Below are 72,089 nucleotides of genomic sequence, written 5' to 3'. Positions count from 1 at the left end.
CCATACTCATAGGACAACTTTCTACTACATATTCTACAAAATTCTACTTAACATGTGTTAACACAGAGTGGAGTACAAAGTTCAGATCAAAAAGTTTACAAAATTACTGGTTATTCCATTTCTGTGGTCTTTCAGCTGCATTTTTGGTAAGATCTGGCCATGCTGAGCTTAATGAAGAGGCCCAGGCTGATGCTCTGATCACAGGGCCTCCTGCCTGAGATGTTTCTGATCACATTACAATTAACTACATTTAAAATGGAGGGCAGAGACTCCCTGTTAATATTATTCCCATGATTCAAGTCTCTTTTTCTCCCTCTTCCTTTTACGCTCGCTTCCTTCATACACATCTCTTCCTGTCCCTATTTTCAGCAGTGGGTAATTAATATGGAAAAACGAAAAGACATCATATTCTGCAAATTCCTGTGAGATTGGCTTGCAAAAGCTGTTAAACCCAAGTAGCCAAATTAGTATTCATGCAGGTTTTCCAGTTGCAAGTCATTTTTCCTGTGGGACCAAGTAGTAGATTGGGTAGACAGGCAGCGCTCGTCCTTGATTATGTGAGCAGAATGCCGCTGCTGAGCCAAAGCCCAGCAGAAAAAAAAAATTCCTTCGGCAGTAAATCAATTTCTGTGACCTGCTAAATGTAATTGACTACACTGTAATTCTTTAACCCTGCGTATGAGGCAGAAAACACATCCTGAGGTTGAATGATTATACCTGCTATTATATAAATCCCCGGTTTCTGTATTGGTTAATAACCATTTACAGCAAAATTATACATATGCCATCATATCAGTGGCAATAAACAATTGCTTTAATGCAGTAGTCATGTCTTTGTTTAGTCAATCAACAGGATCTCAGAAACCCTCCCATTATTCAAATGAGAAAATGGGTTGGTAAAGAGTTTTCTGCTTTTAGATGCATGGAAATTTGTATGTAAATTGAAGTGTTAATATTTTAGCTTGTGTGGAATACATGATATGGCCTCTGATTATATAGTTCATTTGTCTGGATGCATTTGATCCAGTGGTGCTATATGAAATTCTTTGCTAGTCATGGGTTGGGTTATTTTTTAGATTTTTCTCTTAATGGATATTTGGTTGTCTTAGACAGGGTATATGACAGATAGACCTAAAACAAAGACAATTCTGGGGGGAAAAAACAACAACTATAAGAGGTAATAAAAATTATGAGACTAGGGTGGAGGTTTACCTTCCAGCAGGACAGTGACCCTAAAGATACAGCCATAGCATGAATTGAATGGTATAGACAAAAGTGTTGTTCGATGTCAAGAATGCCCCAGTGAATCTGCTGACCAAAGTCTAACTGAGAATTTATTGCAAGTGTCTAAATGTCCTTTTCACAGATGCTCTCTAGCCAGTCTTATTGCAGTTGCAACCCCAATGATGATACATGGTACAGGCAGCATCATGCTGTTCAGATGTTTCTCTTCAGCAGGGAAAGGAATACTTGTCAGGGTTTGTGAGAGTATTGGATGGCTCAGTTGTGCTTAAAGTGTTTACTGCTCATGGATCCATTTCATTTTGAGATTTCACACTAAACTGTTCTTAAGTTGCTGTTAGTAAGGCAAAAGTACAACTTTGTGCTAAACATGAAACATAATTTCTTTCTTCTGAAAGTTTGTGAACATGCATGCACATTTTGGCATTTTTTTTAATCCATCTTAGGAGCACATGCATATTTGAAAATAAGCGTATCCCCCTGCCTCAACTTGTTCAGCTGTCAGCAGGCCCAGGACATGGGCTCTGACTTTGGCCAGATTAATTAGCAGTCTGTCCTCTTCAGTCCCTTTCGCCCGGTCCTATTATACCCAGCTCTGCAATCTGGTGGAAGGTAATTTTGCACAAGCACACAGGGTTGCAGCACTGACACCTTATGTTTCATGATTGAAGGCAATCTCCTGGGGACGACAATAAATTTATTCATGGTACGCTCTCCCATAGCCAGTAGAGATATGCCTGTGCCCGCCCGCCTCACAGCCACAGATTTCCTGCTCTGCATCTTTCCCTGAATGCAATAATAATACTAAATGATCTGAGGGAGTTGCGTCTTATATTCCTATGCATGGGGCCTGGTGATCTCTTGGTGTGTGAGAATATGACTCTGAAAAGGAGCTAATGCATAATGCAAGGCCTGTGAATGTTTTTGCATTCACAAATCGTCCCCTCTGTAACCTCTAACTGACTCCCCTTCTCCAAAAGGGAATAAGCGTGTTAAGAAACATACCTGCGCTCACATGCTCCGTGCGACTGGATCGCAGCAAGTGGCATTTGTGTAATTCCTTGTTGATGACTAAAATCTGTTGATAATAGAGATGTTGGCAAAGGTGATCAGCGTAGATTAGCCCAAGAAACAGCGGGGGTATCGGTTGGGCTCCCTGTCATTAACTCTGGCTGTTATCTAGGAGGCGGCACGCTCACTGCTCTTCGCTGGGGGAATACGGGGTCAACAATTAACACGGAGTAGAAATGCTAATGCCCAACTTGAATCAACAGAACCCTTACTGCCTGCCAGTGTTTATTTACCGCTGGGGTTTCAAAGGTGTTATTAGCTGGTGTCCAAACAGGTGCACTGCAACTCTGATGTTGCTCAAGGGCACAAAAGGTCGCTTACATCTAATTGATAAATGGCCTTCTTGTCATGAGAACCGTGTTCTATAAAATAACATAAAGCATGATAAATCTTTTACCCTGTAAGTGTGTCACAGTGGTAAAATGCACCATTAGATCGTAGTGGCATTGCTAAGAGTTTCAAAGGTGCCCTCGGCTCTCGTGGTGATAAAAGTAAGTACGAACCTCAGAACACACAAATGAGAGCTGTCACTCCTGAGGCTGTAAACTTGTTTGGAGTTATTGTATCATCAGAGCAGAAGAGGCAAACAAGTACCCTCAAGTCCTGCGGTGCTTGAAAGGGAAGAGGTATTTTGACAATTAGACCCATGAATTTGGTTCCCTCTGAATCCAAACACAAGTGCCATCAATATTTGTCACATGGTTCATTCATATCCTCTTGCCAAGCTGCCTGTTTCTTTTAGTAAATTATAGTGTTTGAGACAATAATCTAATACAGCTACAGTCATAGGAATAAGAAAGCAAATCCTGTTCTATTCCTTGGGTTTTACATGTCGAGATATAACACCAATGATATATTCTTAAGTCATTGACAAGTTGCCTTATAATTAATGTAAAGAAATAAAATCCCTCTCAGTTTGTCTGGAAGAAGAATTAATTAGTCCTTGTTGAACCATCTTCAAGTTAAAGTGAAATAAATAATAATAATTGTTTTTTTAATTAATGATTGTAGGGAGAAGAAAAAGCAGGAACTTAAATGGTATGTAATCAATAATTAAATTATAATTAATCAGTCTTTTTATGCATTACTGAGGATTTAATTATGTAAAAAACAAAAACAAAAAAAAAAAAACATTTTTGTCATGATCTCAGCACTAGTGCTGGAATGATTATCACGACACACCTGTTGAGCTCCGCCCCGTTTCTCATCAATCCTCATCAGATCTACCTGCACCTCTAATCTATATAACCAGACCTCAGACCAGTCACTAGTGCCAAATAATTATGATCCTTTGGTGAGTTTAGTCCAGCGTTTTCTGTATCCTGTCTTCCTGTTTACCTGACCTGTTCTGCCTCCTGATTCTCTGAGCCCACCTTACCACTGTCGAACCTGGTTGCCTGCCTGTTACCTGACCTGTTTCTGTGCCCTGACCCCGACTTTGGATTCTGCTTCGGATTATCACTGGATCTCGGATCACCTGCCTCTGACCCGGACCCTGCTCCCGGACTACGGACTCTGGTTATCCCCTGCCTGCCTCTGTCATCATGGTTCTGACCCTTTGCCTGTCTTCCAACTATCACACTCTGACCAGTCTTTGGAGAGACTCCCATAGAGCTTTCCCGATCGGACCCCTGACCGCTCCGGGAAGTCGTCGGCGTCGTTCCCCACTATCTGGAACCGGTACTCACCTTCCCCGCCTGATCCCGGATCGTGTGAAGGTTAGTGACCATAGAATCAGTAAGTGTTTTACCCCGCAAATTAACTGGTCATTAACCTGTCATCTCCACTTCCAGTGTTTCCGGTCCCTGATGCCGACGATCCCTGCGACCTGCAGCAGTTTAACATCCAATAAACTGTCTTGTCTGGTCGAATTCTGGGTCTTCTGATTCAGTTTGTTACAATTTCCACTCTACATACAGGGACAGGCAAAAAAGGGAAACTGAACTCTTGAAATCTTATCTACACTGAACTGATTAAAGTTAACCTTTTTTAATACTTTATTGTCAGGAGTTTGAAGAAAAGGTTTAAAATTCTGAGTTACTTAATACTTAATGATTGTCTAATGTTAAATTAGGTGGGAGAGCCTGGGAGGAGTAATACATAGTTTTGGAACCACTTCCGACTGTAAACTTCCGATACCAGAGTGAAAGGAAACACATTACTGTGGGTCAGTAGGAGCCGTTTGCTTTTTCTGAACCACTGGTGTTTTAGCTTTATGGTTCCGCCATCTCGGTCCTTCTTTAGGATGGAGGAATAGTGAGCTTGGGTTCCAAGAACAGTTCTGTCTGCAACTGTGATTTGTCTTCTTTGCTACTGAATTTTTGGATGTTCGGAAGCTTTTACACCAAATTAGTTGAACATAGCAAAGAAAACCTTGAGAGTTCTTTTCATCTCACTTACTGCGAGAGTCCACAGACTTAGCAGAGTTGGGAGACATTGGTTTTTGGGGAGGGAGCCCTCATGAGTACCCGATCAGCCAAGCAGAGGTAGGTTTTGTATTTAATTTTTTCTACCACAATCTTTACTCTTGGAGAAAAATTATGTAAACTAAGTGTCCTATCCTAAAACTGTACTTAAATAAATATCCCTAGAATTATACTAACATGCGTTTTGACTTCTGTGAATATTAACTGTTGCAGCATTATGTATATAGACACATTTTGTATATTCATTTAAACTGGTTTTTACATACTGATAAAATATCCCTAGGTGGTCAAATGTTCTCGCAATCTCTAAACTAAAACACTTTATTTTTAAATAAATTTTCATTTCACTTGAAATGAATGAGTTGGGAAAGAAAGAAATGTAATACTTAAACATTGTATTTTAGAGGGTATATAACGAGAGTATATGATACATGCTGAACAATCATAGACCACACAGACCTCCCCTCAAGGACCTGAGAACAAAACAAGTGAATCAATTGCATTGATGAAAAATAGCACACCTATATGATTATCCCTTTCTCAGCATTATGTGAACTTAATAGAAGAGGCTGTTTAGTGTGTCATTTGCTAAATGGGTGACATAGAATGAGTTTAGGTGAGTTGAACAAAGAGAAGAATAGTGGTTACCAGAGTGGCCTGCAGCAGCCTTGAGCACAAACCACACATATCGGGGCATCAAAAAAAAAAGAATATCATTCATGAATAATATTATATATAGATTCATATGAATATGAATCTATATAATAGCAGTTCTATCATTGTGTCAGGAACGGTTCCTAGGCTGGACCCAGATGCAGACAACCAGACAGAAGCAGCAGAGTAAGTTGGATAATTAGATGACAAATAGAAAGCAAAAACTTACTTCTGACAGCAGTGAGGGAATAAATCAACATGACCACTATTAGGCTTGGTATGGCATGAACAAACCAGGCATAGCATGGCAAGCAGTAGGAACCCATGAGGAATGAATGAAATGAAGCAGAGGGAACAGGTGATGGGCATTAGATGAGACTGATTGAATAAACTAAATTGACTGGGGCTATGGTGGATGGTGACAGACTGAACTACACATGAATGGAGCTGAAGAGAAAAACAAGGACATAATTTGACTGAGAACTCAAACACAAAACTCCAAGAAATGAATACAAGAATTACCTGGAAGGCCAAAGTTAAAGAAATGCAGTAACAAGAAAAAACAGCTAAACAAATATAAAACACGAAGAAGTAAACCTTTAGGCGAAACACAAACGGCAAAACTAATAACTGAGTGCGGCGAGACCTATAGAACATCAATAAATAACAAGAAAAATATGAATTTAAATCCAAACCATAATCAGACACCTCCAAATCATGAAACAATCATCAAAACTGGTTTTTAACACAGTTTAACATGTTAAGTTGAACACTCAGAATATATTTAAAAAAGTGAAAAGAACAGTAGCAATTACCAAAAAAAAAAAAAAAAGATTATTACTGTAATATCTAGCGTGTCTCATGCCCAGAATGCGAAGCCATGAGAAAATATGTAACTGAGTCGCTAAACTCAGTTGGCATCCAGCCATCGTCTTCTCCGGCCGGTGCATTTTTTTTTGTTTTTTTTTGGAGAAGAAAGACAAAACCCTTAAATCTCGCATTGATTACTGAGGTCTCAACCAGATGACCATTAAAAACAAATATTCCCTCCCACTCAACTCATCCGCCTTTGAACTTGTTCAATAAGTAATCGTCTTCACCAAACTGGATCTCCACAATGCTTATCAGCTCATCCGCATCCGTAAAGATGATGAAAGGAAGACAGTTTTCAAAACTCACACTGGCCACCATAAATTCATTTCCATGCCCTTTGGACGCACCAGTCAACCATCTTCCAAGCCCTGGTAAATGACATTCTCCGGCCTTTTCTGATCATTTGTCTACCTAGATGTCCTCCTGATCTTTTCAAGAAACCCCGAAGAACAGCAACTCCATGTCCCTCAACTCCCCTAACGCCGTCTGGAAAACCATTTCTTCATAAAAGCAGAAAAAAGGTGACTTACAAAAAACATCCATAACATATTTTGATTACATCTTTGAGTGTTGACAGTTGAAGACAGATTTGGAGAAAATCAAAGTAGTATGGGATTGGCCCACACCTAAAACCAGAACACAGCTACGACAATTCCTAGGTTATGCCAATTTCTACACTATATATTTATTAGAGATTTCAGCCTGGTCGTTGCTCTGCTCACTTTTTTCACCTCCACTAAAAACATTTTATTTCCCCCCAGAAACAGAGAAAGCTCTTTCTTGAACACCAAAAAAAGGTTCTCTGCATCTCTCATCCTCGTTCATCTGGACCCAGCAACCCAATTGATTCTGAAGGTAGATGCTTCTGACTGTAGGGTTGTTGTGTTTTTGTCCTGGAGGGCTCCATCTGAAGGCAACCTGCTTCCTTGTGCAATTTTTCCAAACGTAAGAAACTCAGTTACTCATCAATCATGTCTTCAGACTTCACTGCATCCCCACTTCAATCCTCTCTGATCGACAGCTCATTGCTCATGTTAGGAAGGACTTCTGTTCCACATTAGGCACCAAATCCAGACTCACCTCAGGATTTCACCCACAGACCAACTGCAAATGCGAGCACATGAACAATAACAGGAAAACCCCCTCACATATGTGTGCTCATCGAACCTGGCTACCCAGTGTCAGAATCTCACTTGGGCTAAATGTGCACATAATTCACATATTTTAGCATCCTTCAGACTCTGACCGTTTGAAGCCCCTCTTGGTATATCAGCTCTCTCTCCTTGCATTCTCGTTCCCTTATTCAACTATCCCGTCCATCTGCACCTATCTTTATCGCTGTGTTTGAGTCTGTAACCAGAGCAAATCAGCCCTTCATAGAAGAAGTAAATATTCTGTCACACCCACACGGTATGATGGGCAGGTTCCTCCTCACAGCTGGAGCTTGTTTGGATCCAGTCAGGAGGAACTGATAGAGGAGCAGATCCCCTGAGGCAGATGCCAGATTGTTGTTGTTGTTTGTCAAGTGGTAAATCAGGCCTCATCGTGATTTGTTGATATATTTCTTCCTATATCCCAAACCTACCTGCGTGTTGTCCCCCTCCCAGAAAACCGTTATTTAGTTCCAGCCCCCTCCAGGGGTTCGGTCCTCTGCCTCGCCTCCCTGTTTCCAAGGTTCCTTGGAGAACTCACCTCGGGATCCTCACCACTGCCCTGACATTTCCACAATGCACCTTCATCACTCACCTGTCTGTCCACCCTCCTCCTCCATCTCTGCCTTTCCCTTGAAAGAAATAGGAGAATCATTATCAATTTTATTTACACGCCACAACCTGCTGACCCCAGTCTCCTCCCAGGAAACCTCATCTCCACAACAGCAAGACTTTCACTTCTCCACATGTATCATCAGCTTTCAAACACTTATTCCTTTAATAATCACTAATTACCTCTCCTCCTCGGTGCTGTCCTGGAGCTGTCCCCTGATCCCAGACAAAACATTCATCGATCCACGTTTGTCAACAAACCATTTAAACCTTCCACTGCTGTCCTGTGTGTCTCACAAACATATTGACGATTAGACCTGTTTTATAGAAGGAAATTAGAATTGTCATGTGGCATTTATGTAACATGCCAACATTTCTATGAAAGCATTCATATGTATTCTACAGATATATTTCAAATGATTTGTTTTAAATCAAACTGTTCTGGCAGCATCAGGCTTAAGGACTATTCAGTTTATGCTTAGAATGGAAACCTCTTTAGCTGCAACTTTTAAAACACACGGAAATTAAATCTGTTTCGGTCTGTTAAACAGTAGTCATGCATGGGAAAGTGTTTGCAGCCATTTACATGCAAACATTGACAGGAACAAAGCCGCATGTCTCATTCATTTGTTCTGTTTACAGAAGCTCTGTACTTTCTGAAAGAAGGCCAAGTCGTAAACACTTATTCATCTGTTTCTATGCTTTAGTATGTTTGCTCAGAACTGCATAGGGGTAATGCCATTCAAAAATGTATTTCTATGAGAAGAAAATTCATTTATGTCTCTATATTTATTCATTTAAGTATGAAATCCAGGGATCCACAGAGCCTTTAGCTATAAAAAAATTGTAAAAGAACAGTGTTTAAAATATATATATTTTTTTATTCTAGCCTGAAAACCAGAAAACATGTTAGGGTTAGGGTTAGGTCAGTCAGAGTCCAGAGTCTTTCTGAGATTTGAATCCAACAGGAAAACTTTTTTGTTACAACACAGAATTCTGCATTCGGTTGATACTTTACTGTCCACATGGACTTGTTAATGTTGTTAATACATAATGAACTTGGTCATGATTATCAATGGTCTCGTTTATTATATTTGCATGTTTTTTTGTCTTTGTTTTAAAATTTGGGACTTGTATGAGCAAGCCCTCCATGCTAATTAAGTTTCATGTGATGAACATATGCTAGGCAGTATACCCTTTTTTTATATAAACTTTCCTCTTTTGAGTAACTATGCTAAAGACTGGCAATGGGGTAATAGTTTTTTTATTGATTACCACAGTAAGGAGTTTTTCTGTAGTAGTTATCATCAGTCAATATCTCACTTTGATGGGGTGAGATTAAAAATAGATTGTGCTTAAAAAGCTCCAGTTTCTGATCTTCAAGCAGTGCTTCATAAAACCTAAAATTCATCACTTTTTAGGCAACAAAGAAATGTATGATTATTTCCAAACAGACATACTGGTACAGGCTCAAAGCCGCATGGCTCAAATACATAGGCCACACCAGGTTCTTGGTATTTCTTGGACTTTGAATACGTTTTAATAATTGTTGTTTCATCATAAATTAGCCCTTTAATAAGTATATTAGAACTAGGGTTGTTTCACTAGTTTGTTAGTCTATATATGCTAGTTTTTTATGTCTGTGTTTGTTATTTTGATTTGCTGAACAGTTATTGGTTAATTTTACTGGCAATCAGCTCTCATTTTGAATGTTAATTGAAATTATATTCAAATTTGGAATCCCTAGGAAATCAGTCTATTGCTCATTTGCAGTGTCCCATTGGAAGGGGACGCTACTGTGTCAGAGCGACTCCTGACATGGCTCAGTGTGAGTGCATACAATCTGCTATTGTTTTATTGTGCATTTGTTTTGTTTTACTGCCATTTGTTTAGGCTGTCATCAACAAAAGTATCAGTTTAAAAAGTTTAACATAATTTCCTATAGCTTATCATAACTACACCCCTATTTGTGTTTTGTTTTTTACACTGCATTACTGTTGTCAGTCATTTAGTTTCTCTCTAAATTTGCACCAAATAAGTATGTAAAAGATTATTTACATAGCAACTTTTCACACACTAATGTCACAAATTGATTCACTTTATGCGTAAGCCAACAACTTACACAGCAATACAGAAAATAATAAAGCACAGTACAATCATCAGCACTTCTTGGAATAAAAAAACTCTTTGGCTGCTTATTATAAGGGTCCATAAAGTCCACAGCACCAACATTTTGATGACTCTATAGAAATAGGGACACATAAGAAATATGTGCATCCTACATTACCTTTGTTTTATAACTTTTATTTAAAATGTATATACATACTCAATACATCACAATAACATTTTCTTTACACTTAGTAGTAAAGAAACATTTGTACTTTGCTGTTTAAACAGGTACGTTGATATGAGAAAGGGAACAAATGAACTGGGAGGTATAAAAAACTGAGCCGTTAAATTACAGTAGAAATACATCAAACGACCAAGAAATCCGCAGTGACTCCGGAGAAGCTAACAGAACAATGGACCAACCTTTTGCTATAGATGTGCAAAGCTTGTAAAGACAGATTTTGAAGATTATGGAGCTTTAAAGGCTGTAAAATGTTGCTGACAAATGGTAGCTGAATACCAATGATCGGCACACATTTCAGATTTTCATTTATAAAACATTTTGAAAACCATGTGCCATTTTTCACACTTTGCTATTACACACCACCCTGTAGCTTACTGGTCAAACACCGGTGATCCTATAAAATACTTTAAAGTTTCTGTTTGCAACAAAATGTGACATTGTCGAAGGCCTTTCAATACTTTTCCAAAGCAGTGTGTTTTGTTAGAAAACAACTACAAGCTCTTCTCTGGAAGAGTAGCGGCACATTCCCACCCTTTGGATGATAATGTGCTCCATTATGATGTAGAGATCTCTCCCAAATAACCTTACATTGTATGACCTTCAATAATCTGACTTATGAATAGAATATTCATCCTTCAATCCGTCTGTGAATTCACTCATTTGTCCACAGCAGACGCATACCTTTATGTTCAGAAGGGCAGTGAGGATTTTTATCTCTTTGGGAGATTCTGTAGGCCTGTTCTTCATCACCATGGGTTTAATATGGAGGATAGTCACCATAAAGCAATTTGGCTTACTAAACCTGCCAGATTTGACTAATTCTGATATATATCTCTTTAGAAATAATAATTAAAAAAACAGGTCGGAAGCTTAAACATGGGCTGCATCTGTTTAATTTTTTTATTTACCTATTTTAGAACAATAGCAGCACACACTATGGAGTCTGTAACCAACATCCATTGAGTGACTGTACTAACTCTTGATGTGCATGAATCTGTATAAGTTCACAAAAGTCTGTCCCTTTAATGTAAACCAAGTCTGCTGCTTCAGCGCCATTAAAGTGCCAATTTAAGAAAGAGTCTTGAGTACATCCAAATGACCATACATACACTCATGAAATGAGAGTTTATAATTAATATATAGTGTGGGGTTGAGAGGACAAGCAACATTGCCCATCAGCACACCTTAGTTATTCAGTCAGGAATCAACTGACATGGTAAACAAGAACATAATGTCATACATTCTTGCTATCAGCTGTTGTTTTTTTGGGCTGGCTGGCTGGTTTCCACGTTCTATGCTGATGTCTGCTGGTTTGCTGCCTGCCTTTCTGTGCTTGACTCCAGTTTGTTTCTTGGATCCGCACTGTCTCCTGCCCGTACAGTCTTCATCTCCTCCAGAAAGTGTGTTGCTGCCAGCCCAGTCTGTTTCCTGCTTTCACTGGACATCATTTTGCTGCATCTAGTTCTGTTTATTTTGTTTTATTTTTAATAAGTAAACCTTTTAAGCGCAACAACCGTGTTATGGCTGAATTATTTGTTTCTTTGACTTACTGAACATTACACGCACATAGGAAAACATTAGTGCCAAACCTGCAAACTATGCTTCTAGCTTTAGGAACATTCAGGGCATTTGCTATTTTTATGTGTCCTTTTAAATGTTTATGCAAGGCAATGATCTCTTATCTGGATGTTTTGGGTAATTTTTTTCACTTGTCCATGTTTCTAACAAGCAGTGAATCTTCACCGTCAACATACCCAGTATTTGAGGTGTTCTATCTAAAGCATACCTGATGCTGCTGATGGAACCCTTGATTAGTTGTCTTCCCAGTTTTATATTTGACTTTCATGCTCAGTGGTGCGGTTCAAAAATTGAAAGCTAATGTCTTAAATTAGGATGTGTTTTTACATCATTATAGGTTTACATGGTTAGTAATCGAACAACAGTAGGCTTACTAATGATATGCAGATTTCCCCAACACGTTTCTTATGTTTGGAAGCAATATTAACACGCTGGATAGACTCAGTTGGTGTCTGGACTTCAATCTGAAAGTAAATCTGTGAAGAGAGCTGAAGTTTGGGGTGATGACAAGGTGTCCTAACCTTGCCTGCAAGCTGAATTTTTGTGTTGTTTGTGCATTCACAAACACATCAGAGTCCTTCTTGTCCCGCTCCCATCTCATCCATTCGGGACCAAATCAAAATGGTTTGGGCCAATCACCTTGCAGTATTTTAGGTGGGACATACATCTGTGATGAAAGCAATAGCTGCTGAGCCCACAGTTGAACCGAAATAAACATGTCAGCTCAGGTGGACACATGCGTAACCGCTGCTATTACATCTGTTTTGTCAGAAACTACAGTTTCTCACAGTATCTCACATTTGTAGCAAAGACTGTAATACTACTGCAGTCAAATAATGAAAACAAACAAGTCTGTTGCCAAGGGATACACAACTAGATAGTAGGTTTAAGAGTCAGTTACTTTATCATTCATTAGAAATGTTGGTGTTGATACTTTTTCTCCTTAGTAAATGAAAATATCAAATAAAAACTATTAGTTTTTGCTCACTTTATTTTTGTCTGAAAAATGTTGACCTTTCCGTTTGTTCTGTCATTGAATCAGGTTGTTAACTGTACAAAAAGAATAACAGAATCTCTGTGGTAAACTATCCTGCCTGGCCCAAAGACTTGTCACCATAATTTCCTTAATTTTTGCATTACAGAACAAGAGACATGTCAAGACCTTGATAAATGTTGGAAATCAAACAACAGTTTAGCCTTAACGCGTACAAATGTATTGTGCGGATCAATAACAAGTTGTTTTAAAAATGTTATACAATATATATACATAAGTATATGTATATATATTTTATGTGCTTACATATAATTTGTTATGATGACAAATTCTGCCATTTTACAAATAGTTTCAGTTTTAGTTGTGAAGCAGGCCGAATCGTTGTGAAACAAGCAGAACCCGACTGTATAGAGCGGGTACACAGAACGAAGGGCATCGCGGTCAATCAAAGGCCACATTTCCTCTGCCGGCTCTTGCTTTGGGGTCTTTCTGGCGGTAATTCACTGATTTGACTTTGATGTGCCAATTTGTGCTTGATGAATAATTGTCTGGTTTGCTGATAACTTGTGGGAGTCAAGTGTATTCTGGTGGCACTCAATGCAAATGGGAGATATTTGGGCCCTTCAAATCACGACAGTGGCCCCTCTACATTTGCCTCTCCGTTCCGTGAGTAAACTGACCAATTAGCTGTGTTTGAAGAAGCCATTTTTGATTAGAGCAATCAGTAAACAGCAAAATCTCAGTTTGATTGTCCCCCCCCTGATTAGATGAGTTGTTTCTTGAGAAGTTATTTTAGATTTTAATTTGTGGCCTTATATCACTGAAAAGTATGGTAATTACCCAATCCATTCTCCATGGTTCAGCACTTGGATTAAAATTCATCCATACTGCTAATGTTGATGACCTCATGTTCCCACCCAAAGTTTCTTGAGTAGTCTTTGAATCTACTGAATCAGGCAAATAGGACTGCAGCCATTAAGATGCAGATGGACAGCACTGATTTCAGTAGAGATGACATCAAGATAAAGAGAAAAGGCTGTTAAACACAGGCAAATGAATAATGAATAAATTAAACCCTACAGTATGCTTTCTTGACGTTTTGTCCTTGTTTTACATGATGTTCGTGATTTTTTTCTGCTTATTATCTCCTATGACATATAACAGCCAATAATCAGAAATAAATTGGATGAGAAAAAAACATCTTCATTTGAAAACCTCATTATTAGGAGGTTTGAGGGTCTATGCATTAGTCTTTAATTAACACTATAGACCAGTTAATGACTAAAAGATTATGCTAAGTGTTAAATTACAACATGGTGCAACCAAATTACCAGTTCCATACAGAATGGGCATTTAAAGCATTTGGAAATTATTTTTCTTTTCTAGTACTGTTACAATGAAACAAATATGTTTATCTGGTAAAACTGATAAAGGGTGACATGGGTAATTACAAATAAGGTAATAAATAATCCAATTGAACGGAGAAACCATTTCACAAAATGTCTAATTTAGTGAAGGAAAGTCAAGACACATTCATTTGTATAACACTATTCATTTCTCAAGGTAATTCCAAGTGCTTTACAAAAAAATAAAAAATACAGAGAAACAAAAACATTAGTCATGTGAACAAAATATGTCCTGTTTGAATATCCAAATATATATTTTACTAAGAAATGTTGACATATCAATGTCTAAATTTTGTTTTGGTTAAAGTCTGGAAAAGAAAGTGGTTAAATAACAGGTAATGAACAAATGAAAACCAGTCCTTTTTGCTGAAACTCTTGAAGCTATGGGGTGTTTGATGCATGTTAACTTTCTTGCAGTCACCTCATAGCAATAGGCTCAAGATCTGAGGTTTGACTCGGCCATTCCAAGACTTTCCACTTCTTAGTTTGCAGTCAGTCCTTGGTAAATTTCTAGGTATGTTTTGAATCTCTGTTGCACTTGGGGTTCCGCTTTTGCTTAACTGTTTTTACATATGGTTTCATATTTCCTTCAATTACCATCTGCTACACAGTATAATTCATGGTTGATTCTATGATGGGGACCTGACAACCATGACACTTCACCCTCCATGATTCACAGTTGGTCTGAGGTGTTTTGTCCTGGAGTACTGTAATTTCTTTACAGCAAATATGTCCATTTTTCTGGTGTCCAGAAACTGCTGCTTGGCGCATAAGCACAAACAACAGTCAAAACCCATCCCCCCACACAAATGCGGAGGGAGGCCACCCTCTCGTTCACCGGGGTGAACCCCAACGCAGGCACCGAGATGAGGGGCAACAAGTATGCCCACCCCAGCTCGGCGCCTCTCACCAGGGGCAACTCTAGAGTGGAAGAATGTCCAGCCCCTCTCAAGGAGACTGGTTCCAGAGCCAGAGCCATACGTCGATGTGAGCCCGACTATCTCTATTCGGAACCTCTCATCCTCTCGCACTAGCTCAGGCTCCCTCCCCACCAGAGAGGTGACATTCCACGTCCCAAGAGCCAGCTTCTGCAGCCGAGGATCGGAACGCCAAGGTCAACGCCCTCTACTGCTACCCATTGCACAATGCACCCGACCCCTTTGGCCCCTCCGATAGGTGGTGAGCCCATGGAGCTTTTACCCATGAAGCCCGGCAGGGCTCCATAGGTAAAAGCCCGGCCACCAGGCGCTTGCTAACGTGCCCCACCTCCAGGCTTGGCTCCAGAGTGGGGCCCCAGTGAACTACGTCCGGGCGAGGGAACGCGCTATCCATTTATGGTATTCATCATAAGGGGCTTTTTGGGCTGCTCTTTGTCTGGTCCCTCACCAAGGACCTGTCTGCCTTGAGTGACCCTACTAGGGGCTTAAAGCCCCTGACAGCATAGCTCCTAGGATCATTGGGACACCCCTCCACCACGGTAAGGTGGCAGCCCAGGGAGGGGTAGTTGATTTTTGTTCATAAAAAGCCATATTAATTACACAGTGTCCCTTTAAGCTTACATACCTGTTCACCTCCCTAAAGCTAGTACTTTGTAGAGTCACCTTTGGCGGCAGTTACAGCTGAAAGCCCTTCTGGATAGGTCTCTATGAGTGTGCCACATCTTGCCGGGATTTATCTGCCATCTTTAAAGCCCAGTTCTAAGGAATGCACAGTTCATTGTGGTTCTGTGGACAGATACTCCAGGGTTCCTGTGGAACACTGCAACTCCTCCAGGGTTGCCTTTGGTCTTCTTCTTCTATATGGTTTACTGGCAGTTTACAAACTGTGTGTATTACCGCCATAAACTGGACGGAGAGGTCTTTGGGCTGCATCAAGGTTTCAACAAAAAACTAAAGAGGAGAGTGGGGAGGAAACACTCACAAACCGAGGAGATACTATTTACAGACAATTAAAGCAATTCTGATTGTGAACCTGTCCGCCTGCCTGTCTGTTACCCAACCTGTATCTGCCTTGTGTTTCCGAGCCTGCCAACCCCGTCCTGACTGTGTCTGCCTGCCTGGGACCATCTGAACCCACTAATCAGTCTGTCTGTGAGTACTGGATCCCTCCTAACTCCTGTAACTCTCTGAGCCCACCAGTTACCGAACACGGACGGAACCTGGACCCGACTGTCGGATCTCCTCTCTGTACCGCCGCTGGATCTCTGCCTCCTGTTTCCGAACTCGGATCTCCCCTGAATAACGCTCTTGGAAAGCCCCCGAACAAATTACCTGCCTGTCTGTCAGCCGCTCAACGGCTTCAGCCCTGCCAGTCCGCAGACGGACCTCCGCCCCCAGACCCGTTCCCCTGTCACAAGTTGGCTCTCAGCATCCTAGTTCTCCCTCAGTCAGGTTAGTGATCCTCTTCTCACAGTTTCTCGCCTGCCATCGTTGGTCACTAACCTGTCTCTCTGCCACCAGGGGTTCCAGCCCGAGTGCGAGCGACGTGCCCCGAGAGCCCGCACTTGCCTTTTCCCTTTAAATAAAGTTATTGAAACGTGACTGACCTGTTGAGGCTGAATCTTGGGTCCAGTTCCTGTACGTTACAGATACTTTTATAAGGTGCTCAGATTTAGTCTATTTTGTTTTAAAGTTGCTATGAAATTACTGTATAAACTATTTCTTGTAGTAGATATTGCTGCTTATATAAATCATCCAAAGAATTTCTGTATTATATTAGATTGTGTCGTTTTGGTAAGAATGTTCCTGTTTCCCCTTATTCTACTTGTCCTTTTGGTCACAATCCCAATAGATGAAGAATTGTATTAATAGTTTGTTTTCTGTTGTATTCTTTTTTTAATATTTAAATTGTATCATCCTTTATTAGTTAGATAAAAGCAAGATTTTTAACAGGGTGAAGCATATGAAAACAATTTAATATGATGAATGAAAAATTATTCACACAGTTCAACACTGAAGAACAACACAAATCAAAACTCACGAATTTTTGCATACTGTTATAAGGCTTAAATATATAGTGTTGAAGTGTGGTTTAGAAATTTCATTGACTGTTCTATGGCTATTACATGTTTGATATGGAAGCTAAACTATATTGAAAAGTTAACTTTCTTTTACAGGAGCAAGTTTGGTCACATCTAACTTTGAGACTGAAGAGTTTCTTGGAGTCCTGGCTACACTGATTAAAATAGGATGTACAGTGCCTTGCAAAAGTATTTGTTACAAGCAGGGATTTGCCCTTTTGGACAGTCAACTTCTACCCTAGTCTCAAGTCTTTTCCATCCTCTAACAGGTTTTTCTCCAGGATTACCTTATATTTAGCTTAATTCAGCCATCAACTCTGACCAACACCCCTGCGCCTGCTAAAATAAAAAGTGTCCCACAGGATGATGCTGCCACTACCAAGTTTCAAAGTGGTGATGGTGTGCTCCGAATGTTTGCAGTATAATATTTCTGGTACCCACAGCATTTTGCATATTGACTTGAAAGTTACATTTTGGTCGACTCTGACCAGAGGCTTTTGTCCACATCAGTGGTGTGTTCCCAAATGGTTTGCAGCAAACTGGAAACAGAACCACCAAAGCCTGTCTTGTAACTAAAACTTTGCTCATTGCTTCCCTTCCATGCGGGTCAGATTTATGAAGTGCACAATGATTATTTCTCCTGTTAACATATTCTCCCATGTCCGCAATGGTTCTCTACAGCTTCTCTAAAGATACCAATATACTGAGATTAATCTATAGGTGGGCATTTAATATTTTAATATTGAATATTTAATATCTGGTGTCAACTGACATAACGCTGCCTGTCAATCAATCCTGGAGGCAACTGACCAGTCAGCGATCACATTTTGTCCCAAATTTATATGCCCCTTAGCTGAAGGAACTGCACACCCTTGTTGTGCAATTAGCCATGGAGGATAAAATCCGACTGTAAGTTTAAAGCCACTGAAATGTCAGACTTTTACAGACTCCAAGGGGGCTGCCCATCACAGAAGGGGAAGCAAACACTGTTACCAAGCTCCCAGGGATTTATCTTTCTCTTTGTCCGTCGACTCACGAGGAGAGGAGTCCTACACTGGAGAGACCCGCTACATATGCAGGCTGGATCATCGCTAAGTCTGCAATATGTCTTCTGCACAATCAGAAGCCGGAGTAAGAAATCAGCCCCTATGCCGAAACCAGCTTTGTGATTTTTCTCAGCTGTCGGTGGTAACCTGAGGCTCGGCTGCGTGGAACTGTTTCCTCTGACATATCGAACTAAGTGCGCTGCAGCCTCCAGCAAACAAACACAGCCACGCTGGAAAGGCCGTGCAAAGATCACCATGATCCACAGCCGAGCACGGACTACCGGAGCCATGTAAGCGCATCCCAGGCCAGGTTTCATGAGGAGTTTCCTGTATCTGAGCCAGCCACTTGCTTGCTTCTCAGACAACCAGTTTGGAGTGATTCACTGCAACCGGATGCCCCATTGCCACAACTAGACAAAGGCAGAGGTTTGGCAAAGAAATAAACAGGGACAGTTTGGAATGGTTTACTTTTAATGTGTTTTTTTCTGTTTTGTTTAAGGTTTGACTGAGTAAAAGACCAGGAGCTAGCATTCTTCAAACAAAGCTTTGCTGATGTGTTTGAGTGTGTTTTTACGGTTATAACAAACTTTAATTCTATAAGGGTTTTATACATGGGATATTAATGTTTATGTTATGCTGTTCAGTCTTAATGACCAAATACAGCTTAAAGGTCTTTTAAATTAGCACCGAATGTCCGCTAGCATAGCGGTAATAACATAACTATGGTTTGTTTTCAACATAATGTCTTCGTCTCACCCCGCCACTGTTTACAGTGCTACGGGCACTATTATACCATTAATAGGGAGCATTAATGTCGATTTAATAGTGTTTTATGTAACTTCAAGGTAAACTTAGGTTAATGTAAACAAGGGCCACTTGAAGTGCCCCAACACGCCATTGCCAATCTGCTACAGCGCCCTCTAGCTTCCTAAATTACCGATTTGAGTCTGAATTATTTCCAAGAGAAATAATTATATTATTAAAAATAAAGTGTTCTAAGGCTTAATGATTCTTACTTAGCAAATCATTCTTTAAAATTTTGTTTCCTCAAATAATGTTTTGCATAACTAAGATTTGCATTGGGAATGGGTTGCACATACCAAATGTTGTTCTAAATTAGTTAAGCTAATTTTACCTCATTTCATATTCTTAGATGTGCTGTGAACCCAAGATCACTGAACTATTCTTATGATGATGGTTTTCAAGTACTTTATTTTGCCCCTTTGTTATTTTGTGTGTACACAGTTCCTTAGCTTCTTATCTTAATTTTGCTTAGTAGTTTAAGTTTCACTAGCCTAGTAGAGAGGATTTGTTGATTGAAATGTAATGTTAATTCAGATAACAGCATGCTATAGTGGTATTCTCTGGATATTGATTTATTTATGTTAATAAATTCTTGAACTTGAAGAAAAATTGTCACTCCTTTATTCCATATGTGTGTAGAGTTTACTGTTTAAAGAATGCCAGGGTAGCGATCTTAAAATTGCCATCACGTCAATTAGTTGCACTGGATTTTATTTAGGAGTATCAGAGTAGAGAGGACAACAAAGAATGATTTTTTTTTTTTTTTCATATTTTTCCACTTGATAAGCATGGCCTACTTTGCATTTGTCCATCATTTATTATCCCAATAAATACTACCGTTTTGGCAGCATGAAAACAGTGTTTCCAAGACACTGTAAATGAAGACATAGTATGACTGCTACATGGGATTTTGTTTTTTAAATAATGGTTGGTCAAAAATGCCTTCATCACTGTTTACATTTTAGTTTTGTCTGGAAAGCTATTGCTGAGCTATTTCAAGTTTAAATGAAATAAACTGAAAGATTGTTCAACCTAATTACTCATTGTATTGTTTGAAAGCCACAGTGACAGTCTAGCGACCACCCTACAGAATGTCCTAATCAATACAGCAGACAGAGTAAGTAAGACAGAGGATGGGTATGTGTGACACAAAACCAGGATTAGGCCTGATTAGGGCAGTTTTAACATGTCCTGCTGATTAGGGGTCACTGAATCTGACCGCTAATTACTCGTGAAGTGTGGCTGGCCGCACAGACAGGACAGCAGCCACTGGAGGGACAGGCAGCCCAAACCCGTCCCCCTCCCTCTCAAAGCTTACCCTTGTCCACTTTCCACCCTTACAAAGGGGGTCCTGGAGCCCCTTTGATTGGGTCTGCTGAATTGTGGAGAGGGGACTTGAAAAAGAGTCCCATTTCCCTTTTGCTGTGCTGCCACCCCCTGCAGGGAGGAGTCAATATACCCATTCTTTGCTTTCGTATAACCAGCTGGCTACAGCGGTGCAAATAAACACTCCAGGTCCACCGGCCGGCATCTATCTGAAACAGAACCTTTGTCTTGTGTGGATTGTGCTTTAATTGGTGTTTCTGAGACAAATTCTAAGTGAGATTTGAATTTTCACTGATAGGGTTTTAATGAACAGAGAATAAACCTAAAATCCAACTAAATAAAGCCAATTAGAGGGAGTTCTCTTTGGGTTGTGTATTATAATATTTTGGATGAACACAATATTTAAAACCACAGAGTTACACATTCAGAAGTTTGATCAAAAGAAAGTTAAAACCAGATATGTTGATAAACTGTTAAAAAATAACTTTTCGCTCCCACTTTCTAACATTAAATACAATTTTAGTTTTTCTGTTTCTGGTCCTATAGGATTAGCAAAAAATTTTATGAGAGAGATCATGTTTACTGAGTGGATATTTAGACACATTTGAGTTAAACTGAGTCACACCTGTGGATTGATTTCAAGGAAACACTTCAAACAAATTACGTCCTTGTGTGGAATCACAAAAAAAAACACTAAATCAGTGAAGATATCAGGAAGTGAACTTTGGATTTCCACAAGCCTGGTTCATCTGTGGGTACCCACAAATACAGCGAGAATTCATATTGCAGACAAGGTTACACATTCACTCCTGTAGATTAAATCCTAAATCAGAGAACCAAAAATATGTCTGATCTGCCATATCTGTTTTGTTTTGTTGTGTCTTAGACTGTCCTAGCCTAGAATGGGTCATGTGACCTAGAGTGCTGCTCTAGGTCACATGACCCATTCAGCGATGGATCCGACCCTCTCAAGTTACATAGACAGCTTTTTGAGAAGTGCAGCCCGAACGTAGCGTCTATATGCGCCAAGTGGTGTATATTGACCTGATAAATAATTTTATATATCTCAAATTAAGCTAATACTTGGGTCCAAACTTAGAGTGCTGCTTTAAAGTCAAGAACTGAATACAATTCAGAATTTGTGCAACAACTTGAATACTGATGTTCTCAGTTGTTCACCATTCAATGTGAGTGAGCTTGAGGTATTTTTCAAAGAAGAATGGGTTAATATGTTCTGTAGATCTGCACACCTGGTAGAGACATACCCGAAATCCCTTGTAGCTGTAATCGCAGTGAAATATGGTTTTACAAACGTATTGACTCTGGGGAGCTGAATGTAAACTGCCAAGCACGCTTTCCTGAAATTATTTGTAGAAAAAAAAAAAAACACATACATTCCTTTTGTGTTGATTAAACACATGACGGACTGCTGAATTACATTGACATTTCTAGCTGCTATGTGGCAAAATGTAAAGAAGGCAAAGGGGTGTACATGCTTTTGCAAGGCACTATGGATCCCCTTAAAATAAATACCCATTCATGTATTCATTTGTTTTCCTAACCAGTAAAGAAATTACCTGAAGATGAAGACGGTGATTTTGTGAGCGATTACACATTTTACTGCTATGGTCTTACAATTTCTAGCCTTCTTCAAGCTTGTGTTTGAGAACCAAACGTAGGTTATACTCACAAGTGATCAGCTTCACACACAGCAAATTCATCTAAATTCACATTAGATGTGAAGAAAATCCAACTCCTTTTGCAATCTTAATTATGATTTTTATTGCATGCAATTTGTCTTTTTGCAGACTTTGTAGAGAATCCAACCTCCCCCCAACCACTACCACCCATCCAAGCTACCACCCATTGGTCCCCTGTCCATGGCACTCAAGAGGACGAGGGAAGCGGGGTAAAGGAACATGGGATTTAGGGCGTAATCCTGTTTGTCCTCAGGGTCACATGCTCCACGGAGTTTAGATTGTCAGCTACTGTCTGGAAGTTTATTCGAGGGACAAACAGCAGTCTAATTGTAATTCCCTCTGGAGAGCAGTCAGTGTCTCCTGCTGAATGCTGGAGAGGAGACAGGTTGTTGCAAGATGATAATTGAAAAGAAAGTGGGTGGTCCTGTTTGGCCCCCATGGCCCTCTGGGACAGTCATATTGAGACTCCTGCGTGTTTTGGAGGGGGCAGATTAGCGCATGTTATATTTGAAGAAATCATTATGTCCTTCTGGGCTTAATTTGACACACATAGTTATTGAGTGATGGCTGCTTCTGCCGTCTTTTGCCATTCATGTTAGATTGTGTGTGAGAGAGTTTGGCTGTTTGCTGTTGGATCATTGCCCTCTATTAACTTGCTCTCTGAGCTCTTCTACAAGCCATTATGAAATTCTGTCCTCAAGGTTTTAAAATCCTGTAATTTTACTTGACAATTTAAAATTTGCCATCACCTTTTAACTTGCAATTGCGTTAATTAAATTCTAACAATGTGGTTACTTACTGAAGATCAATTCAAATGTTACTAGAAAGGCAGCAACATGTTTAAAAAGTAATAAAAGTAAGACACTCTTATTGGCGCTCACACTTTAAAAAACAACAACTTTGCAGCAGCGAAGACTCGCCGATCTTACCCACTGCTTACCTTCGCTGAACTGCTCTCCAGTCCCAGCCCTATTAACCCGTAATCCTCACACTGGCAGCTGGCCATTACCGTAGCAACGATGAGATGGGAAAAAACTGCTTTGCTGGTTCAAACGTAAAAAGGAGTGCCGTGAAGGACGGAGATGAGCTCTTTTGTCCTGTAAATTCGCCTTTTTTCATATTTCTGAATGCAGGAACTCCACGGCTAACAAATTTTCACTTCATCTCCTTATCTGGGCTGTTTAAATATGATAATTAAATCTCTTTGGTAGTTTTAATTCTGTTTTTGGTTATTTTTCACATATAAAGACGTTTTCCAAGGGTGAACGTATAAAGAACCCTCGCATAACAGCCAGATGCATGAATGCATGTTTTTATTCGTTTATGATTAACTTGATCCGTGTTCAGGATAAAATTCCGTTTCTGTATTTTAAAATTGTTGATATTTTTTTTTCCCTTCAGAAAGCTAAAATATTCTTTGTAATCACATTCAATGCTTTTAGCTTAAACACTTCCAGTTCCATCTTGCTTTTTGTTGGGGGACTCCTGCAAGCTCATGAATGCAATGTTGCAATTTTACCCAAAGCAACCTTCTGAAGATTGTTTAAAGGAAGAGTAAGACGTTGAAGGACCAGGTTAGGAGAATGCATGTTTTTTTTTTTTTTTTTTTTTTTGTCTAACTAGGTAGGACAGAGGGGTGGGGGGGCATCCCTTATTAGAAACCCATGTCACATTCTCCTCTGTGGCGACCAGGACTCGCTGCACTGCCAGTAATCCCCCTCCAAGTCCCCGTCTGCATCTTATTCAGTTTTCTCATAAGTAGTTAGAGAAACTGTTTTCAGTTGCCACTAATAACTACTGACCTCCAGTGACACAGGCCAACAATGGATTTTTCAGACCTGAAACGCACAGCTAAAAGAAGCTGATTAGGAACTCAAGAGGCTTGAAGCAGGAATCAATGGTTGCTCTGTCCTGCCACGGTGCTTCCAGCATGGTGCGGATGATTGTGGGACCTCTATTAGTTATGCCTCATTAAGTCCCACAAACTCCTTTTTTAAAGAAAATCAGTTGGCCTGGTGCTGAAATCTATTACGGTCGGGAATCCCCCACTGAGGTGCTTCTGCATCCTCGCTTTGAGACAGAAGAGGCTGAGGAATGACCTGTTTTGGAGTTTAATAACTTTTTCTAATGTTGAACTTTGATGACGCTATATTTCCCCTAACTTAGGTATTTATTTTAAATTGATTTTCTGATTCTGCTTTTTGAGTGTTAACAGAACAGTTGTCTGCATAATTCAACTAGTGCCACAGTCCTATAAGGAAATAAATGTAAGTACTGGAAAGTCTAATTGAGAACGTCTCAAGAAGGAATTACATACATTTTAATGTCTTTTTCTTTCCAAAGGTATAGGCCTTAATGTGTTAAATATGGCCCTTTTTTGTGTTTGTTAACTGTTTAAAGTCTGATCAAAGAAATTATGGCAAGAACGATTTATTGATGTTTTAAACAAAACAAGAACGTCTTTTTTTTGTTTTTCTTTTTTTTCAAAGGTTTTTATTTACATCATGGGGACATACCAAAATACTAAAATGTTACAACCTGTATGCCTAATAAAAACATATGACACCATTTTACATTTCTACAGAGAATGTATAAATCACATTTAACAATATGCTTACTTGATACACCCAGTTTTTGAGGAGTATGCTAACTCTGTTAACCCTATATCACCAAGTGTGTCCTTTTTGATACAGGACCTCTCCTGATATAATGTTAGCACATTCCTCAAAAACCTGCTCTATCATGTAAATATGTTGTTAAATACATTGTACTAATTCTCTTTAGAAATACACAAATTGTACTAAATAATGTTTTAGATATGATTACATGACAGTAAAAGCTTAATGCACACCCTTTGATACAAATAATATAAAACCAATTTCAAACCAATTTCAAAGATAAAATTACTTAGTTAAAAGCATCCATTGAGAAGCTCAATATCTGAATTACCTAACAATTATTTCTAGTAGGGCTAAAGCTTAAGAGAATACCTCCTAAGTTGATCAGGTCTAAATTCAACATCTCCTTCTTTACTTAATTTGGAATTGATAAAACACACGTATTTGGTTATACAAAATCTAAGATTCGTGTGCTTGACTTTATAATGCCAAATCTCATTTTTGATACAAGCGTCCCCTTAGACCTCTACCTCTTCAACAGTAAGAATTGCTTTCTAAAATCTAGAATTTCTTTGAAATATTTTGATTTTTGAACGTAGTTTTTGGCTACTCAAAAGGATCATTTCCCTTTTGTGAGGCAAAAAGCTTGCAGTGACTAATTTTCCTGAAAACTAAATAGATCCGGCACTCACGTTGCTCACAGAAGGACTGTCTCTCCTTGGCCGATTACAAGGGCAGTAACACTAATTAAAGCCTTTCAGACTTGGTCAATTCAGTCCATTCGTTTTCTCTTAACAAATATACAAAAAATGGATCTTGCCACTTATGATCATTTTGTAAGATTTGGTCAATATTGAGAGAAAGAGAGGCAGTTACGGTGGTAGAACCATGCATGTGGAAGTGAATGTAGAATATTAAGCCTGAATCACTGGCTTTATGATATCGTATACTACCATTAAAAATATCACATGAAGTGGACCTAAATCAACCTATCACTCTCCTTGTGTGTGTTTCAGGAATAATCGGCCTCATTCACTCCACCACTCAGAAACTAGGCCAGACCCTGCTTTTAGCTTTCCGGTTTAATTGCCTCATCGCTAAGACTGACAATATGGAACAATTTCTCATCCGGTTCGAGCAGCACAACAAAACATATTTGATTTGTGTATGATAATAGTTACATGTTGGGCCCATGTTTCCGTGTAAACTATGCTGCAAACAGTGTGGAGCCCTTGCCAATTAGCGCTCTCTAGGTTGCTAGGTCGCCATGGTCAATTGAGGAACACATCAATAGGACTTGAAAAGGTTTCTCTGCGATCAGACCTTCTGACATATTAAGTAGAATAATGGGGAGGAGGAGAATTGGGTGGAGGGGAATGGGGGTATTGCAGGAGACTGAAGCAAGGCTTCCTTCTGTGTTCACATTATGCAGTGCAACCTGCAATTACCTGAGAAGAATAGGCAAAGAAATCCTTTACATCAGTGAAACACAATATCCTCTGCTCCATGCTTTATTATAACTGTATATAGCATTGAAGTAATGATAGAGACCCCTTCCAGCCCTGATGGAAATATCTGCTTTATATAATAGAGGTAATTTTATATAATGCATGAGTTATTCAATTGCTTTGTCTGTGTTTGTAAATGTACATGAGCAAGAGTGCATATGCATGACCAGGGTTGTTGATCACATCTTTTAAGCAGCTTTTGTAGCTAGATTCACATGCTGCAGCATCCAAACTTTCCAGGCAGAAATGACAATACCACCACCAATTACAGAGACAAACTTGTCTCATATCTGCTTACAAAAAGAGGTAAGCTCCCTCACAATCTACTGATAAACTGAGAGCAGCAACACGCACAATAGCCAGTGATTACCTAGCATAGCCTATTAGTGTGCAATAACTGTGGCTATTGAAAAGAGAAAAGAATGGCTTCACATCCACTTTCATTTCATGCGGTCCACCATCAGAAAGCTTTGTTGACAACTCATTCAGGCCATAATTTCGACAGAAAATCTATCAAGAAACGCATTGCAACACCAAAGTGTGTGTTATGGAGTGCATCTGTAGTTTAATGGCCTGATCAGACAGTCTTCCGCAAGTGTTGCCGTGCTTTATTTCCAAATGTCAGGTGCATATTGGCTCCGGCGATTCCTTCAAGTGCAGGGATGATAACACATATACATACAGCTGTCAGGTATGTGGAGGGGATTCTCTTTGGAAATGAAGGCCCTCCAAGGTCTCTGTGAAGCTACACTGATAGCCACCATCACCATCATCATCATGACAGGGAGATGTGAGTGAGAGGATTGAAAAATCATTTCTGAACGTGTCTAAATGAGCACAGGAAATGAAAAATAAGGTTATCAGCTGCAGCGGGCTGAATTCGATATTTTTTATGACAGAGGTAAAAGGGTACTGACAGATATGGCCTTTATTTGCCAAAATTATCATTATTATTATTATTATTATTATTATTATTATTATTATTATTATTATTATTATAGGTAGTATGCAAATAATCGGAACAAAATGAAATGTTAACAATGTGGAATTACGTGTATCACCTTGAGGTTTCTTTTACAATTACATCTACCATACATCAGAATATGAATACTTTATTTATCCCAAGTGAAAATATCTGAAAATTTGAAAACTATGAAACGGAGAACAATAAAAGAGAATAGAAAACACAACATATAAAGATGAGAATGAATATGTGAATGTAAAGTACTCAAATTAGGTTCAAGTGGAAACAACACTAAGCTTGCTAAATCCCATTTTAAATCTGCAGTATTGTACAAAATGGTTTAGCACGCGTGACATGCTATGTCAGATATACAACTTCAGATTGGTGTAGGCTGAGGTTTTATTGGAATTTGCGTCACATATAACAAGATGTTTAACTGTGATTGTCCACTATTACACAAAATAGTGTAAATTAAAATAGTTTTTGTTCAGTCTATTTTAAAAATTATTTCAAAGAATTAAGCTTTATTGGCATAGAAATATGTTCAAATATTTTACTGATACGGGAGCTTCATTTGAGCATAAATTAACCTGTAAATAGTGGGAGGGGTTTTAAGTTGTATTGCACTGTTGGAAATGAAAAATAATATGTTTAGATTATTAAAACAGATTTAAATTATGTTTAATGCTTTGATATAATAATAATAATAATAACAATAATAATAATAATAATAATAACAATAATAATAATAATAATAATAATAATAATAATAATAGTAATAATAATAATAATAATAATAATAATAATAATAATAATAATAGTGCATGTATAATTAATATTAATGTGGTATAGCAATAACAACTGACACATATGCTACGCTATTCGCCCTTATTACAGTAATTGGCTGTAATTGTGTATTTTATGAAAGCACACACATTCACAATAAAACTGTCCAATTAGACGGCATCAAAACGAAGGTCTGGGCCTGTCACAGAAAATATAATTAATGTAACTAAATAGGTTTTGAGGAAAAAAATAGGCAAACGTATAGAAAAGTATATTGCATAAATAAATGTCTGTTTCAAATGTGCTGGAAAGTGCTAAAGATGTTAAAAGAGGTGATGTCTCGTATGAAAGCCAGCCCTCCAAAATGTCACCTGAACAATGCTGGCTCCCTCATCGACCTTGCTTTCCAGCTCAATTTGGTCTCAATAACAACATAATGAAAATGCACTCCAAAACAGATCCCCCTTTAAAAAATTACTTATTCAGGAATAGCTCTCACACTTCAAGTTATTTATTGTTAACGTTCACTTGGTTTTGAAACATATACAGCAGCCATCACGCATTTCTTCCTTGTTGTTTTTAACTTACAAAAAAAATATTAAAGAAAACATAACTGTGGACGCTATAACGATTATCATACAGTTAAAACGCATTGTGTGAGTATGTGTGTGTGTGTGTGTGCGTGTGTGTGTGTTAGCCAAATATACAAATACCTACTTTATTCAATAAGTCTAATCAAATGAATACATTAGTTTACAATATTAATATGATAAAATACCAAAGAAGGAGTGGTGGTTTTAGTGGAGTTCGAACCTGATCCCACCTTTCCTCCCCATCAGTACAAAGAAGTGAAGCAGCATTCCTTTTCGTTTCAACAACATAGACTACGTTTAAAACATCGTGAGGAAGGTCCAAAACATGAATTACAAAAAGGTCCAGAAAACCACACGGTTGCTGTCGAGGGCGGCCATTTGTGTTCAAAAATAGACTCCCTCTGTCAGAGATGTCAGGAAAATGTGCCCTGATCAGTTTGTGCGCCTCTTCGCGCCTTGCCGTCTGACCCTTCGCCACCAAAGGCATATATATATATATATATATATATATATATATATATATATATATATATATATATATATATATATATATATAAAATGTTTCTTGTGGGCTCATCCGCTGGTTCACGTTGAAAAAAGTGGAAAGTAACAGTACTGTTGAAGGTCCTACCACGTTCTGCCGTACAGGAGGTTTGAGCTGACCATGTTACTGGTGTAATCTACAGCAGATGTGTCTATCTGGGCCATGTTCAGCTGACTGTGGAGCGAGGGCGGACTGGGCGACATCTCCTCCAGCTCCAAAGCGTTCACCTGCTGCTGGCTCTGATGCTGCCCGAGGCTGCCGGCTGAGGACGCGAGCACCACTCCGGCTCCGTTCTGCTGCTGGCTCTGCTGTTGGTTCTGCTGCACCTGTTGCTGGTTCGGCGTCGGCGTGTTGGAGCCGTTCTGACACGGCTTACCGTCCTTTACCAGAACAGGCACTGCGACGCGCCGCGGGGACTGCGCCTGCTGTTGGCACAGGCTGCCGTCCTGTTGCTGCTGCTGCTGCATCTGTTGCGCCGCCTTATCCTTGGCCTGGCGCTTCATCTTGTACCGGTGGTTCTGAAACCAGATTTTCACCTGGGTCGGCGTCAGGTGGATCATGCTGGCCAGGTGTTCCCTTTCGGGCGCCGACAGGTATTTCTGCTGCTTGAACCGCCTCTCCAGCTCGTAGACCTGAGCCTGAGAGAACAGGACGCGCCGTTTCCTCCTGGGCGCAGCGTGCAGAGCTGGCATGGCTTTGCTGGCGTCTCCCATCCCCGTCAGGCTCCCCATGCCACTCATGTTCATACCTGTGGAAGGTCCCATGAATCTAGAAACTTAAAAATATACATACATATACGTGCGTTCAATAAACAGAAGAGGAGAACACTATTTCGCCTGAAATATTTTTGTTAAAATTCAAATTATTTATTGGACTTAGAGAGGAGTTCATAAAGCGTATAATAATAATAATAATAATAATAATAATAATAATAATAATAATAATAATAATAATAATAATAATAATAATAATAATAATAATAATAATTTTAAATGAGTCGCGTCAGACTTGAAAGAATGATCTCCTTTTCAGTTTAATCATTCAAAATATCGTAAAATATTATCTTCGAATGAACAATCACATATTTTCCCTCTTTACAGAATCAATGTTGAACAGTATATTGAGTCATCTGAGTTTAATATGCTTACACAGTATCTATTTTTATATATATGAGGAGGGGGAAAAACGCTAAAAGTGCAAATAAAGGCAGAATCGAACTTACTTGTGGAGTATCTTGGATCAGGGTTGGCGCTGTACCATCCCGTGGCTGCTGCAGTATTCCGCATGCTTTCCTGGTACGACGGGAGGTCTCCCATGTTGCCAATGCTCCCGTTGCAGTATCCCCCCATTGCGCCGTGGGAGAACTGGGAGACGGTGTGCGGCATGTGATAAGTGGTGGCCACGGTGGCGTTGTGGCCCATGGAGTGCTGTTGCATGCCGGTCTGAGACACCTGAGGCTGTCGGTAGGCTCCCAGTGGAGAGGTTAGATTCCCTGCGCCGTCCATGCCACTGAACTTCTTGTAGGTCTCCTCGATTGGACTCAAAATATCTGTCACTGAAAAAGGCGTTGTATGCTTTGGGCTCAACGACATGATTCAGAAAGCAGGTAGATTTTTTGTGTTTGAGCAGATCAACCGTGTTGTTGTATCGGCTCTCTCCTTGGTGGATGTCTACGTAAGAGAGTGCTTGGAGTGCGCCTGAGATCCTATTGATCGCCTTGGAGAAGGAGGCGAGCCCAGGGCGCTCTTAGCCCGGGTTTATTGGAGCCAGGAGCCAGGTTTACGACAAACACCGGGGGGGCGGAGCAAAACTCCTAAACCAGCAAACAATGATCATTGACATTTTTTTTAGGGGAATAATTCATGAAAACGCACTTTGCCTTGTGCTAACTCCTGCAAACGGACAAAACTGATATTACAATTGGCGAACGTGTTCTTTCTGACAACTTTATCCAGGTGAGGGGAGCTCATGGTGTTCTGTCGACCAGCTGATCTTCCCACATATGACTATTTTGCGTCAGTAGGGAATTCCACTCTTTCCAGAAACTTTGAGAGCTCTTTGAACAGACATAAGGGCCACCGAGTATCATCAAAGAGCCACAATGAAGTTGCATGACCAGCTCATTTGGTCTTCTTGAGCATCATTTTACCCCACCAGAGAGGGGCAAGCCCAAATAAGATCAAAATGGCAAAAAAAAAAAAAAAAAAAAAAAAAAAGTATGAAGAGAAAGGCATTGGGGATCTTTTTTATGTTCAAGTCATAAATCTTTAAACATGGTTGCAACCCCACTCCCCCATCCCCCCAAAAGAAAAAGAAAAACGTTCAGCTCTGAAATGTTAGGTATTTGTTGGAGTACACCTGTTAAACTTTAGGCTTTAAAAAAACAGTCATGTTCCCTAAAACAGAACTGTTTCGATGCTTTTTAACAAAACAAAGTCAATATTTCAACTTTGTCTGGTTTTTGCAAGTTATCTTTTTTTTTCATATCATATTTAAAAACACAAGGCTTTTCCATTCATGTTGTTATGATAACCGAAAAAGTTATAAAAACACATGGCACACTTTTAAAATATGTTGAATAACTTATCTGCTCTGCAGATATTTAAGAAAAATACTAACTTTGTAAAAGAAGTACTGGTTTCACCAATGACTGTGTCAAAAATGATTGCAGCAGGTTAACATTTATTTTCAGAAAAACACTTTTTTTATGTTAGGCTGTTTACTGGATACATTTACTGAAATAAAGATTCTATGTTTCTAACATTGGTTGTTTTTATTTCTAGCTTTTGTATCATAAATAATACTGTAGGCTTTTACTGCCCTGTTATTGTTTTAGGTCCCTTATGGAAACACGTTGCACTCCACAACAACCTTTTTTATCCAACATAGACAATTTTTGAACAAAGTACAAACTTTGCTAAAGAGATAGAGTTTTCAGCAAAAACTTGCATGAAAAAGTATATATTTGTTGTATATTAAAGTCTTACAAGATAAATAATTGTGAGAACATTTAGTTTTTTTTTTTAATTAACTGATGCGTTTTGCAACAAGAAACAATGTTTGAAATATTGCCTGGTTTTCTTTGTATCATAAATGAAACATTAGACTTCCTTGATGATGCTATTGTTATAAATACTTTATAAAAATAATTGACGTACTTATAAAATACATTCAGCAACATATACAATCAATACAGCCTGTTTTGTCCAAATGTCCAGACCTAACACAGTTTTCACCAAAAGTGTTTTGTTTTATCAGTTCCATTTAAACCTGATGCTGTTTGGACATATTATTGTAGACTTGTGTATTTAAAATGCTCTTAGAAGGAATAATGTGTGAGAAAAATCTTATTTTTATGTGATTTTGACAAGAAATGTTAAGTTTTTAACAAAAATACATCTGGTTCTTTACATTAGAATTGAGTAGAGAGTAATTATTATAAGTGCCGTGTAAAATAACACATGGAACACTTGGAACACATAGAAAATATGTTTAATGGAATATTTACTTGATGGAGAATATTTTTAAGTACAGTTTATATAAAGAGAATGTTTTTTTTTTTTTTTTTTTTTTTTTTTTTACAAGTTATTGTTTCTTTTTGTATCACAATTGATACAGAAAACTATTGCAATCATGTTATAACCAAGAAGTTACATTCTTAATGCCTTATAAAACTCATAACACGCTAATTAAATATGCTTAGCAACAATTGAGACATCGGATTTAAGAGGCAAGTTACTGACTTTGTTAGTACTTGAGAAATGTCGGATCACCCAGGAATACAAGTATCAAAAACAAAAGTTAGAATTTGTTTGCAAAATAGGTTCTGTCCCTAGAAAGTCCAAGTAAACCAAGCCCAGCTTGGCAATGTTCAGAGCTGATTCACTCTGGAGACAATTTTGCTGGCTTTAAATCCTGAAATCTGGTCTGCAGTCTTGACCCGACATTGTAATCTCTGAGCAAACTAACTGGCGCCAGGGGAAGAAAGGGAGGAAGAGCGAAACAAGAAAGAGGTCAAGGAGGAAAAGCAAATTATAATGATGAACAACAGCACAAAACACTTTGGTTGTAGACGCTCACATGGGTTAAAACTTCTCAAAATGTGCGCATTTCATATAGATTGGCCATTAATTTTCAGCGAAATAATCACAATTTCAGGCTTGTTTTCAATCTAGAGAACAAACGAGGTTTTGTGATGCAGATTTTTGCTTCGTTCTTTTTCTTTTGCGGAGGAAGCCCTCTTCTCTGCTGCGCGAAGCCACTAATGAAATTTACCATGGCATGATGGCGGCGAGCAGCTACCTACCCTAATTGAGCAAATGAAGATGTGACATGGTCAGCCATCAATTATAGGAGCAATGCGAGGACGCCATTCTCCATCGTTAAAGTTGATAACATAAACGCAATAAATCGTTGGTGCCGCCGGATTTCTCTCATTGTTTCCTCCACTCTTCTCTCTCCCCTCCAGATGCCAGGACGGATTTAACCTGAAGTGGTTCATCTTCATTGTCGCCGAGGCGAAAGGAAATCGTTGGTCGGGCTTCTCAGAAAAACACTGATAAGATACAAAACGTCATCTTTCACACGACGCTTAATACGCGTGATAAATGACCCCATTTTGTTTTCAATTGAAGCAAAACTTTATTTTATGATTTGAAAAAAAGTAAGATTTCCTTCTTGCCAATATTTCTTGTTCCAACCTTCGTGCGCAATTCCCGACTCGTTTTGGGAAACGATGTATTGAGTAAAAAAAAATAATAAATAAAAAGAAGAAAGAAAGATAGAAAGAAAGAAAAAGGGAAAAAAAGAAAGGTAGGCCTCGGCCCAGACCTCTAACATTATGTAAATGAAGCAAACCTCTCAACCTTGTGGATTACTGAGTCAGAGAGCAGGACCCTGTAGTCCGCAACCCCCCCTCCACATCAGGATCCCATAAAAATCTGGAGCTCGATGGCTTCATAACGCTTACAAAAGCGTAGACTTCAGATTAATAATTTTTAAAATCTACTTTAACTTTCTAAAGCAGGGAATAAAATACCACAAAACGCAGCTGGAGGGAGATAAACGCGCCTGACAAGGTGGGTTAGTAGCTAATCCTTGGATTTTTGCAACTGAAGTAGTTTTCTCTGACATCTTTCTTTTTATAGATGTTTATATTTCTGAATGCATGATGAATTGTGTTGAGCGACAATCTGTCTGTACGATCTCTAGATTAAAAAATGGGCCTTTTAAGGATACGGCTTGAAGGCACACAGTGAAGAAAATTACTTTTTGCTTCTCTTTGGCAACTAACGCACCAATTAAGAGCGCTTTTGAATGCATCTTTACCGTGATAAACTATTGCAGATAGTATTTCTGACTCGTTGGCCATGCCATAAAAAGAGAGGTTTACTGTCCATTTAACAATTAAATGTGTCATTATGTCTGAAATTGGGTCCCAAAAGATTGATATTTGCGCATTTATTGCGCAAATAAGTGTGTTCAAATTTACATAATTCGATTCTCCTCTTTTACGCTTTTAAGCCTTTATCTGGCCGTTTAACTGTTGTTTACCAGAACCCAATAACAAACCATTAATATCACTTGTTTATATCCTACAAACAACCTTTTTCCGATACCGTCACCCCTCCCTCAGCTCCAAGTAGCAGATGGATCCAGGCGGCCTGGCTCCTGAAGTGCTTTTTCCCATCTCGTTGATGCGAGTTCAATACCCTGAGAGATGCGTGGAGATCGCTGAAGGGCCAGGTCCTGACCTGCCAACTCAATCGCACACCGGCACGCAACGGACAGAGTGCAGAAAACAGCAGGATTTATTTAGACTTGCTGCCCCGATCGTCTCCAATTGAAGTAGTATATTTCTTGTTTTTTTCTCTGTATACAATATGGGTTAATTTACACACAGATACGTAATATTAAATGTAGTATCCAGTTCTGAATGTTGTTTTGTTAAGTATAAACTAATTGGGAATAGATAAACGTCAATACACGTCTGTCCGTGCGTATTTTACGCAGCAATCTTTTACCTTTGTTCTAATTTATTTTCGGTCTTCTTTTTCTTTCTTTTTTTTTTTTTTTTGCAAGTGCATCCGTACATATCCTAAAAAGAATTGAGCGTTATGTGTTCACTTTGGTATTACCGTTTCCAGGCAATAGATGAAGCTGAAAATTATAGATTTTAGCGCGGCGAGCTTCAGGAAAGCGCACGACGTATTCGAAATCCTCATTTCCTAACACATCTAACGACATTAAAGACACAAACGCTGATGCAGTAGGCTTCAAAATTTCAGTTTGATATGCATACTATTTCACAAATACTTTGGATTTAGGCAGCAACAACAAAAAAGATCGACTTTTATGGATGTGATAAATTAACATCACTGCCAGAGTCGCCATTTTACATTTGTTTTTCCCCCCATAAATAACGATAAATTAGTAGGAAAATTGAGGATAAATAATATAAATAATCTATTATTATTTTTGGAGACGCCAAGAATACAATTTAACTTCGAACATTTACACTCAGAGCAAGATTGCTTTCTGTAATCTTAGATTTAGGATTTCAGCCTCCCATGTCCGGCCTACGAGGCTCATTTGTAGCAGAGATTTGTGGAGGAAATTCCACACCTGCGGCCATTGTTGCACCATTTAGATCAAATACTTTCTCTCCTCTTAAATCGCGGCGCAGCGCGAGAGTAAAAAGCGAGCAGGTGCATATCTTTCAGCCGCACTACTTGAAACGTTGCGGCTCCTCTGCTAAGTAGGTTAAAGGTCCTCCCAAGTGGAGAAAGTATGTGACAGACCTCTTGAAGGCCGTATTCTTCTGCAGGAGTTTGCATTCATTCACAATTAATGTGGCTTGATGAACGAAATGATGCTAATAGAGGTCCAAAAAAACAGAATATGGGCTTTAATGGGATGCGGGCACATAATCTTGCAGCTGGGGAAGACGGAGAGCGGAAGAATTGAATGTATTGTAATAGGATTAAAGTGCTGCAGTTTTTCCTTCTAGTTTCACGGTGGTTCATTTAGCGTGGTGCATGGAGATAAGAGGAAAAACAGGAGAGCATAATTTCCACATCTTTCTATTTATCCCCCTGCATTCTTACGACGATGCAAAATGTCTCAAAATCCGTTTATTAGCTCTTTTACTTTGTTTCTGGCGCTAAATTAAAACGTGATATGGTTATCTACCCGTTAAATGGCCGCTATTTCCAGATATCACTCCCATAAAATGGATTCAGACTGTCCATGTTCCTCCTGGCAGGCTGGAAGGTAGAGAGCTATCTGGCATTCTTAACTCCAAATAATATGCGTTTGCAGCTTCATCTGCGCCCCAACCCGGAAGCTTCTTTTCCTTTGACTTTATTTAAAACCTTTAGTTACAATCTAGCTACCACTTTACGGCATTCTTCGACAGGACGCCATCAGTGGTGAGTTGCAGGTGTATCTAAAGTTAAAACACAATGAGTGTGAGGACGTATCACAGTGATGTATATTTTGATTTATTTTATTTTATTTAATTTTAGAGGTGCTAGGTTGCACAGGCTCTTTTTTTCCCCTTAGCTTGACTTTTTTCTGTTCATTTCAATATTTAGTCCAGTGCGTTTTTCCGGTTATATGTTTCATGTTAAAGATAAGTGACCACATTTAGAATTGGGATTTGTCTTTGTACATCAAATGTACAAAATGTTGATGTTTTTTATGAAAATTAAATGTGTCAGTGTTGGTTTTACCCTTTATTTTGTCTTAAGATAACTGACATATAGGTTGAAGCGAGTTAATTCTAATAAACTGTTGTTTTTTTCCTGGACTTGACTCTCTAGGTTTTGTCATTTGTCTATTGAGGTCTTCATGGGTGTATAGTTATTACAGTAACCAAACAATTTACTAATCTGCTCAGCTTCTCTAGGTGTAACTGTAACTGACTCTTTTTCCCCCCCTCCCACTTTAGAACCATGCCAAAACTCAAGAACAGTGTCCGCTGCAGGGCACATTAGATAAAAGTAGTTTGGATCTCTCATCCCAGCTCAAGTCATACAGGCTCACCTGTTCCCATACCAATCACACCTGCCCCTAAAGACACAAATAACCCGATTTGTAACTGTTTCTCCTTCAAAACTGCAATTGTTTTGAAGCAGAAGCGGCTTACGATCGGGCAAAGAGAAAAGCACGGAGGTTGTGGGATTCACAGAAAGATGAGCTATTACAAGCGTCACATAAATCTTCAGCACCTTCCTCAAACATCTGCGATATTTTCAAAGCACCTGATTAATATCGCTGTTTGGAAAGCTTGCAGTACTAGTTTAGCATTCTCTTCCAGATAATGGAATATAACTTCTCATTGCTTCATAGTTTATGCTGAAAGCTAAAAGTTTGAATTCTGGCTTATTGAATAATTTCCTAATTGCACTAAAAATATATTTTTCCTTTGTTCTTTTTATATTTCATCACTTTAGAAATCCTACTATGAGGTGGCTTGGCTGCAGTTGCTTCTGCATTTTAGTGGGGAATTATAGTTTCCACGGACTGTACTCCAGAGAGATCAAAGTCTTTCTGATCACAGGTTTGTTCTTTTAAAATCCATTTCATAATAAAAAATACTTCTGAATACTTCTGATTTAAATCTAGTTGTATATGTTACAATTGTATTAACCTTCTGCCACATGAAGACATGCTTAGGATGTATTTTTTTTCTTTCATTTTTGAAGGATATTTGAGGTTACTGGTTCCTCTTTGGAGTTTTCTTTACACTTGAAGTAAAAAGGATAGAAAAAGCTCATAAATGAATAGATCAATAGGGACGCTCAGGGTTCAAAGACAAGGTTAGAGAGGCTGAGATGGTTTGGACATGTTTAGAGAAAGGATAGATGTACATGGCAAAGTATGTTTAACATGGAGTTGCTAGGCAGGTGATAAAGCAAAAAACCCACGTAGAAGATTCATGGATGTAATGAAGGAGGACATGGAGAGGGTATGTTTGATAGAAGAGAATGCCAGGGACAGAATGCAATGGAGTCAGACGATCTGTTGTGGTGACCCCTAAAGAGAGCGGTAAAAAGGAAGAGGTACTCCTCCAATGGGATAAATTGATTTATTATACAGCCTAGCAAAAATAAAATAAAAGTATAAGAGAACAAGTTGCAGAAGAACCTGTTTCCATATAAGAATGGAGGGCATTATAGGGTGATGGTGAAAAATCCTCAATGACCTTTTATCTTTCTGCTTTTTATTAGGGCAGTTATGCAACTGTAGATCTGCTGTTTTGCACACATGAACCCGAGGCTTTGCACCTTGTTAAAGTTTGGTCTTTGGCCTGCCACACCAGAGAGGCCTCAGACAGCCTTTTCATTAGCTCTTCTTGAGCTCTTTCATCAGTTCTTCGTAGACTACTATGTGTCTGCTGAGGGATTTCGCAACGTGTTACAGTGGAAGAACAATGTGACTCTGGTGGAGATGAAGTAAAAAAGTAATTACCAACCAAATGTTTCAACAGTAATACAAATATTAATTCTGTGTCTGCTGTTACATGTCCAACAGATTAGTCGGTCGATACGTTAATAGTTCTTTAAACAAACGAGGATTGTACAGGAAATTCCAAGAAATAATCGGAATATTGTGAAAAAGATCAATATGTTTTGTCACTTATTTCAGAAAGTGAAAGTCATATTATATAGATTCATTACACACAGAGTGAAATATAAAAAAAAAATTAAGATTTGTTTAAGATTTGTTTATCGTAAGTCTAATGATTATGGCTTACAGATACTGAAAACCCAAAATTCACTGTTACAATGACGACAGTTTGAAAGTGTTTTCTCGCAGGACACATGATTATTTATTGTGATTGGCATTTAAGTCTAAAGCTCTCAGAAATGGTCTGTTACAGTCTACCGCCAAAATCTTTGATTTTACTTGTGTACCTTTGCATTTAATAAAATAAACCTTATTAAATAATCTTGTAGTGTTTACCATAAGTTATCATGCTTTGCAAAGCCCTGTTGGGAGAATCAATCTCCTAGTTATGTCGCCACCACTCCCAACGAAGAACCTTAGTCGATTTTTCTGACCTGTTTGATGACGGGACAGCATGCCTAGCACGTCCTTAGGTTGGATACAGTGATATAAACTTATCTAATATATTTAGAAAGAATTTATATAAAGGCCTATTGCAAGACTCATGTTGAATAGCCTCCTAGAACTAATCTTTATCTTTAAATCGTTATTATTATCTAAATTATGAACTCACTGAAAAAGCTGAAACTTTATTGCTCTTCATATTTCAGACTGATAGGACTATGATTCTTGCTATGGATGCCAACTTTGACCTTGTAAGAAAAAAGAGCTTTGAAAGAAATGTGACTGACCAAGTTAAGTGAGTAAATATTGTCATGTTTCTCTTGTCATTCCTGCATCGTTAGTCAAGTGTAACCCTAAATCATTATCCTTGTGATGTGATTAATTAAATATAACATCTAAATTATGTTTGTGATAGATAACACATTCAATTTTTTTTATTTGCATACGTCAAGTGTTGGGATCCTGAGTTTACGTTTCTTTCAAAGAAACGTAAACTCAGGACATTCGTCTCGTGTTACAGTTAGAGTAGTGTGACTGAGGACTTCAATTTTGTTCATTAATTAGGACTGTAGCAACTTTAAAGTTGGACATTTTCTTGGAACGTAAAACCAGCAGATAAAAATTTTATATAGCTGATGTATTTGAAGCCTCCTGTCGGCATGAATACCATCCATGTTTCTGACTCATGGAGAAAGGTGACCTGATGTCAAAAATGTAAAATCCTCATATGTTTTCCAAATATTCTAGATCCGTTTTTCCCCTCCTGTATTTACCAGCCTTTTTCTCTTTAAACAAGCTGGGAGATCCAAAATATATCATCAGTGAGTCAGAAGGTCAACCGTCGTCTTGACTGTCTGACTGATGCACTACTTCACTGTGGGAGGAGAAAATCAGTAGATCTAGGTTTGTGTATTTTTGCATTTGCTCTTCAAATGAAATTAACAATTTGCATTCAAACTGAAACAAACTGGTCACTATTGTTTTATGTTTTATACTTGGAACAAACATTTCATAAGGGTTAAAATTACAGCACTTTAATCAAACAAATTTTTAGTTGTGCAAAATTCTGCAGACTACGTCACTCTAAACTGTTGGTTTTAGTTTTGCGTGTGCTAGTTCCCTGAACCTGGAGTCACCCACTTCAGATGAAACAGTAAGTTATCTTATTATGGACATAGAGCAATGTCACAGGAAAAAAGCAACTCGGGGGTTGTTCTGTTTTTGGTTTTTTTGTGTGTTTAGGCTGGAGAGTGATCTTCAAACAACTGAGAGACACTGGAATAAAACAAAGATGGAGTCAGTCTCCCAATCAACTCAGAGACCTTGACCGGCAAGTCAGAGGTCAACTGGTACTACAAGCCCAAAATGAAGTGAGGGAGAAATTCTCTCTATTCTCCTCCTGAAATGAAGCAATCTTGGTAAATTTGTTTTATTTAGCTTTTATTTGTACATTACAATACTAACCCCACTCTTTGATATTTACAAGAATATGTTGCTTTTCTTGTCATCAAAGGAAATTTGATTTTTTTATGCATTACTTAAAATATTTATTCACTGTAACAAATTGCATTGTTAAAATATTCTGTAATATTCAGCAATACTAAAAAGCTATATATATATATATATATATATATATATATATATATATATATATATATATATATATATATATATATATATATATATATATATATATATATATATATTGTTTAAAACACAACTTCAGTGTCATCTTTAAATTCAGTGATTATTCAGGTAGCTATTGTCTTCACGTTCTCCTGATTGGCCGGTCTATAAATGTACATGTTGTAGGTTTGTTATCATGCTAGACATGGTTAGATCAAGTATCAGAATAACATGTCATCGTCATGTGCTGATGACATGTTTTTGGTGTTTTGTTTTTTGTAGCTATTACTTATTTATATTCATTGGTTCCAGTTGGGACTGTGCAGTGGTGCAGTTGGTAGTACTGCTGCCTTGCTGTAACGCAACAGTACTGGGTTCAAATCCTGGGGTCTTTCTTCATGGATCTTGCATGTTCTCCCCTGTGCATGCATGGGCTCTCTCCAGGTACTCCAGCTTCCTCCCACAGTCCAAAAACATTACTATTAACTTAATTGGTCTCTCAAAATTACCCTCAGGTTTGTGTGTGCGTGTGTGTGCGTGGTTGCCTGTCCAGTGTGTGTCTCCGTGTTACCTTGTGATGGACTGGCAACCTTTCCTGGGGGGGTAGCCTCTGGCCCAAATAGGTGCCAGCACACTCCTCCAATCGTTTGGCATCTCCCGACTCTCCAGGACTGTTAAAAAGCTGGTCAAAACACCACTGTACTTTCTCCCAGACATCTCCATACCTCTACAGATATGTGATCTGCTTTTCCACACTTCATCCTCTTCAAAGCTGCTTTAAAATCATTCCTAATAATTTCCTTCAGGCCTATTTCTCTGCTTCATCTGTCCTCCTTTCACTCTCATTTTCCTCATTCATCAGCTCCTCAAAGAGCAGACACAGTCTGTTCGTAACACATTCTTCTCTCTATCTTTTATCAGTCTAACCTGCTGTACATCCCTCACAGCTGTCTCCATCTTTAATGGCTCTTCTTTCTTTACCAAAGCAAGAAAGTTTCTCAGATATTTGCTGTATATTTGCCTGTGTTTTTATGATCCAGAAAAAATCCTTCTTTTTGATAATCATTTGTCTGTCAAAGCCAAATGTATCAATCATGGTGCACAAAACCCAAAGAGAACAAACGGCAATGTTTACAAAAAAACAAACATATTATAAAGCATCCAATAAAGAGTACATTTTTCTAAATGAACTCAAGCTTTAAAAATCAGAATTTTCTGGAAAAAAAAACATTCCTGGATCAGGCTTGAAAGAGTTGATTCAACGGACATCAGCTGTGTTTCATAGCAAGTCCTCCATGGACAAAACAATGGAGGTGAACTTTGTAGCATTGTGAATAGTAAATGTAATCATCTCAAACATAATCTTCTATTGAGCTTGCCTAAATGAAAACTCTAATTCATCCTTGGGGGGTCCTCAAATGCTTCCAGCCTTTCTTTATTGTGGGGTGTACTTTAACACTCAAAACCCTAGAAATAAGCACCAAGTTCATTCTTCAGTTTAATAAATACCCTGCTTCCTTTGTCTGAAAAATAAAAATGTCACTTCCAAAAACTTTCAAATCCACACGTTTCCCTGAGTGCCAGTGTCCTCCGTGCTGTTTCAAGTGGCAATATTTTTTGCATAGCTGCTCTCTTTTGTAACAACAATTAAAAAACACCATGCAGGCATAGCAGCAGATCAGTGCAGATCACCAAATGCACTGCAGAACAAAGCAGGATGGTGTACTTGGACTGGGTGCTTGGTTCCAAGGGTACCTGGTTCAGTCCACTTCTCTGTTGCATTAATTGTGGCAGCAGTAAGGGCAGGTAAACAAAGCTGTTAGAGAGTATAGTTGTGACTCAAACACAGCTCGCTCTAGCTTTGTCACCCAGCTACTCGTATGGCCAAATCCATCTGCCAATCTTCCTCTTGTCTCTCTTTGCCCTTGAATGCAATCAGTTGTTGCAATACAATAACGCCCATTTGGATGTCCGGAAGCAATATTATAGAGCGGATTTGAAGTATATAAAAAATAAAAAGCTTGTTTGTACGTCTTTATGCATGAACATTTAGTTGAGTTCACTTTACAGAAACACATTTTCAATGTTTTCCGGAATGGAATACACATTATTACAAAGCTTATACGTCTCCAACTGTTCTCAGTTTTCAAACACAATGTCCATCAGACTGACCACGGTGCATAAAGAGGATGTGCACAGTTAATGCCTTTTTTGTCTCTTGCAAGGAGATGTATATCAGAACGAAAGCAGTCAAGTGAACCAATTCATGCAGAGATGCTTGGTTTAAATTAGAGAATAATTAATCTCCAGTTCAAGTTTAATGCAAGAGCAAAACGATGTACAAAACTCTCTCATCACAACTGGCGGTCAAACAATTACCTCCCACCACAGGCGAAACAGGTTTAACACACATTAGAATACTAAAAAAGAGAGAGAGAGAGAAGCTAGTTTTACAAATTTGCAAAACCAGAACTTTCTAGTGAGAATCCTAGTGTTAATAATTGGGCAAAATAAAATCAACACATGCTGTGTAGTGTGTTTAATTCACTCCTCGAGTCTGCAAAAAGACCTAAGGAGTGAACTAGTAGAAAACAAACAGTTTTCTACTATATGTTTGATGTTGATGGTACATTTAAATAAGATCCACTTCCTTGGACTTCATTTACTGTCACCCGCCAGGCTATTAGTGCAAGATCACACAACAATACCTCCAAACATAATAAGCTGTACACACATTTTACACATGCATGATTGTGTGAATGTCACATGCACTGAAGGAGCAGCATTCCTAAATCAGTCTAGGTTGCCACCAGAGGTGGGTAGTAACTAGTTGCATTTACACAGTTACATTTACTTCTGTAACTTTCTGAGCAAAATGTACTTTTAGAAGTAGTTTTACTGCACTGTGCTTTTTACTTTTACTTGAATAATATTATTACTCAAGTATCACTACTCTTACTTGAGTACAATTTCTGGCTTCTGTACCCACTAGGAGTTACTCCATGCATAAAGAGCTGACTTGTTTTAACCAAAAACGCACAAGAGAGAGAAAAACCTAGAGTTTATGTTAAAGTGAGGCACAAGCTTTGTTATTTTAATGTTATTTTCTATGTGCTGAGCTCATTGAGCCATTTGGAGGTCAAACGTACAGCATACAGTAGATATTGTGACTGGAAATACTTTGCACTTTTCTAATATACTGTATATATATTAACTGCTGTAAGTATTGCTTTCAAGTTTAATGTTGAAAAAAAATATTTAGAAAAGTGTTTCTTTTGTCTTTAGTGTATCTTTTGTCTTTAAAATACCAGAATTTGCACATAACCTTATATTTTTGTCTGTCTCATTGCACAATTTTTAAATATTAAATCACCAGCTGTAATTGTTACTCAATACTTGAGTAGCTTTCTTACTGAATACCTGTTTACTCTTACTTGAGTAATTTCTTGGCTGACTACTTTTTACTTTTACTTGAGTAAAAATATGTTGAAGTAGTGCTGCTCTTACTTGAGTACAATTTTTGGCTAATCTCTCCATCTCTGGTTGCCATCAATTACAATAAAGCTATTAATTCATACATTCCTTCAAACATGTCTCCCAGTCAGCCAGAAATACAGAATTAAAAATATCTATAACATCAATTAGCAGTTAAGGACCAATGTATTTGTTAAAAAAAATTTAAGAATAGCTTTTAGAATTCAATCTGTACGTCAAAGAGGGCATCATGCATCATTGGCAAAGTTATTCCAGAATTTTCTGTGACTTTGTTAAGCTTAGAAATACAATAAACAGCATTGCCAAAAAGCTTGCCTGCAGGTTCAGTCTGTTGGAATTACCCTTAGTGTAGTATCATGTTATAAAGCTGAAGTGCAGTATAGTCATATTCATTAAATGAAAAAAATAATAATTTCAATTAGGCTTGTTTGTTCGAATTAAAGTATTAAATGTACATTTCATTAGGCCTGTATTTCTGCAATAAAAATGTCGTTTTATTGGTTTTATGCAATATTCTAATTTTAAATGTCATGTTTTTATTAGCTGCGAGTACAAAATCGTCAAAACTAACCGAAATAGATGCTAGAAAACATGTTTCTGCGTAATTAAATGTGCTTTTCTTAGTGAATTGAGTTACGTACATAAATGATCTTTTGCATAATATTCTAATTTATTGAATGGGATTGTAAATGAAGTGAAGACCTACCATAGAGGAGGGTAGTGGAGATAGTTCTTTCAGAAAGGAAGGATTGGGATATCCTAAAACATATACGTTGTTAATTTGTATGTCACACACCTATTTTAAAGTCAAACCACATTTTTTTTTTCTCGCGTGAGTGGACAAAACTAGAAAAGTCGTTGTTTTTATGTTTAAAAAAAGGAATTTTTATTCAAGGGTTAATGCCCTAGATAAACCATCACATTCTTTTAGCTCTAAATATTTTAGCGGTGCACCACAGTTTTAGACCCAAAATGCATGCAAATAGCTGCAATTGCTGCACCCCCCACCCCATGCTAACACTCTGGAGATGTATCTCCTACTCCAAAGTATCAGAGCTCTCTAAGTGCTGCACGCGGAGACAGAAACTTTCTAAATCGTGAAGCTGCACATCAATGAGGTGTTTTTACCTATCTGTTTGTCCCCCACTTTGAGACCCTTTTATCCAGAAGTCTGCCTGATAGCCCGTCATTATTTAGATGAAGCCACATAAACACATCGCAAAGCTACTTCAGATCTGGGCAGGTCCGAGACCGCACCACGTGGGAGCGTTTTAAATATGAAACCAAATCAGATTTTTTAACTCTAGAGTGTGCAAAAAAAATAAAATAGGCTTTCCTCCGGTTTCTACAAACTATATTATCTTTGATTCAGCTGTTAAACAAAAGAGTGTTTTTTTCTGAATCTTCATTGTAGAATGAATTTAGAAAAGGTAGCAGTACTTACATGATTTTTTTAAAAATACAATTAAACAAAAAGAAGAGTCACACTATTATAAAAACGTATCTCAGCATGCATTTTTCCCGGATTGAGGGTTCTGTCTATCAGTATTTTAATTTTATTCATAGAAGGTGGAAAAATATCTCAAAACATTGTTTGTAATTTTTTCCAGCAAGAATGAAATACTTTTTCATTAATTAGAAGCTGAAATGATGTAATGAGTAGTGTTAGGGGGACATTTAGGGTCCCAGCGTTAACTTTACCAAATGCAACAAAGCAAAATGCCTCCATGCAGCTTATTGTCACAAGCTTTAAGAAACTTTAAATTAGTTTTCTGAGTAAAAAAAATATATGTAAGGAATTTTCAGATAGAAAATGTTTACAGTGAAATATATGCTTTATGTTGTTATGTTACCTGTCATTTCAGACTATTTTGTGCACCTTAATGCATTAAGGAAGTAAAAGACAACAACAAATAAAGATCTACAAATGACTATGACTAGGCTTGTTTGTCAGATTAAAACTACCTTTTGAAAAAAACAACAACAACAACAACCTTTAAGTTGGTATTAAAAACACTTCCCTTTTCTGCATGAAAAATGTTGTCTTTTTATTGGCTTAATGCAATATTCTAATCTTAAATGCTATGTTTTAATTAGCTGTAGGTGGACAAAATGATAATTAAGAGAAATAAAGGCCTTAAAACATCCCCAGTCTGTGTTCATCTATATAATATGTTTTCCTCAGTGTATTGAGTTACGTAATAATAATATTCTAATTTGTGGAATATGACCATATATATATATATATATATATATATATATATATATATATATATATATATATATATATATATATATATATATATATATATATATATACATATTGCTTTATTTTGAATAACTATGCAATGACGGAGAGAAATGCAGAAAAGAGACACTAAAGGATAATTAACTCATGGTTTTTATGTTTTAAAACAAAAAAAAGTAGATGAACTAAAATATCTCCAGGTACGATGAGGAATCTATTTGTCAGAGAAAGAAAACAGAAACAATGTTAAATTTAGATAAAGATCTTGATTTTTTTTTCTTCAAATTCTGCCACCCTATTTAAAAAAGTAAAAAAATTTTTTAAAAAAGTAAAAAAGTATTCAACTTGACAATAATAAATAATCCCATAGCCCAATATTTGCTTGATTCAGTTTAAAACCTTGTGTTCAAATACCCCTTTAACTATGACGGCAGGCCAAAATTAACTATATGCGTAGTGAAACCGCATGGAAAAACACAATAATAGGAAATATTGTCTTTTAGTTGGTTTATCATTACATCTACCATGAAGTTTATTTTTAAGGAATTTCTGAATTTTTATGTTGCATGTTTTATTATTATTATTATTATTATTATTATTATTATTATTATTATTATTATTGTTATTATTATTATCATAGTTGTTCAAAAATGCAAAATCTAACAAGGTGTTTTTTGCACTTTTATTGTATTTCTGATGCTTTGTGCCAGAATAGTATAGGATAGAATAGATAACTTATTGTAGACCTGGCAGGTTCCACTCATTGGGTGATATTTACGCTACTCTAAAAGCAACCCAATCTGTTTTGTGTTGATTACTCTGAGATTGGGACCATAACATGCTGTAAGATGATATCAAGTCTGATATCTCTCTACTTTATCGTTAATTTTGTCTCGTCTTGTTCCAGTGGCTCCTTTCATGTAGAAGGACATCAGCCTTCTCTGCCTGACTGTTTCTGAGAACGCTTAAAGTCATTTGGTCTACCTGATCATTTGGCAACCTGCTCTCCTCCACAATGCAGCTCCACCAATCGAGATGCTTCGCTGACCCCTTCTCTGAAACCATCGTGTTATTGTGTGCTAGAACCAAGCAGGCTGTGGTACTCTCCTTCCCGCAGCCGTGAGTGCAACGATTCCTCTGCACGGATGACGACTTCTGCTGCTGCACAGTGAACAGAAAATCCTGCAAATCATCCTTTGGCATCTGTCACTGTTTCCTACACCAGCTTTTTTTTTTTTTTGTTTCAGTGTTTGCTTGCAGTTTAAAGAGGCAATGCAGCTGCAAACAGAAATAATTTCAGCATGTCCAGCTTTTTGAAAACAGGCTGCACAGCTGTAGTTATTATTATCTCGAACGTGTTTTGAGTCAAACTAAAGGATCATATTTTGCACAAGAGTCTTTGGAGTTACAAATGTCAACTTTAAGCAAAGCTTTTTCAGCAAAGTAATACTCAATGTTTTAGTATTAAGTGATTGGGGCTATTTCTTTTATACCAAGTTTATGACATCATATACATTCTGTCTAATTCAGTTAAATTCAATTCAATTTTATTTATAGAGCACCTATTCACAACATGTCATCTCGAGGCACTTTACAACGTCAAATTTAATCAAATCTTACAGCTTTGTCAAAAACTCTAATATAATAAAATAATAATACCTAATTAGTGACACTAGCTCTTTTTCCAGATACAACAGTTTTCAAAAATGCTCATAATCCTCAAGCATTTGGTCACTTTACAGTTTCAATGTATTTTAATAGTATTTTAAGTGATACACCATATCAAAATAGTGTGACGTTAACAGCTTTTGCCTGTGTCTCTGCTGCTGTTGTCACAATCTGCTCCCTGTGCTGCACTAGCCGTTATCCCCTGATATTCTGAACCTGTGATTCTTCTAATTGGTGGTGCTACATCTGTGTGTTGCCTATAGATTCCTGTCTGCTCTGATTATTTGGACTCCTGCCTGTTTGCCTCACCCTTATTAGACCCTCCTGTTCTCAGTTCTCAGTTTCTGGACCTGTACCTGTTGCCTAACTCTGCCTCTCTGGCAAGCCCTCCTGTACTTCTGTCTATCTGTTAGCCCCGACGATCACAACCCTGGACTGGACTCAGTAGCGTGTCTGTTGGACTCCCCCTCTGATTACCGCAGCGTGCTTCAGAATCCCCGTGCATGACCCTGTACTGTCCCAGGACCTTCTCCTCTGCATCTAGTCGACCCAGCTTCTGCAAGCAAAGGGCAAGCCAGGATCCTCCTGGCACCACTTCCTGAAATCAATGCTACACCCCGGATTCAAGAGAGGTTAGTGGCTTTAATACAGTGCTCAACAAGTCCCACTGTTGGACTCCGCCTCCAACCTGTCTCTCTTCCTTGCAGAGGTTCCTGAGCCAGTTCCAGACGTTTCCCACACCGGCTACACCTGTTTCTTTAATAGCTCTCTTAAAAGTCTCTCTTTGTGTCTGGCTGAATTTTGGGTCCAAATTCTGGTTCATTACAAATGGTGCACAATTGTGCAGTGGAAGGAAAACGGCATGGTTTTTACAAATAAAAATGTGAAATATTTTGCATGCATTTGTATCGCTTTTAATCGGCTCTCCCTAAATTAAATCCAGGGCAACAATTGGCTTCAAACGTCATCTAATTGGTAAATGGGCTATGTTTACACTGCAGATCTTGATGCTCAATTCCGATTTTTTTGCTGATCAGCTTATAAAATGTTCACCTTTTCTCTGTCTGGGGGAGCTCTTGTGCTTTTGTTTCCTTTTTCTTTAAGGCAACAAGCATTTGTCCACATGACCACACTCATCACTGGCTCCCTGACTCCCAACCTCATTGTTATTCTTTGGTTATCGGTTCCCATTTTTCTCATTATTACTTAAATAAACCAAAATTGGTTTCTCTTAACTAACATCTCTCCTGTTTGTTTACGTCCACTGACCTCTAGGGGCTCTCTTACTACAAGATAATTTATTTTCTTCTCTTGTTTGTTTGCAGGCCTACTGTAACCTTGATCCACAGCTGAAAGTCTCTTTCTCTTCATCGGTGGACTGCATATAACCTTCAGTCTTGCAATTAGAAGACCCAAGACACTTGACCAATCTGCGTATCAATAAATTAATATGTATGCATTAGTGAGTGTCTTTGGGAGAATCTGGCTCAGCGTAGAAGACTGGAATGGTCAGTAGAACAAGAAAAGTGCTACATAAATCAAGTCCATGTACGGCGCCATGTATCCCCTTAGGCATCTGTGATGTGTTTTTGAAGCTTAATCCTGTGTATTGATTGTGTGAGAGTAGTTCTGTGGTTAGATGGACAAAGACTCCTGGATAGATGTCAAAACATTTTCAGAAAGAACTGAGCTAATGTCCAGTTGCCTCTGATTTAAGCCTGCTTGCTGTTGTGATAACTGAGAATTTGCACAGGCCCCTTATTACATAGTTTTTGTTTTGGCACTGACTTTGTAGAACACAGTAGACTGGGCTGCATTGACCCTAAATATAATCTAGCCAATTGTAGAATGTCTTAGTTAAACTCAATCCCTGAATATAACTGGAAATCCTTGGCTAGACTTTGAAAATAGCTATTTTTAGATGGCCTACATCAAATTTGACTGATTTTAAGGTATTTTTTTAAAGAATAATGGGCAAAAACGTTACATTTCTTAACCTGGTAGAGATGTAGCTCAAAAGACTTGAAGTTTTAAGTACAGAGACAGAGGGCTTGACATATAGTATTAACCCAGGATAACTGAATTCAAATGCATGCCACATTTGTCAGATTTATGTATGCAAAAATTATGTGTAGTTTTTCTTCTATCATATAAAACCACAATAACATAAACTGAAGTTGAGGGTTGTAAAAGTAAACAAAAATGAAAAAGCTTAGAACAAGAAGTGGTTTTGTGAAGCATCTGTCTAGAGTGCAACATTTGTTTTGTTTTAAACAAAATGAATGAAAAACACGTTTTCAACTAAATTCAAATGCCTTCACACAGCACTTTTGTTAAACACTGACGGTAGCAGCAAGCACTGATCTGCATCAGGCAGAAAGGGTGAAGACAAAGACAAAATAAATGGGGGAAAATACATGGTAAATGGCAATAAATTGCTAATTGAATGAGCATCATTAGATAGACAGGGATTATTAAAAGCACTGATTCTAAAACCATGTGTTCAAATGTCAGATCATTAACACACAGAAGCACACATAAGGTTGAATTATTCATTGATAGTATGGACCTGGGCCATCTGGTTGTTACTGTTCAGATCAGCACAGAATGTGTTTTTTTAATTATTGAATTTAAGCTTGGGAACAGAGATGGTTATGGAAGATATACCAATGCTTGTAACACTTATGCAGAACCATTTTCATTTTGATTTGGTCACATGTTTTGTCTTCAATCATTTTTCTATTTGAAAGACCCAGTGAGTATCCATTACTTGTAGAGGCCATTACATTTTTATTTAACTTTCCCAGGTATTTCAAAGACGTCATGGTGCCATGCAACATATGCTTATAACATTAACAAAACCATTGCAAGATAAACATGACCACACCGTCATATATCCCCCAGCATGAATCCCTAAAGTGTTTTTGTACATTGTTTCACTCCATTCACTTCAAACCTACCTGCAGTGCTTGTTGGAGACAAGATCAGTCTAAAGGCTCCCACATACTTCGGCTCAAAATATACGCACAGTACGTCTGAGTATCTGGAAGCATTTAGTCTACTCTGACAAGGACTCCATTAAAAAATTCACAGAATGCCCCTCCAAACAGGAATGGCTTATTAAGAATAAATGACCTGCCGCTTATAAAAAAAAAAAAATGAAATCCATCCATCGTTTCATCTGTCCATTGACGGCGCTTCCATCAATTTGTTCATCCATCCATCGATTCATCCATGCATCCATCCAACATTCCATTAATTCATTAACCACTTATCTACCTCTCCTTTGTCCATTCACCCATCCATTCATCTATCCATTGACCATTCATCCATCTGTTGGTTTATCTATCCATTGATCCATCTAACTATTGACCAATCCTCCATCCATCCATCCATCCATCCATCCATCCATCCATCCATCCATCCATCCATCCATCCATCCATCTATCCATAAATCTATCCATCCCTCATTTATCATTACTTTGTCCATCCGTCCATCCACCCACCCATCAATCATCTACTCAATCATCTATCCATCCATCCATCTATCCATCCATCCATTTATGCCTTCTATTTATCCATTGGCCACTCATCCATCCACCCATCCATCCATCCATCCATCCATCCATCCATTGATCACTCATCTTTCTGTCCTTTGTCTATCCATTCACCAATACATCCATCCATCCATCCATCCATCCATCCATCCATCCATCCATCCATCCATCCATCCACTGATCACTCTTTGTCCATACATACATACATACATACATACATACATACATACATACATACATACATACATACATACATACATACATACATACATACATACATACAAAGATCACTCATCCATCCAGCCAGCCATCCATTCATCCATCCATCCATTGACTAACTACTTATCTATGTATGTTACTGAGATGCTGGTGCTGATCTCCAGTGGTAACTTGACAAAATGTGAAGTACACCCTGAACATGTCACAAGTCCCTCACAAGGAATGTGAATTTTTTTATTGTAATAGCACATAAGTATTTTTTTTGATACATGTGAAAAATATAATATACACAATGAATCCTAAAACTATTCACATATAGACTTAAACGCATACTTGTTGAACCAAATGTTTTCTCTGATAGTAATGAGATGTCTCTTAAATATAAGTTTGAAGTTATACACATTAATTTTTTGTTACAATTTATCAAAGCAAGGTACGGAAAAAAAACAATAATAATAACAAATTATACTGTTGTCAGTAATTGGCAGAATATCTTTTTTGCCACAACAGCTGTGCTAAAAAAAAGTCTCATTCTGTGCTGTTATGTAGGAAGGTGTGCCCAACTTTATGAAGCACTTATATAAAATATTCAAGAACACTTAAGTAAAATACAGAACAAACAGTGGATAATCATCACTCGGCCCTTGGAGTTGCCAAGTGACAATAAAACAGCAACAACAATAATACAAATCAAACTGAACTATGCAAATAGCCTACCTCAGATGTTTGTATATGCTATTTATGGACTTAGGCAAGTTTTATTTTCCAGGTTATTAAGGTGGGCGGTTGTGCTAGCAGCCTTGAATGAAAGGCTTTACAAGCTACAAAAAAACAACTGTAAATGCATATTTGACTCAACCATCCCTTATTTGTCCCAGCTTGTCCATGCAGGGTTGTGGAGGGCTGGTGACTAACTCCAGGGGTCACTGGGTGAGAGGGAGTACACCCTGGACAAGTTGCAAGTTCATCTTAGGGAAAAACAGAGACACACATAGAACAATCATGTACGCATACATATACTCAAACCTCAGAGCAATCTACAGTAAGTCACTAACCTTTTTGACTGTGGCAGGAAGCCAGAGTTCCCTGAGAGAATCCAAACATGCTCAGGGAAAACATGCAAACTCCATAAAAAAACAAAACAAAAAAAAAAACACGAGGCTGGGATTCTAACCCAGGACCTTCATCTAGAAAACAATTGGTTCATAGACAGTGTGTTAAGTATCAGAACAGAGCAGATCCCAGATCAGACAACAAGAACAGAAAGAACTGCATGTTTCTTCAAAAATAGCTGCCTGGTAAATAAATAAGCAGTTAAATGTGCAGTCCTTCGGTTGCTTCAACTCTGTGTTACTATGTGACAAAGTGTTGATTACCCTAAATATTGTCTCTAAAAAGCACGTATGTATATCTGATGATGCTTACAGTGACAGCAAAGAGGCACCGTGAGCACATACATGAGCACTGTGATAATATTTGTGATGGTTAGTAATACTGTTTTAAAATTAAATTATTATCAAAACTGTATTTGATGAAACCATTATAGTAAATATGTATTTTGGAAAATATGCTTTTTGAGGAAAAAATGTCTATCAAAGGCAACAATTCTTACAGTTTACCACAGATGCTAACAGGAAAGAGAAAAGTGAAGTTTCAACCACCAAAGATCACAAAATGTTAAAAATGAATGCATTTTAAACTTTAGAACTGTGCAAGAAGATCGTTTTTGTGATGTTGATATCTTTACACCATGAAAAAGTAATAACAGCCATGGGTCCTCTGTCTGTAGCTTATGCCTAGCAACTAATGTGTCTGGTTTAGCCAGATGTTTACTGTCTTTAGAGAGATCTAGATTTTCTAAGTTGTTACTGACTTGTCCGATTTTTTTAACGACTGAGATTGTTGCTGAGGATCTGTTTATAGTTGGTATGACAGGAAAAATTATCAATACAACAATCTTTGCCTGTTGCAGGTCAACGAATCTAATAAGTTGTCAGTTTTAGCAAATGAACTGAAACACAAGTTCCTGCAAACCTTCACAATAAAACCCTTGTTTATGTTATGGCATTTGTACTGAAACAACAATTTCCCTCTGGGATTATTAAAGTATTTCTGATTCTGATTCTGATTGAGGATTCTCCAGTGCTCTCTAAACTACATATAATTTACTTCAAAGTTGAATAAAAAACCTCTCTCTGCTCAGGAAAAAACAACATCCTCATTGTTGTTCAAGCTGCTGACTTTAAGATATCTAAGAGATTTTGGAATGGGCAGACGTCAAATTTGTCACTTGTAAAAGCACTAGAAAAGATCTTAATGCACTCCACTTTGCATTAACATCACCATGTAGAAATTAGGCAGTTACATATGTTCAATTAATATTTAGCATTTGTTGGACGGGTGAATATTTACAGTTGTTTTCAGTACCAATCTTATGTGATTTATTTGCTGTAACAAAATTACTATTACTGTCTTAAAAGGGTTTATGAGGGTTTTTTTATATAGAAGTTATTTAATTGTTTGCAATGTTATTTATGAGTGTATTACTAGCAGACAAAGTCCAACTTCCAATCCAAAATATATATTTAAACACAGAGAAATTATTCTGTGTATAACGGTGAAAGGAAAACGATGACAGCTGCACCTGGGTGCTTGTCAGTATCCAACTTTTTCAGGTAGGAACTGAAGCCGTCTACAGCGAGCCATTATGCATAAAACATACAAAAATCTGCACTTGTCAGGGGGACATTTCATACTGCTTTGACAACTGTCAATTATATGTAGTCTTCTGTAAAGTAATGCAGTTGTTTTACGGTAATAAATAATATCTACCAGCAGGAGGTCACTTAGAGTAATTTTGGTCAAATTAGGGGTCGTAATCTATCATACTTTAACATCAACTTGTTTTACTTGTTCACCTTTATTTAAATTGGTAAATCTCATTGAGAGACGAAGTCCCATTTTTTAGTGCAACGTGTAAAATAACATTCGGTTAAAACAGTCTTAACTCGCATTATTAAATAATAATGTGTGATTTAACTAAATAATACAAGAGATTTATGCATTTTCATAAACATTTATCTGCATATTTTATAGATAAATTAGAAAGAAAAACTACAACAAAAGAGAAACATGGTTTGAGTACCTGGGTACAAAAGTGTTTCCCTACATGCACAAAATGGAGGGGGTACTACTTCTACTACTACTACTACTACTACTACTACTACTACTACTACTAATAATAATAATAATAATAATAATAATAATAATAATAATAATAATAATAATAATAATAATAATAATAATAATAACAATAATAAAATAAACACTATCCTGTCATTATTTGACCATTGTATTTTTATTTGCCTTTAAATAAGGATGTAATTTTCTAAAGGCACAATTAATTCATTTAACATTTTATTTTATTTTTCTCTTAATTTCAACAGAAAGTTAAGTCACAGAAGCTGAGACAGAAAATTAGACCACCCTTGCTAGTGAGGAGGCTTAAAGGTACCAGTCTGTTTATAACAAAACATGATTTCTTTACTTTGCAACTGCACATTCTAACAAGTATTTCAAACATTTTCAACAACATTTGACCTAAACAGTTCCCCAGCGTACAATGTGTCTCACAGACGAATTCCGTTGCATCTGATAATTAAAAGTGACTTTCTTTTTAATGAAGATATTGCGGAACTACCTGTTTGCTGTTTGTTTGGCCTTAAGTTCATGTAAAATAAAAAAAAGCCTACAGGTGGTGCTTATGTGGTGTCTGGTAACACTCATTAATAAAACTTCTGGTTTCAGCGGGTTTGTTAGTCATCATCACGCATTGAGTGTGCAAATTCTGAGTCTTTAGGCTTCTCATATGTTGAGATTCAGCTTTGGCTTCTGCCATAGATCCCCTTGAACCCTGAAACCTTTTTGCACTGTTGTTAAAATAAAAGCAGGTCGGTCTTCAGTCTCCTGTGTGTCATCTTTACCAGCCAGTCTTGAATAACCCTGTAGGTAATAGAAGTCCCCGGACCGTTTTCTTTACAGCCATGTCAAGTTGACTACAGTCATTTCCAGTGTTTAACATTGAATACATTAAGAACTTATGAAAAATATGTTGTTTTCATTTCTTTTCAGCAAAAACTTTGCTTGGAGAACAGGACACAAAACAACACAAACTGTCTGAACAACCTCATGTTCAGACTGCTATTCCTTTAATAACTTTATTTTATATATATATATATATATATATATATATATATATGATTAATTAAAAAATATACATGCAATGATTGTGTCAAAAGTCAAAAATAAAATTGGTAATTGGTAAAAGTGTTCAATTGGCAACTTTTTTTGTCTTCTTTAAGGTACACTACTACTACTGTGAATTATGACCCACTGTGAGATCACAGCTTCAACATCAAGAACATTGTTGCAGCAAATATTACATTAAGCCTTGCATATAGTACAGTGTCGGTCCATGGTACAAAAAAAGTAAACAACTGAAAGCTACAAGGAGTCCAAACTAAACATAATATGCTGAAACGTTAAAGACTTTAGATTAATTAATTTATTAGAAGTAGTTTGTTTTTATCATTTCCTGTATAGTGAGATTTGTGTTTTTAAAAGTGTTATATCTGAACCAAAAATCCTTGTAGCATTTCATGCAGAATTTTTTTTTCAAAACCTTTGAATATAATTTAAGTTTTTTTTTATAGTTGTGAATGCATTAAAGACAAAAATACAGGTTATATGTGCTTACATTCAAATGGTAGAATTAGATATTTGTTCCAAGCAGCAGAAGAAAACTTGCAAATGAAGAGAAACTGAGTCTATAAACATTGTTAAATCATAAACAAAGAATTTAAACACATCTCACATTCTTTGGGGTAAAAAATGTATTAGCTTTCACGTGATTTACAGCATTATTTTATGTGAACACAATACACTGAGATCAAATTTTTACAAACATCTACAGGTTACATAGTAAAAATGAGCAATTCACTTGCTTTTTGACCATCTCCCGACACAATGCTTCGCCAGAGTCAAAATATCCAGAACGTTTTTTGCAAGAGGAAGCTTGACATATATTCACCCAGAGCAACATCTGACTGATTGTTCATGGCACTATTCTTGTGCATTTTTAGGGTTGAGTGCATGCACAATAGATGCTAACAATGAATCTCCTGTGATAATTGTTAGTGCTGCGTTAAAATTAAAAATATAGTTACACAGTGGCCTTTGTGTCAAATATTACTTCAACGTCTGACACCACAAAGAGAATAAAGTACACAATGTGAGAAATCACAGAGTGAAGCAAAAACAGCGTGGTGCTCTGAAAAGTCCATTCCATTTAGCACAGTCTGCGAGGAAATGTCAATATAATCACTTGCATTCATTTTCTATACAGTACAGCTCCATAACCAATGAATTCCCCATGTGGTTCAAGTACACAAAGTAAAACAGAGCAGACTTCATATTCTTTACATCCTTTTAAAACAGTAAGTTAATTATACAATCTCAATTGTTAAAAGCGCCACATTGCTGCTCTTTGATCATCACACACGCTGATTAAAGCACATCTGAAACAGATGACAGCTGCTCGTTATCACGCTCAAAGCCCCAGGATCCATTTGCAGTGCTGGCATCTCAAGCACCTCGTGTTCATCCTCTGAAGAAGGTGAGACAATCCATTAAGGGAAAGGCATAAACACTCAACTCTGGGAACCTGATTGTTGGCGCTGCCCCCCATCCAGCCCACCTGACTGCAGCACACTGATGGGTTTAAACAAGACAGCTCAAGTCCTGTGAGATAGGAAATTGAAAGAAAAGAAGACAAGTGGGAGTAAGGCTGAATCGTCGAAAGATAGGAGCACAACTTTCACGTGAACGCACACAGGTTAGAGACACAACCATGAAATCATGAATAATATTAATAATAATAAAAATAACTATAATGCAAAAAGTTATTCTAATAATTACAGTATAGCAACATAGGAAAAAATCATATTCCATATCTTATGTGATTTGAATTGGTAAAAACAAATCTTGTCAGTGTGGTACAATTATAAAAGTAAGAACATCGGTTTGTGATTATGTTCTACAGAGTCTCAATCTTTTGTTTGGAGAATAAAGAAAACTGGGTTGTGTTGTGTTACACTGAGACAAGGCCACAGCAAGTAATGTAATTAGTAATAACTTTCTGGAAATCACCTGGCATGAATTTAAAACTAATAGTTAAAGGCTGTAACAATTCTTGTTCACTGTATTTTTGACATTGTAATAAAGCTCTGAGTTATCATATTGTATTCAGTTGCTGGTTTTAGGAGTGAAATTCCTCTTTGCTGATTAAGAGGATGGCATCACTGCACAACTATACTACTGAGAATCACATTATTCCAGATTACCTTTCCAAATAATAAGGCATTTTATTTACACCTTTAACTGGAGTTGGCCCCGTGTGGAAGCAGTATAAACAGTACAGCTTAGGGTCCCTGCAGGGCCGGGAACAACCCGGGGACTTGACATTTCACACATCAGACGAGTCTGCATTGGCTTTCGTTTTGGCCGAGTCTGCTAAAGGGGTTATGTACTTCCCAAAATGAGGGCTTGTAATATCCTAGCAGAGCCCTCATTTAAAAAAAAAAAAAGAAAAATCGAACTACCATTTTAAGGAATCAGTTGTTGTTCTGTTTGTTTGTTTAACAATATGCAAAAACTATCAAGGATGGATAATGCAAAAGAGACTGGGGTGCTGTGGTGGCTGTTGGATCTAAACTCAAATTCTGCAAAGGGCCCTTTACAACCTCGGACCTGTTCTGCTCCTACCCAGCTGACTATGAGGGATACATTGTTTTACAGTCACATGTATGACTGTCAAAAAGGAAAGCTACATTAAAGGGTTGTACTTTTAGCAATTAATAGCACTCAACATACTTCTTATGTGTTAGGTTGTGAGGCATTTAAATGCAGTACATGCTTTGAGGATGTGAGCAATACTAAATGTGATGTTACACTGATACACAGGAATGTTGGAAGGAAAATTCACCACTTCATATTCATGTTCCTTATCCAATCTTCGGAAGTCACCGAAACAAAAAAAAAAACACATTGAAGTTTTGAAATCCTTTATTAATTATTGAGACAGAGGGCATGTGTTTCAAACAATGATGAAGATGACAAAGAAAGGCGAGAAAAAAATATTGTTAAGCTCTCAGGCATTACCTTTTTGGTCAGTGTCCTCATCTTTCTGCTCGCTCTGCTGTTTTCCTAATCTCCACATTCAGCAGAGTCAAGAACCTTGACGCTTGCTCCTTCTCCACAAAGATGACACTGAATGGGCTGCTGTTCATTTCCAGCACTTTAAGACTACTTTAAACATGCAACCACTACCTTGGAAGAACTGCACTCTCAGCATCTTGAAGTGGATGCTGATGGCATGTTTTATTTCATGCAACAATGTGATCTTAGATGCAGACAGTAGGTTCATTTACTCCCATGGTTTCTTATTTACTGACTCAGGATATCACTTCATTCAAGAGGGCAGGGAAGAGTTGGATTATTTGCTGAATGTATTACTCCCTTAGCAGTATACACTCCATATATAAATAGATGTGACAGCAGAACAAAGCACGTAAGTGCATTGCAATACCTACAGTACTTCCACTTATGACCAATAAGACCATAATAAATGAAATAATACGGCGCCTTCTCTCCATTGCTCCTTAACTTTACATTTTGCTTAAAGTTTATTTAAATGTGAATACCTGAGTATGATATTAGGCAACCACTTAAAAGAAAACTCTGTTTAAATGTTAGACTTGAAAAAAATTAAATAATTAGTACAACCTCTAATATACACTCTGAATTAATGAAACATTAAAGAGTTGATTTGAATTTCTATATGCCATTAAAAAAAAATGTACGATGTGAAAAGTAAATTCTGCTAAGCTATACCAATAAAATGCCTGTAAACATTTGCACACATTCTATCTATGTAGCTTAGTGAATATACATTATGTAAGATTGATAGCTAAAATAAATCAAATTAGTTAATTTCCAAAAGAAATTTAAACCGTACTTACTCAGCTGAATCAGATAAACTCTAGCTGATATTCCCCTCTCCCCATTTTTTTAAACTAAGAATAAATGTTTCAACAAGGACAAAAAACATAAGTGCAATGAGGTTTTTAAATATGTTCAAAGAAGGCAACATAAACCTCTTTCTTGACATCAAAAGCTAAGATGTGCGGTTTATTTGCTTTGCTCTCAGCTTGTTAGCAAGCCTCATATTAGCAATAGCATTGTTGTTAAACAAGTTTAAACTGGAGATGACCTTTTTATATCTAAGTTAGCAACATGACATGTAAATCTATTTTCTGACAATAACAGATATGGTTTGTTTGCATCCAGGTTAGCTACCATTTTTGACTTTAGCACAGTCCCTAAACTAGCTAAAGCTGGATTCAAACATTTTTCCTCCGGCACGAGAAATTTCTTAACCACAAGTCTAATAACAGTTCTTAGCTTTTACTATACTGCAAATATTTACTCAGAATACACCCATATACAGGTATCAGCCTTATTAATCTCAGATGAAAAACACTCACATTGAATGAGAAAAAAGGAGGACTCAGCCAAAATCTTTATTTGAAATGTCATCAAAATATTTAGATTGGATTTGTTATCAAAATGAAGTAACCAGTTTTGTTAGAACTGGATCATTAATTAACAAACAAACATGCTTGGTTTATATTAATAATTTAAATGATTAACATTTTAACTTCTCCAAAACTACATTTTATATTGTTACATAGGCTACACATTTAGTGTTCATACCCTTATTATAACTGTTTTGCAAGAAAATATTTTTAATGTTAACTTCCAAATGGCAACCCTTATTAAAATGTATCAATACTTTACCAGAACAACTGAAAATAATTTAATTGTAAGGCATCACGTCTGAAAATGACAAGACATAAAAACATGAAATATTTCCCTTTTGATTAACATTTATTATGTAGATGAACCTAATTTAATTAGCAACAAATCTACCAATTATAAAATTATATTAGCAATGCCATAAAATAGATTGAACTCGTTATGTAAGTTTGTCATGAATAAACAAGCTTATGCTGTACACATGGCTGCCTTTACCAACATGCTTTTGTGGAGATGCTCACTTTTTACTCTGTGCACACTTCAAGAAAATGCCGACAAAAGCAGCCCCACTCTTTGCAAATGTTATGAATGAACATCATGTGACAGAAGCTGCAGATACCCAAAGATGTTGCAAGGACTTCTTTTCTTCCCCTCACTTCTGTCTTCTACTGGAAGCTGCTGTCAAGACACAGCTCTTCTGTTGCGTTCTTGTTTAAAGCCCAGACGCTGATGTTTTCAGTCAGCTCACTGCTCACGCGGTCCTGCTGGTGCAGATGGAAGATTGATGTGAAAGCACTTGTTCACGTTGTCGCAACGCCTTCCTGCTTGGATAGACACATTTTCTTGATCTCACCAGTGATTAGACTGCACTTTCCTTTCTATTTATTTAAACTCCTGTGTCCAGTATGGTTGTTTATTCTCCCCAGGTTTATATTTTGCCTCTACTTTGTCTGTGGAAAGTTTAAAAACAACACAAGCAAAAATATTTTTTGGAAGTCCCAGGTTATGCATTTTGTATTTGTAGGCTATGCTTGGTATTAAGGTTCAAATATGGAACACCCCTATAAGCTTTACGGACATTCCTCTGACTCTTCCCTGTCAGGCAGTCTTATGTACAAAATATATTTTGAATTATTTTTGACTAAGCAGGGCTGCATTCATGAGGATGTTGGCTCCTGGACCAGAGCAAGTTCGGAGGCCCTTACCTCTTCTTTCTTTTATACATCCAAATGACAGTGGACTGATTAGGCTTGCGTCAAGTTCAAGGTTTTCAAGTCTTATTCACAGTTTCTGAACCGCTCTTTGCATTTTTTCCTTTTCATGCCAAAAACAGTGAAGGAGCAATTCGCTGTTGCACCTGAAGGCCTTGCGGTTAAGGGTGAGCCTAGCGTTTGTGACTGATCATTTTCAAATAGCGGCATTTTGATACATGGATAGTCCAACAAATCAAATCACCTGATGGTCAAATGGCCTTTTAAGTTTTATTTTTAAGCTTTGTAAAATACCATAGGCCTACTCGAAAATGCCATCACTCGCTCATTCCCCTACCTGAACGACAACATCCGTACATCTGGCTACGGCATAAAAAAAAAAACCCTGAAACTCTTCTGGCTTTTGGTGTCTGACAACCCCTGTCTAGAGGCAACCCTGGTTATAGTTTTTTTTTTTTTTTTAGTTATTTGTGCATAATCAACCTGACATATTTTCAGCAGTGTAATGAAAAGTTTTTTTTTTTTTTGTATTATTATTATTCCAAATTTAGATCACTAGTTACAAACTGTTGGAGACTCGATGATCTATTTCTCCCTTTGCTCTCAACCCTGCACACTTGTTGAGCATCTCACCATAGCTCCTGGTGTCATGACTCAATGAGTCCCCCTGCAGGTGTAAACCCAGCGATGCTGAACCGAGAAGGCGCAACAACAAAAAAAGATGGCGCTGCTTTGACGTCATTTGACCCATTTCGCAGCCTTCAATGGGGCTCTACGTCACTGAATGAAGGTGTGGAGACGCAAATTACACAAATTTCAACAGATAGAGTTAAAAACTCCTCACTAAATAAAATAAAAAAACATGATTTTGTGTTAAATATTGATTATTATGCTCATTACTTGTTTTAATTTTGCAAACAGTGCTGACTAAGACCTTTCTTTGTTTACTAAGAGAAGATTATAAAAAAAAAAAAAAGAATCTCACTTCATCTCTTTTGTTCGCTGTCATTGAACTGTGATGATCCCTTCCACATTTGTCTGCCTGTCCTGTTGCGCCACACCGTGGAGAACCCCGATGCTCCTCTCCTCCCGCTGCTCTCCTTCCAACATTTTCCAAGCGTGAGCTGCAAACCGCACTAATTGCCTGTGGACTGTTTACGTCCTGTCTGGTTTTGTTTTGAAGAGCGATATGATTATGCTCTCAAGATCCATAACAATGTCATAAACCGCAATCATGCACTTAAAACGACAAGTTTGCTGCTATGTGTGTTCATTAAAGAGAGAGAGGGAGGGGGGGGGCGGCGCTCGCTAATTTCAACAGTTGGAATTTAGTTGCTGTAATTTGCAGTGATGGAATTAAAAGGATGTTGGAGGACTTTTGCAGGTAAAAAAAAAATAGCTGCAGGACGCCAACCGCAGACCTCTGCTTCCATCTGGTGGCGGCCCACCGCAACTGTCTCTGCTCCCTCCCTTCTTAATATCTGCACTGCTGTGGCAAATCTAATCTGGATCTTCTCTAAAGGCAATAAAACCCAGATCGCTTCCTTTAAATGAAAAAAAGGAGAGAGAAAGATCCGCGTCGCTTATTATAGCTTTGAAATCCTCGTTTACGTGGCGATGTGCAGGATAGAGAAATGATTCATGTGGAGGTTCAAACGTGCAGGATGACGAGGATCCACGAGTGTCCCGAGTGCACATTTCCTCGAGTATTGCATCGCAAGGTGTATAATAGCGTTATCCACGCAGGTTGAGCTACGAGATGCTTGTTTTAAAGTCGCACCGCTTTATCCCCTCAAGCAGCCAAAAGCAATTTCCGATAAACCTGACCCTGTTGCAGAGCTGCTGAAGGAGTTCGGTTATTTTCTACAGAGTTAATAGCGGCGCAAAGGTGAAAGAGTTGGAGTTGAACGTTTCTCTTTTGTTTTATTTTAGGATCAATGCAGAGCTTGACTGGATTGTGTGCGTGTCTTCGAATCTGCGGCTTTGATAAAATGCAGCGTCAATAATATAATTCAGTATGCACAATCTTTGCGCGTTTACGGGTAATTAGCAGAATTTCCAAGAGAACTAAGCTGCAGCCAGCAAAACACCTGCCATTATTCTCTTTTTTTATTTTTTTTTATGGAAAAACATCTGCATCTTTCAGATCACTGGATCCATAATGAAAAACACGAAATAAAATGCATACGAACGTTTCTAACATTCACCAGTTTGTGTGTAATGGCTCCCCGCATAAAATAGCTGCCTTCCAACTCAGAGCAGAGCAGGCTTGCAAGCTTTGCACCTTTTTAAAGTGTCAAATATTTTCCTAAGTCTTCATCTTGACAACCAGGCCTCAGCGTGAATGAGCGCAAACAGGGAAGAATCACTGTCCAGAATTAAAAATACTTTTTGCACAACTTTTTTTTTTCTCAGACAGACAATAATCAGCCTTTCACTTCGGAAAAAGATGCGATATAAGGCAAAGAGAAATGAGAAGGCTCTTGTTGGCATAGCTCTATCAAGGAAGAAGGACTCCCTGTTACGCCTGAATGGGGCTTCTCTCTCTCTCTTTTTTTTTCTTTTGCCTCCCCGACCAGAATAGATATAGCACGAATTTTGAATTCGTTTTTCTTTGAGAGCGAGCGAGAGAGACAACAATGCTTTACTTGAGAGCTTGATACAATTTGGGGGCTTGTAAGAGAGATCCTTTTCTCCTCATCCGCACCCAGCTGCCCATATGGGACGCAACGTGTGCAGCAAAGATCACAATGGCACCAAGTGACAGGCGGGGGACAAAAAGCCCAAAGGATTCATCTCCCTGACTCTGAACAGCACCGAGGAACTCTGTCTATCTGCGCTGTCTGCGTCCCCACTCGTGCTGCTTGTTAATATGCACGCCTCTAACATGCAGCGAAACCAGGGCCTGCGTGCGCTTTTGTCTCGTCACTGCCTTGTGTACTGTATTGTGCAGAGATGGAGTCAGGCCGACAAAATCCAACCAGGAAAAAAGCCAGAAATCTTCTGTTCCACTGAGGAGTTTTTAGATTATTCTTAAGAAATAAAATCACATTCATTTTGTATCTGTTATTTTCACCAGAAATCAGTATTTTATTTATTTTTATTTTTTTTTTCAAAGTACTCCCAATTAATGTGTATCGTGGGGAAAAAAAAACTTAAATCATATGACTTGTTTTAGGAAATTCTTAAACGCTTTTCCCCAAAGATCATAATTAAAAAAACGATGAAGTTGCTGATTTGTTTGACCTACAAGCTCAGCCGGTGTTGAAACAGAAAAGCCTTTTGAGTTGTCTCCCCGCACACCCCCAACCCCCCCGTCTTTCACAAAAGCAGTAGCCCCCTCTGAGACTGGATTCTGTAAATAATTAGCAAATCTGGCCTAATTTAGCTGTTTGTTCGGTGATGATAGGGGCGAGCCTAACATCTGCTGGATAGAATTTTGTCCCGGGACAAACAACAAAATGCATGGATTTTTCTACTGGGAGGTTATCATATTTACCCAAGATATTGAGCGGAGACTGATAATCCGCAGTGTGCTCCGCAGTTACCCATTTGCGCTTGCCACAGCAAAGAAAGCATCGTCTACTGGTCTATTTACGCTCTAATGTCAAGCTTGATATCTAATGCGTAAAAATGTAAAGAAAAAAAATACTTTATCAGACGGTTAAACCTCGAATTTTGGTTGTTAAACAAAGAAAGCGCACTGATTGCCCCTGCTCTATTTGCAATTTAGCGCGTAATAAGATAACAAAACATTTATTGCATTAAATAATTGCTTTCCCTCCGATGTGTACCACTCTACAGCCAAGGCCGGGGGTGCTGACAAAAAGGAGTGCTTTTGACTCAAAAGCTTCTTGTGTGGAGAAGCCCACTTAAATTAAGTGAGTGGATTTTAGTCCCATTTCACAAGTGACTTTAGGCTCTTTATCGGCGAGGTGTTCGGACGGAGAAAAAAATATTCCTGGGATTAAATTTGACTAAAAGGGGAAAAAGAGTTGAAGTACGCTGGAGATTTATTCATATTCTGTGCCACAATCTAGTGTTTGGCTCTCTCCGCCCTTTTAGAAATGAAACCGATAGGACACTTGTCAAACCAAAGCCTCTTTTCGGTCCTGGTTTATTTAAAAGTTCTTAGTCAAACACGATGATATTTGTCCATTTCTCACCGCGGCGTCTGCGCTGGTTATTTTACACATCTCATGGCACGTTTGCAAACAGATTGAATTTTTGGAAATATAAATCCCGATGTGCATCTGAATGCACCACCTGGCTGCAAATACTTGCAAGAAAGAAAAACAAAAAAAAAGGATGAAAATTTGCCAGTTTTTATTCATGGCCATAAATATTTTTTTCGGTCCATAAAAGAAGCAAGAAATTAAATTTTTTTTCTATAATTATAAAGTGGTTCGCACGTGCTGATAATAACACGAAGGGATAAAAGAAAAGAAAATGAAAAGAAAAAGTAAAACATCTCTACAACCAACACACAACATACTTTACAAAAAAAAATATGTCACAAGAAGAGCATTGACATTTCTTAATAAAATCTATAAGGGAGAGGTTTGGACCCAGTTCTCTTAACGAAAACATGTAAACACGGCGCACACATGAGCCCCGAATAAAAATGGTAGTATATATATGAGTCAAGCTGCAAAAATGAAAAGTCTTTTTTGTTTTTTTTTATTTTGTTGTGTTTTTTTCCTTTCTTTCTTTGCCGTGAAACTCCCTACTGCCCGCCCTCCAAGCCAAGTCTCTATAATTTTTCTCACCAAGTCCACTGTTGCGTTTGCACCAAGTGATGCGCTGTGGGGAACTGCGGTGTGGCCGCGGCGCCGTACTGCGCGTTATACTGCATGTGTTGGAGCGACTGAGCGCTATACGCCGAGAAGGGGATCCCGGCCTGAAAAGTGGCCGCCAAGTCCTGAGCTTTAAGAGTGTGACAAGGCTTCCCGTCCCTGACTAAGACGGGCACGGCCACCCGCCGAGGAGAAGGGAGGTGGGTCACTTCCATACCTTTCTCGGCCCGGGCTCTCTTCATCTTATACCGGTGGTTCTGGAACCAGATCTTCACCTGGGTCGGGGTGAGGCGGATGAGGCTGGCCAAGTGCTCCCTCTCCGGGGCGGATAGGTACCTCTGCTGCCTGAAGCGGCGCTCCAGCTCATATGTTTGCGCCTTGGAGAACAGCACCCTCCGTTTCCGCTTCTTGCCCGAGTCGCTGCCGCCGCTGCTGGAGGTTTCCTTGTCGTTGTCGGGGGATTCGTCGTCCGCGGACGGCTCCGGGGACTTGGCCGAGTCCTGCGAGCTGGCGGACAGACCGTGCACTGCGACAAGAAACGGGAGAAACACTGTCAAAATGTTATGTCGGGAAGTTTTTAGAGAGATTTCTCACAAACACACCAGACATCGGTTGACGAGTAAACATCTCGGATGCGCTTTGAATGAAATCTACTTGTGCGCAAAATGCCTGAGATGCATATTATATTTTAGAACCTTCAGGTCTCCATACAGTCACAAATTTGACAGTAATCTGGCAACATTGGACTCTTAGGACTAATGTAAGTGCAGACCGTTGCTCCAAAAAAGCAAAAAAGTCCAAATTTTCCAAAAAAAAACAAAGTGAGCCAGTGAAGCGTAAAATGTGCATTGTCTTCTTAAACGGCGCTCTAAAATTTCACACTGGTTTTCTTCCGACAAACCGAAGTTGGCAATACAACGGGGGAGGAAATTTAACTCAAGTCCCCTTGTTTATATACATATATATATATAAATATATATATGTATATTGTTCGACCAGTTATTGCAAAAGCAAAGCAAAGTGCAGTTTTAGCACTGCGTGCATTTTCAAAGACGTGTAGCGCACGGTGCGTATAAGGATGAGCAGAGCATGCCACCCAAGGGCATCGTTAGGGCGCAATATGGACATGCATGCAATCAATTATCACTTAATTTACCCGCATAGGTTCAAAAGAACACATCAATGAGGGAATATATGACTCTACTTACATGAATACTGAATACTGTCCGTGGTAGCAAGCCATCGTGTGTAGGGATTGTCAGTACTGTCATAAAAGGGGTTCTTTAAAGGCAGATTTTGAACGTTTTCTAGAGGACTTTGCACCAAAACTCCAGCGCTTTTCGTCGTGGATGCGGTCTCCGATCCCTCCGTGTCTTCCTCCGCTCCGGTGATAGATCCGTCCTCGTCATTCGTGTCTGGAAGGTCCAAAATGTCCTTTACAGAAAAGCCCGTCTTTGTGTTGGTCAACGACATATTCTGGTAGGGGGGGAAATATGCAGGGAAAAGTTGCTTGCAGCAGCTTTTTTTTCTCGGAACAATCCGCTGTTGTGAGAATCGAAAAAAAAAACTAACAAGGAGAGAAAAAAAAGCAGGAGAAAAATGTGGATGAGTAAGTGTCGCTCTACGCTGAAGTACAGTCAAAACAGCCTCTGTGGATAACCATCGCCTGTGAGCAAAGCAAGAAGCAGTGGATTCGGTCTCTGTAAGTCCAGGAAGGATGCCAAAGTGGCTGAAGTGCTATATGCGGCTCATGGATACTGTGCTACTGCTGGGTGCTAGAGGGAAATAAGCCATTACCTTGTCCCGATCAGTCCATATAAGGTTGGTCTCAACACATGAACCTGCAGTGAAAAAGCATTAAAAAACGCGAAAGGTTGGCCACGTGTGGGCGGGTCTTAGGAGTCAAGTGGATGAAGACAGTGTTTGCAGATGTGAAATTGTGGGTTTTGGGGAGATCCGAGCCTCTACCATTGGTGCTTCAGAGCATGATGAGTGGTATAACGTGTCAATTAATTACAAAGACGGGGAGGGCCTTTTTTTACACCCTATTTACATACAAAGAACCTCCAAGTAGCTTTATACTCACAATACTTAAGAAGCCCCTTTCCAACAAATTGATCCTACTGAAGCTTTTGCCTTTTTCTTTTTATTGCATAAAATAAAATTTCTCACAAACGCATCCTTTTTTGGGAGTGTGTGTGTGTGTGTGTGTATGTGTGTGTTTGTGTGTGTGGAGGGGGAGGGAGGTATTATGTTTTGAGGAAAAACAGCAAGAGAAAGAAAGAAAACGAGTAATTCAAATATTAATGGATAATTTATGCAAACCTTTTGTGTCAACATTTTTTACCACAGCTTAAGGGCAAGAGGTTGTGTTGAAACTAAAGAGGAGATCTGTTGTTCTAATACACCAAGAACATAATAATAATAATAATAATAATAATAATAATAATAATAATAATAATAATAATAATAATAATAATAATAATAATAATAATAATAATAATAATAATAATAATGTATTTTTACTATTAAAAATAAATTTTTCTTTGCAAATTTCTCTGTGCCTCTTTCCCAATAAATCTCTCCACCCTAATCTTAGCTTTCAGCTTGGTGTAGCTTCATTCTGAGGTGCTCCATCTTGCCCCCCCCCCCCCCCCCCCCCCAATCCTCCTCCTTGTGAAATCCGAGTATCATTGTTGCTTACTTTATTTTCCTCCCCTCCAAGACTTTCCCCCTCTTCGCTCTCCTCCCTCAGCCTCCCTCATCCAGTAAGGCTATGTGATGTGGGTGACAATGTTGCGGCGGTTTTCAGCAGGTCCCCTGCGCATCCTGGGTGGTCGGGCCCGGGCAAACACAAATACAAACCGATTGCTAAGCTGCAGACAATGGGGGAAATGTAGACAAATGTCCGGCTCCCGTTGGAAGCTTTTGTCCGGCCGCAGTTTTTGCATTTATTTCAGGGCCCGAAATAATGGATGATTGACGCCCCGCGCACAATGCTTTCTAACTGTTTGGAATAAATCTGAGATTGTTCGTAGTTGTCATGGCATTCAACTGCTTTCAATGGACTATCTCTTCATTCAATTCCAGGATCCTTCCACAATATTAAGGAAAGTCCTTCATCTCAACACACACACACACACACACACACTGCTTGTACACACGGACTTAAGCACACAGTCTGTCTCCTTCACGAAAGCAGCAACTATTGTGTCTTTTTGGTTCCTTGTAGCTCAGCAGTTTGTTGCAGAAAAATCCATCAAACTTAAAGAGTTGCGACAATAAAGTATTATTCAAGAAATTATTATTTTTTTTATCATTATTATTGTAGGTTATTAGTGTACGTATTATGTACATATTGGTATTAGGATAATAATAATAATAATAATAATAATAATAATAATAATAATAATAATAATAATAATAATAATAATAATAATAATAATAATAATGCATTCATCAATTTTTTGTAAAAAAAAAATTGGAGCACAGGCCTGTGGTAAATATTTGACCAGACTGACAGAATTAATCACAAGTCTCAACATCCCACAAAGACTCCTTGCAGCTGAACGGGTTGCATGGACAAACTGGAGCTGAGTTTGAGCCTCTCTATGCTGGGGGGTGAGAGAGAGAGAGAGAGGGGTTACTGACCTGATCCACCGAGTAATGCTGCACAGCTAAATCCGACATGTGAAGGGACATGCAGCAGACACCCAGGGAGCTTCACGCATCACGGAGGAACGGCCCAGGCAGGCAACAGGGGGCTCCGTGCGCGCACCTCATCAGGAAGCTCACTCGGCCCATGCGGGGCTTTATTTCGCTGAGATTTACTCAGTGCTTTAAAAAAAAAAGTCCGTGGAGCCAAATCAGGGTATGTTTGAGCACGCAGGGTTGTCACCCGTGACATCCCGCGACGATGACAAGGAAGGAGGTGGGGGGGTGGAGGGGGTGGGTAGCTGCAGGGTTTGGGTTTAAGGCACGGGGCTGCAGACTCTGCTCAGTTGCTTGGGATATACCAGGCTGCTATTTGATCAATTGAGCCGAGGGTTTCCTAAAGAAAAGGTAAATGTGCACTGGCTAAGTGGACGCACTCCACTTGGAGAGCCTATCTCGCTGTGTTTACCTGTTTACTTTCGCAGGTAGTTCAAACAGGCCTCTTGCCTCTGCGACAGTGGCCAGTGTGCAGACTGTTTTTTTTCTTCTTCTTCCTCCTTTCTTTCGCAAGACAGGACGAGGTAACAGAAGAATAAACCTACAGTAGAACATCTAAGATATCGAACGCGCGCATCCTGCATTTAGAAATGATTTCTCAAAACGAACATTATAACAATTTAATAATTGCGTGCAAATTGTTATGCATTGCTATAGATTTGACCTTTTCTGTGATATCATTAGGGAGAGTAGAATTGCAAAAAACAAAAAAAAAAACAGTCTGGGTCTGAGAATTAAACCGAATCTTGCAGGGGTGTGACTGTGAAAAGCGTGTGAAGTCCCACACCAGATGATGCTTAGGAAGGGCCTCTGAGATGCAGATGCATCAGGATTTAGAGGACAATAAGGGGGTTGCAGAACTCCTGCATCCTATGTCATCTCGCTTGATTCAGCTCAGCTGACTCCAGAACTGTATACAATTTCTCAAATGTTTTTTTTTTTTTTTTTTGTTTGTTTTTGTGCAGCAAGCTGTCCAGAGTCCACGCACAAGACGAAAACAGTACATCTTTTATGTAATAATTTCTTCTGTAACTCTACTACGACCAGTGCTCCCATTTTTATGTTAGCTGCGGAGCAGACTGGTTCATTGTTCATCCTCGTTATAGTTTTTCCCCCCGCAATACAATACTCATTCAAAAAAAAAAAAAAAAGAAAAAACAATTAATTTTTCGGATAAATCCTCCCCTTCAAAAAACGTAGTCTGATTAATTATAATTCCCTCCTAAAAATTCATGGCCACGATTCTTCCACAAATAAGTAAAGAAAGGGGTTTTTATATTCCTGATTGAATAAATCTTTCGATTGAAAGCGCAAATAAGAATGCCGCAGGATGATCCATAATAATGTTGATCAGTGCCTCCCTTTAATCGCTGAATTTCAGCGTGTTGGGACGCCTGAGGGAGGGAGTTGGTCTTTGATAAAGGTAACCCCGCCTGCCTCAGGGCAGCCGTGATAAATGTACAGAGTGACAAGCCCTCCTATGATTAAAAGCCAATATATTAAAGAAGGCAAAGCCGGGTCCTGCTTTATTTATGGCGGCCAAGATGGCCCGGGGACA

At 38.3% G+C, this 72,089-nt stretch overlaps 2 protein-coding genes and 1 long non-coding RNA gene across 6 annotated transcripts; 1 reads left to right on the top strand and 2 right to left on the bottom strand.

Moving 5' to 3' along the window:
* Window positions 1–29,262: 29,262 nt before the first annotated feature.
* On the bottom strand, window positions 29,263–31,150 carry nkx2.4a (NK2 homeobox 4a). 2 transcript variants are annotated; one of them, XM_036151017.1, is made up of 2 exons: window positions 30,491–31,150; window positions 29,263–30,043 (listed from the first exon to the last, which is right to left on the bottom strand). In XM_036151017.1, the coding sequence occupies exons 1-2, from the start codon at window positions 30,858–30,860 to the stop codon at window positions 29,352–29,354; spliced, it is 1,062 nt and encodes a 353-aa protein (XP_036006910.1). In that variant the 5' UTR covers window positions 30,861–31,150; the 3' UTR covers window positions 29,263–29,351. The 2 variants fall into 2 exon arrangements, with proteins under 2 accessions (XP_036006910.1, XP_036006911.1); XM_036151018.1 differs by having other exon boundaries at window positions 29,263–30,016; window positions 30,491–31,147.
* A 3,050-nt stretch (window positions 31,151–34,200) lies between these two features.
* Window positions 34,201–48,034, top strand: LOC118567074. The gene is made up of 6 exons (XR_004933457.1): window positions 34,201–34,346; window positions 37,725–37,831; window positions 39,552–39,640; window positions 40,142–40,248; window positions 40,588–40,763; window positions 47,622–48,034. It is a non-coding gene; the product is annotated as an uncharacterized LOC118567074 (long non-coding RNA).
* Window positions 48,035–66,333: 18,299 nt separating this feature from the next.
* Window positions 66,334–68,673, bottom strand: nkx2.2a (NK2 homeobox 2a). Of its 3 annotated transcripts, XM_036150791.1 has the most exons (3): window positions 68,618–68,673; window positions 68,029–68,384; window positions 66,334–67,370 (listed from the first exon to the last, which is right to left on the bottom strand). In XM_036150791.1, exons 2-3 carry the CDS (start codon window positions 68,291–68,293, stop codon window positions 66,790–66,792), a joined length of 846 nt encoding a protein of 281 aa, XP_036006684.1. In that variant the 5' UTR covers window positions 68,294–68,384; window positions 68,618–68,673; the 3' UTR covers window positions 66,334–66,789. The 3 variants fall into 3 exon arrangements, with proteins under 3 accessions (XP_036006684.1, XP_012717492.1, XP_021171832.1); XM_012862038.3 differs by lacking the exon at window positions 68,618–68,673 and having other exon boundaries at window positions 68,029–68,557; XM_021316157.2 differs by lacking the exon at window positions 68,618–68,673 and having other exon boundaries at window positions 66,334–67,346; window positions 68,029–68,557.
* Between the last annotated feature and the right edge of the window lie 3,416 nt (window positions 68,674–72,089).

Source organism: Fundulus heteroclitus, chromosome 19 (genome assembly GCF_011125445.2).
Source record: "Fundulus heteroclitus isolate FHET01 chromosome 19, MU-UCD_Fhet_4.1, whole genome shotgun sequence".
NCBI classification, from domain to species: Eukaryota; Metazoa; Chordata; class Actinopteri; order Cyprinodontiformes; family Fundulidae; genus Fundulus; species Fundulus heteroclitus.
The sequence above is the reverse complement of the archived record's forward strand: the minus strand, read 5'-3'. Positions and strand labels throughout refer to the sequence as shown.

Bases quoted from the DNA above. Each gene is read 5' to 3' on its own strand.
- nkx2.4a (XM_036151017.1), bottom strand. From the start codon at position 30,860: ATGTCGTTGAGCCCAAAGCATACAACGCCTTTTTCAGTGACAGATATT. The intron at 30,044-30,490 runs GTAAGTTCGATT...TATATTTTTAAG, and splicing joins TGATCCAAGATACTCCACAA to TTTCTAGATTCATGGGACCT.
- nkx2.2a (XM_036150791.1), bottom strand. From the start codon at position 68,293: ATGTCGTTGACCAACACAAAGACGGGCTTTTCTGTAAAGGACATTTTG. The intron at 67,371-68,028 runs GTAAGTAGAGTC...ACATTTTGACAG, and splicing joins GGACAGTATTCAGTATTCAT to TGTTTCTCCCGTTTCTTGTC.